Raw genomic sequence first — 72,089 nt, forward strand, 5'->3', positions numbered from 1 at the left:
ATAAATTTGGCATTTTCCCCGGGTTATTATTTTAACAGTTTTCCATTAGAAACGAAAACAAAAAATTAACAGGGTTTGTAGCACACCATCGAAAAAATATCATTTCTGTGTATTTGTGAACATATATTTGAAATTATGAAATGGAGTCTGTACTCTGGGCGCAGCTGTTTCGTGTCTGTACAACACAATTTTGGAAACGTCTCTATCGGTACGCCTCTTTATAGTTACATACGCGGCTATTGTTTCCCCTTATAGTCGTTTGCTCCTCGCAGTTGAAAGCTGTCAAAGTCGCTGCCAGGCATCAGGGATTTCCTCAAGATGGCTCGACTCTTGGGTGCCATACTAGTATAGGATATATGTAGTGAATGTTTCGGCATTTTTTCCACGTTTCGGAGCGCTTATGTCACTCTATACCTCTTAACTACGCGTCGTGCAATGATATATTTTTGTAACTACATTCAGTTCCATACGTCAGTATTGTCTGTGAAATATGTTGAGAAAAGGGTTAGTAGCAAATGTATGATGCTGCAGTTTTCACGAATCTCAGTGTTTATGATGTCATGTCACCTCATCTGTGTGTGATACCATAACATACTTTTGTAAGTACATTTATCGGCTTATGTGCATACTGTCTCAGAAATATATTGCGAATAGAATTAGTAGCACAGAAGTATTAATTTTAACGTCATGTATGATGCGCATCTCACAGTTCATGACGTCATATATCCTGAGATGTGATAAGTGTGTGGTTCTCATCCACAAAGCGATTGTTGCCTGACAGTAAGAGAGATGTACACAAAAATTTGCTGAAATCGGTCCGGTGGTCTAGGAGGAGATGTAGAACGTACACACACGCATATACACACATACATATATCCAGTTTTTATTTTATGTATGAATGTAATATTCTGCTGTCAAACGTTCCACTAAATATGCATTTCACACCACTTTTTTATTTTATGGCGTTGCAATCCCGTCTTATGGCAGGCTGTCAGCATTTTCAGTTAAAGAAATACCACAAATAACCAAGTGGGAAGTAAACATATTAAACGCCGAAAACTGCAGAGTTCGTTAGTTACAAAAGATGATCTTATCGTGGATGTAAATGGTTTCAGTAGTTTGAGAGTCGGCGTTCTTATGCTTCTAAGGTAGGTTTCACTGAAAGTTTTCTATGAAGGCTTGGTGATCAGATCTGAATTAAATATCTGATGGCATGCAATTGTTAGTTGGGAAGTGGAAATTCTGGGATGATGCTGAGGAGGGTGTGGGTTGAAGAGAGTTTTCAAGTGACCCATCGAAGGAGTGGGATAATGGAACAATGTGACATTAGGTAGTGTTTATGACTGGGTGAATAAGGGTTGGTATTTATGTGTAAAATAATATAATAATAGTGGCGTATGGCTCAAAAAACTGTGGTAAGCATTTCAGTTGTACTTAGGCATGTAGTCCCTTGACACCCCACCAATTGCAGATGCCTTTCTGCAGGCGCCTAGGCCTATTTTGCAGGTTGTATCTGTAAAGGCCAATTTTTGAATTATTAATAAAGTTGAGCAGGTGCACTAAGGGTGAGGAATCTTAGAAGGACATTTTCCCGTTTCATTCAGGTATGTGTCAATGTCGCACTACCCCACGATCAAGGGACAGAAGGGCACGAAACACGAAGGCTGAAAATGCATAAGCACCCGTTGCTGTTTCAGATCACATTCAGATATTGTCGAAAGGTTTAGGACAGTGCCTGGTGGATCCAGCCTGTTACCAAAAGCAAGAACTGCGGTAGCGTTGCCCTTTAAAGGGGTGCAATCACGTCAGAGGGGATGCAGTATTGAACAGTCCAGTGGTGTCAGAAGCGTCAAAGGAAAGGAGTGGTCGCATTGACGCAATTCATCTGTCATCTCAGCCCTTTTCGCGGCAGATTTGTGTCTGCAATATATTCCTTGACTACGAATATGAAAATCTCTTGATTTCAACGCTGGATGTCGCAGTTCTTACCTCCATTGGAGAGGCGGCGAAAGTATAAATTAAATTAGGGTTAGAGGAGGTTGTGAAGACCTTGCCATCACGTGACACCTCCACTGTGGCACTGGGCAGGATTGTGCTGAAGTCTAGTGCCAATGTAACATTATGAACCTATTTTAAGTATCACATCTTCTGAGATCTGGCCTCTTCTTTTCACAAGTTTCCACACCTTGCTGCTCGAAGCGTCGTCAAACCCGAGATTGACGTCACTGGGTGCTGTCCTTCTGTACCATCACAGAGAAACGGTGTAGGCCTCTGTGTACCAAATGGGAGACATTTACGAATTTGCGAAGAAATTATTCTTTAATTATGTTCGGCATTGCGGTTTGGCATGATGTTCTAGCTTCAACACTCTCAATACAGCCTTAATTTTGAGAACGAGAACAATGTTTTGTAAAGACTGAAACTGGCCCTCCTGACATCTGGAATGTAGATGAAACTGGAAACATTCCAGTCCCAAAGGTCTGAGAGAATAGTACCTTGAAGATGATTAAGTCAAATACGGCAGTTGCATACAGCTTGCACCCAGTTTGCATATTCCATTGTGTTAATTTCAAGCTCCATTTTATTAGAGTTGGTACCAACTGTAGTGCCCCGCTCTCAGGGACGATGAAGGTAACTAGGTTCCTGAAACGCATGCAACATAGGTTTTATGAACGAAAGATCATCCTTACTTGTTACTTAATGACAACCACAATATCATTTTTGTAAGGAAAATGGTGTCACACTGTTGTCTTCTGCAGATCACTGCAAACAAAACTATATCCCTTAGATAGAATTGTTTACGACCCATCTGAAAAGTTTCTAAATACAGTGTGTAATGTATGGTGGTGCATGGGTGACAACAAACGACCAACAACAATATAGAACCGTCCAGACACTGCGAAAACTACACTACGAAACGAAATTGCGGCCAAAAATATACTGGCTCCCTCAAACACAGAGATTTTTACTGAGAGTGGTTTTCTGCCTTCTTACGTGAGAGATAGACCTGATCCTAATGTTGTTGGCTGTGGGTAAATTGCTCCTACTGGCCTTTCAACTTCTCAAGAACACAAATATAGGCCAAATATCAGTAACAGAGCCTGATAAGTTAAACGTCACGTCACCTGACCAGTTGTGTTTCCAAACACCTCAAGTGATCAGGCTATTTGAGGAATCACAACCATGAAACAGTACATCAAAGAAACGAAGAGAACTTCAGCAAGACTGATAAATACTCCAGTTAAAGACATATTACAACAAGCCTCGATAGACAGAAAAAATAAACACTCTTTAAAGAGAAGTGTGGATATTCTGCGTAAACATCCTTTTTTATGAAAAACGTGACCATTGTGAAGAAAAATAAATAATAAAACTCCTCAACAACATAGCAGAAGGAAACTAAGCATTTCTAATAACAGTCTTCAGAATGAAGAAGACGATTAGGATGCTCTGTGTCTTAGGTGTCTTAAACAATTTTCTCATTGAAAACCAGGTAACGAATTGACTCACTGAAAAAGTTGTAAATGGTGGGCACATCTGTTATGCGTTAAACATAATATGAAGAGACTTTTTTATGAAAGTTTGAACTGTGAAGCTCCTATCCCAACGTCAAATTGAGACTGATAACAATATCGGTCGTTCTTTTCTGTCGGAGTGTTATTATAACAGCGAGAAAACAAATTTTGATAGTATTTTTTGTCTTAAAGGTTTATATTAAAATATAATGTGAGATTCCAATTTATATTTTAAATTACATTACCAATGTCATCACTAAATTAATTGATGAAGTCACATCGGACAACTTATTCCAACTATTAGACCAACTTGTCCCGCGGGCATAGTGGCCGATGTGGTAATACTACACTAAATATTTTTTATGAATAGGAGAACAGTTAGAACATTTTGACTATTTAGTTATTTCCACATAAAAAGCTCAATAGAAACATTTGAAACAAAGACCAGAAAAGTTAAAAAGGGGGTCAGCATACCCCTGTGTTCCCTATCTCTACTGAACAGTACCAGACTCTCCACACCTCTTTTTGAAAATAATGGTGATGATGTACAAAAATATTGCCATTCCGAATAGTCGAATGTGTATTTAGAGTCGAATGTCGCATTCTTACATTGAAAACTCGATCGGTTATAGACATCCCATCCCGTTCCTAAATTGTGCAAATGAGCGAATTTCTGAACTCCTCGCAGAAACATGTTATCCTACCATGAAATGTAAGACAACATTGCGTTGTGACTTCACCGTCACAAAGAGTGATGAGAACAGCCAGGTTCGAACATTCTTCCTTCCTTCTTAAATGGTGTTCGGTCAGTTTGTATATCTGGGCTACATTGGATGTGTTTTACGTAATGTACTTTGGTGATATTTAGCACTTTATTATGGATCTTAACAGAGCACTAGCGTGATAGTTGCCACTGGTAAATATTACAGACTTGCATGAAAATAGTTTCTTTCCGTAACCTTCAGTAGGTCTGAACCATTTGTGATAAAAACAGTAATTGCCAGTCAGTATCGTCATTATATATTTCTAGTGCAGAACATGATGCTATTGTCTACTTTCTCCACAAAATGGTGCTTGTTAAGGTAAAGCATTACGAGAAACTTGTAAAGGAATCAAGTGATGACAGTGAACTCTACGAAACACCAATAACATAGCATCACATTGAAATGTCATCAGTCTTTATGTATTTCCGATGTGGAGGTACCATTGTAACACTTGACAAAGGACAGCGTAAATGGGGGAATATTTTATATCAAGCTGCATTTAGCCTTACATTAAATACTGGCCTCAAATTTCAGTTAATTACATCCCTCCACGAGGTGGCTGTAATTTAGAAGGCATACTTGTTTAAGTGCTTGCCTGCCTAGCACAGTAATTTATCGAACACACCTTTCTGCCATAATAATTTAACAAAATTTAAAAAATTTAACAAAATAATTGAACATTAAATGTCAATTGTCTGTTTAGAATGCTATTTATAACCATTTAGGCATGAAAATAGCATCAGGGCACTTAATTGTATAGTTAGGCAGGAATTTGACAGATAAATTTGTGTGTGTGTGTGTGTGTGTGTGTGTGTGTGTGTGTGTGTGTGTGTGTGTGTGCGTGAGTGTTAGTGTATGTGTATGTTTGGAAAATAACAATATGACGCTTGGTGTAAACATTGGGCTCTTTGTATTGATAACTGTAGAAGTTTTTTGATGTTTAATTACCCTCGTGGTATTTTACAAAGCATCGTGGAACAGTTTAGAAGTGGAAAATATTCAATTTGTGGTTCCATTATGCTTGACCTAGAAAATCATGGCAGAAACATTTTGTGTATGTGTGTGTGTGTGTGTGTGTGTGTGTGTGTGTGTGTGTGCGTGCGTGTTGCTGACGAAATTTAGGTATGGAAATACTGCAAGGTGCACCTTTTACATAATTTTTTGAATGAATAATTTTGAACTTGGCACAATAAATTCAGAATGTTCAGATACTTTTGAGCACAGCGAAGACAGCTGCTTAGGGGCTTAGGGGTTACATTGTGACTTGGTGTTTCAGTTGAATGGTGGCTAAGATACTGCACTGAGATTGGCTGTTTAGTTTTTGCACTCTGGTGTTATTGGCTCTAGGGGGGAGGGGAGGCAATGCGTTTTGTCACATGACAACGATGACGTCATTAATCAGAAAGATATGGCTTGTGACGCCATGTGGAGTAGAGCAATTTTGAAGGTCTTTTAGGTGCAAACTGGCCCATTTACTATGCTCATATACTACTCCAGACCAACAATAAGCTTGAACGCTATCTTAAAGAAGGCAGATTTTACTGCTGCTAGAAGTTCATCTCCTTATAAAAAAGATTGTGATCATCTTCGAAAGCTCGAGTCTTACGTCAGATTCGACACACTCTGACCATCGCTAATATTTTATACAAATGGGCTGTTTTGTTTTCACTTTCCCTAAGAAATTAGTTTTTTATGGAGTGATGGGGTGAGTGTCAAGTAAATTTTCAACTATATTGAAGATTTAGGTAAGTCCACGTCGTTTACATATAAATGAAATACAGTGAAAACTGTATTTCGACATGATGTGATAGTGGGAGAATGAAAGGGAGGACAGTAAAATTGCCAACACTGTAAATAATTACTTATGCCTAAATAGTTTTATCAACTTCTCAGAAGCATTTCACTCTGAACTGTCCACCTTTATGACAAAACACAATTTCTCTTTTATAGCTGGGCTCTGTTCAACACAAAACTGTTTCTGGATGTGAATTGCACACCACTGTAAGAATAATTGTAAACCGGTCTGAATACACAAATCACTAAATGGTTTCAAATCGGCGATAGGCCACAAGCCCTAACGTCCGGAAAATTAACTTTTTTTACAATTTTTTGAGCTCATACAAAAAATAATAAATAAGGAGGCTGATGCCCTTTTCAAAACTAAGGCAACAAAAACATTTTAGAGCAAACACAATATAGCTCAGACTGTTTTCATTTTACAGACCTAAATACCAGTAGAGATAATGACCCTGTCTAAGACATATTTACACGTAAAATGCGTTTGTGTGCAATATTTTGCTTCATAAGGTTTGACGTAATGCATTGTAAACAGTTTCTTCTTCGTCATTTGTTCAAAACTCATAGATTTTCTGATAGAAGGGTAAAAAATGTTCTCCTGAAATATATTGCTGGAATTTTTTAATGTCCTCCACTTTTTTCGAGTTAATGGGACACTTCTCCAAATACGCGTTTTCTGTAGAGAATCGTGTATTTTCGAATTTTGCCAACACAAAACTATAACATCTTAACCCGTCGACAAAGTAATACGTTTTCAACACTCCCTTGTGCTTTTTGAATTCAAATATGTTGTATTTTGATTTACGAAACAGTTATTCTGTTCTTCAAAAATATTCTTCCCTAAATATTCAGTAGATAAAACTTTTATCTTAAAACATTTTTTCATACAATTTTTGAAACGAACTGAAAATCTTTCCTTGTCACGTACACTCGTTAACTTGCAGCTTGAACTAGCCTCCACCAAAATTTTAGCATATTCACTTGATGGGTTTATACACAATCAGTTCGTTTCCAGTGTGTCTTTATAACGACAAATTTACGATCACAGATAAGGAATGAGCGACGCCATACTGGGTAGCATTGGATAACTTTGTCACCTCTTGCAGAGGAAACCAGCGTCATTAGGTATGTAATAACAATATTATTCAGTTTAGCATCGGAAAATAAATACAATCTGTTTGCTGTTCCTGGTATATTATTTGTGATATTATTATTTAGAAAAGTGAAAGCTTCGAGTGGTTCTCTGTGTTCCACTCATTCATGGTATAAATTAACTCCGATGTCATTTTCCTCATATCATACATACATAATACATACACCCACAGCTTTCGTAGGTAAAAAACTTCATGTACAGGAATGTCAGGTAAAGGCAGATTCTGCATACAGTCGAAATAAATACGTGCAACATTGTCTCCATCCTAACACCATACTTTTGACATCATTCATTTTTTTCTTAACTTTTTTTGTTCTGTTTGGTGTTCCAATAGTTCTGCACCTGACACGAGCTTTTCATTGTAATTGAGGAAGTTACTTTGAAATTTTATTCGTAACTCTTCGCGTATGGGGCGTACATCTTTTCGTGGCCTACCAAAAGTATAACCGAAGCTTTCATTGAAATATTTTAAATAAAGCCCTTAAATTAGTTAGATATCCTGGTATTTTGTACGAAAAAGAAATTCCATAGTTTTAAAATCGAGGTGAGCAGTGAGGTATTTGATATTCCGATTCACATTTTTAGCCTTTTTAACAGGAAAAGACATAGTGTGTTCATCTACTTTCTTAAAGTCTCTCCAGGAACAGCCTTAGTTTTACAATCTTTATTCTTACCTCGAGTTTCTTTTGGAGACTCACCTGCTACCAGAAGTGATATAGGACGTCTTACTCTTTATTGTGACACGCAAAGTCAGAAAATGTTTCTTGTACACCTCATTTTTCTTTCCATAACACAAAACACGGTAAAGAACAATACAGTCGCGTAATTTTCGGTTGTCAGTTCGTGGTCTTTTACGGTGAACATCCATTTTAGGCAGCAGTCCTTGAATAAAAGATCTTGTTTTGTTTTCGTCTCAAAATTATGAAACGTTTTTAAAATCGATATTTTGTCTGTGTCACTGACCTTCCTAAACACTTCCCGCCCACGTTGGAAAGATATGGTCTTTGTTAAATTTAACGGAGAGATCAAATATTTCGCTAAGTTCAACAATGAAAACGTGGTTTCTTATAACATCAGTTCAAACGTATTAGAAACATTACCGCAGTGTTGACTAAGTTAACGATCTTTTAAAACTTGTAGCCTACTTCTGTTGTTAGCCCATAGTGAGAAATTAAGTAGCATAGCTTTTAAAAACTTTTGCGTATAACTTTTTTTAAACTAGTCCTTGTACATATTTATTTTTTACAACGCCCTACCTCCTAACTAGATTTTTATAGCCTAGGCTTGATGGAATATTTTAGCGATTACATTAACCGTTCTGTTAGCTACTATAAAAGGTTCTTAACAATGGGAGAGAAGTTAGATTCAAACCCAGGTTTTGGGCTATCCAACCCCCGCTCTGATCGCCAAGCTATCACATCACGTCTGGAGCCGAGGTAAATTTGGTTTTTACATTGTGTAGATCAAGAACAGGTACTCTTACGTGTTATACATAAGATACAATAATTTTAAAAAATTCAAGTTAACATATATTTTGAGCTTATCAACTTACTTGTAAATATATCCAGTAATACTCCTGGAAGAATAGATGTTGCAGAGACATGGCTTAGCCCCAACCTCATTCTGAAAACATCCACCAGGCTGTGGCTAAGTCATGTCTCCGCAATATCTTTTCTTCCAATAGTGCTAGTCTTCAGAGTTTCGCAGGATAGCTTCTGCGAAGTTTGAAAGGTAGGAGGAGTGGTTGTGGTGGAAGTAAAACTGCGGGGAGTCGTGCTTTGGTGGTTCAGTCGGTAAAGTACTTGCCCGCAAAAGGCAAAGACCCTGAGTTCGATCTCTGTCCGGCACACAACTTTAACGAACTAGGAAGTTTCATACGAGTGCACACTCCACTCTCGAGTGAAAATTTCACTTAGGTCCGGTAGTTTTTGCATTCACAGTTAATTTTGCACTTTTTAATCACAATTTCATTGTAACTACCAGCGTTTCTCATATCTCTTTTATACTTTTTAGGAATTCTTTCATCTTGAGTTACGATTCAGAATTCATGTTTTCAGGGAGGAAAAGAAAATGCCAATAACTTTAGTTAGAAGGAATTATGTGACACCAGTTTCGTCGGTTGATCACTGACAGCTCTGGTGTAGTTGTTTTGTACAGGACAGCTGTCCTGGTCTGTTACCCCTTTTCAGAAAGATCGGAATTTTCAAATCTTCGTAACTTGACAGTATGCAATGGACGGGTGCCTTTTCCAAAGAAAACTGGTTGATTCAGTATAAAGAACGTAATCCTCTCCTAATCTCATCATCTTAAAAAAATGTTACCGATGTCCTTTTCAAAACCACTGATTCGAATGCTGTCAGCCAATCACTAGGAAACATCACTAGAAAAAGAAAACCAATTTCACACGTTTCTGTAAGCGAGATCGGACTGAGCAAAGATTGGGAATTTGTACGGGCGCTGATAACCGAGCAGTTGAGCTCCCCACAAACCAAACATCATCATCATCATCAAAAATTAACGTAAACAGTATTCCGTTATACACACAAATAAATCAACTTCCAAATGGTATGGGCTCGCAGACGCAGTCACTACATATGATCCGTAAACAGTCAAAGGCGGATATCCACAAGTAAGTATAGTTAAAGTTATACTCTCGATGATAGAAGGTGCTGATGATAGAGAAAGCCTTTGTGGACCACTTGATTAGCGTGTTAGGCGTCAATGACCGGATTGTATACGGCGTTATGAAACAAAGTGAATGCCTCAAGTATCAGAATTCCACACGCCTTAAACTATCCACTGCCTGCTGCTGAGCTCCCTTGCGCAGATGTGGATACGTATGTCGACAGTGTGAAAGGAAGTCTGTGGGATACGGAAAACAGTCACAGTTATTATTACAGGCAGCGTACATTAAATACAGTATGACTTTTGTATTAAAATACTCATTGTATGGAGATATTATGTTAGATCCCTAAAAGGCCTTTTAATCAGAATAAACAATATTTTCAAATTATTTTAAGATACGTTCTGGAAATGATGGTAGCAATTAATACAATAAAAATCATCCAATATGATAACAGAAGCTGTAAATGCTCCAGGAGTAATAGTACATTTAATTATTACAATGTAATTCTGTTTTCTGAAAAGGGTCTCTCTGTAATAATCAGTAAAATAAGAGATGTTCAACTTCTGTCGCGGTGAACTAATTTCTTCGCCACACTACGCACTTCCGAAGGCTAGATTCAGTTGTGGCAAGTACTTGAGTAAGTAGAAACAATCTCCTAGTTCGGAAACGAATGAAAATATAGATAATAAACAGGATTTATAATTTTAGAAAACTGTAAAGCTGCACTCATCTGACTGTAATCCTAGCTTTACTCTATAGTATACGTAGTCAATGTTTCACATTTCAAGTTGTTATGTGTTGCTAATCCCCAAAACTTAAATGTATATCATCACTCGGTACAACTTCTCTTTCCGCATTTTCATCTAAAGATGGAGTTTTCCACTGAGTTTTGTGGTTCACAGAAAGAAGCTCTTAATCAAAAGCGCACAGAATTCGACGTGAATTTATTCTTAAATCACTATCTTTCAAAGCAATCCGAGAAGTTTTTCCAACAGTCCGGATGTAATAAATGGCGATTACAAAAAATCATTTCGTTAGTTTTTGTATCTACTCATTGCTGACTAAATGACAACGTCATTTTCGTCAATATTCGTTTTTGTTTTGTCGATAAACAGTACTATCTCCACTCGCCACATTCGGTTTGGAAGCCTCACAAATTTTTGATTGAATAGTAATAGTTTTGAGATGCTTCCACTAAAAATCGTATCAAAATTCGATTTCACATTTGGCAGCATTTTCAGTTGCAACGCTCAATTTGAGCGACTAACATAGGCGATTGGAAATGAATGTGAATTTTTCGCTGCCCAAATTAAGAACACTGATTTACTCGTACTTCATGAGTTAGTGTAGCGACTGTTCTGTTGCCCCCTCCCCCTTCACTTCACTTCATGAAACTGGAGTTCACTTTCAGAACTATCCCAAAAATATCCTGGCATTCTACCAGATACTCTAAAGTGTTGTCTATTGCGAATTCTCAAAATCAGATGACATTTGTCTTGAACCAAATTACAACTTCATTAGGTAGCCTTTCAGTAAGAGAACAAGTACAGTTTTAATTTTTAAGCTTACACCATATAATAAAGAACTTAATTCAGCAGCGGTTAAAATGTTACTATTAAAATACATCGTATGGCACGGATTTTGTTGCCTGTTAAGCCGCCACTTCTTTTCAGAAATCTACACTATTTATCAGTGCCCCTAGAACACTTATTTGTAAGAGTGCCGATAAAATAAACTCTTTGTCTTCAAATGCATAATTAATTGGTTTTTAATCCTTTTATTTAAGTATTGCACGATACCTTCTTTCGCGAGACGAGCTCAATTCGGGACCCGACACTGAAATCCAGGTGCTTGCCTTCACCCACTGGCTTAGCATTTACGTCATGTCAACAGGTCTGTAACTACGACCTTTGAGTGTCAGGACAGTAGCTTGCGTTTTGAGACGTTTCAGCTATCCTTAGCGTGTTTGTACACGACATCAGCCGCAATAATACCTGTCCTGTGTACAAAAAGTGGCCGAACAGCCACTCTTGGCACGTTGCGACAGCTCGTCTTCGAATCGGGTGCTTGTTGTGTGTTGGCACCCACCGCGAGCCCTTCATCGTTTTTCCACTGTCATAATGGGACTGCCAGCTGGGGGTCCAACGGCAGCGTGGATGGGCAGGGTGTCGAGCTAACTTCCACTCAGCTACGAGCCACTGGAGTCCAACAGTGACAACTACCACTCTCCAGACATCGGTCCTAGGTTTGACTCTGGACCATTTCCTGTTACTAGACAAGCCGTAAGCCTACAGTTACGAGAGTAGGTGCCCTGCCGCTTGATCCAGCACTGAGACAGTGTCCTGTGCTGCTAGAAATGTAGCTACTGAGCCGTCATAGCGGCCAGAAGTTCACCACCCATATCGTGTGGGCGCTGTATGTAAAACTGTTCACACCTGTCCAATTTAGATGTCAATAAATTATTTGACCCCACATTCTGCCATCATTGGCTCTGAGCACTATGGGACTTCTGAGGTGATCAGCTCCCTAGAACTACTTAAACCTAACTAACCTAAGGACATCACACATCCATGCCCGAAGCAGGATTCGAACCTGCGACCGTAGTGGTCGCGCAGTCTGCCATCATTTTCTGTGCCTTTTCTCCACATTCAGAAAACATCTGCCCGTGCCCAATCCACACCTTAGCAAACGGTGTCAGAGAGCTGATGGTCGTTGGAATGATGACAATGATTGTGACAGCGAAGCAATGGCGTTCAACAAATGCCGACTTTAACGTTTTTTCTATATGGGCCTGTATGGTCGTTTCCTGCCTTTCCTTTGTTCTTTTCAGCGGTTTGGTATCTGCTTTTGGTAGTAATAGATGAGTAAAATGATCGTAAGTGAAAAAGCATAATCTCAGAAAATAATTCAGCACTTGCTGGATCATTTAGCATAAATGAGGGCTGATAATATGGATTTATGTAGGAAGATAGACAGGCTAAGGGAGTAGGGAGTGGATGTGGCTTAAACTGCACATAGAGTTTCTACAAACTTTAAATGAAGCTGGAACGGCTATGGCAGCTTTGTCTAGCATTCACACAGTGACCAAGCCTACAGAGAGGAAAGTAAGTAGGGTGTCCGATTTATCTTGACCACTCTAAATAACTGTTTGTCTAGGTGCAAATTACAAAACGTTTCAAGCAAATGTTCTTTAGCCGTCAGGAGAACATCAATAAGCATGATTACCTTCGTTGTAGCTTTGCTTTTTACAAAGGTATGAACAGTGGTATGACTTTTTTAAATGGCACCCTGTATTTTTTTATTCGGTAATTCATTTTCTCTCCTAAAGGCCTATTCAAAAATGTATCACAGTTTACCATTCACTGAAACACAACGATATTAATTACGTAAGACAACATTGACGTTGACGCTCCCAGCGCTTAGTGTAGGTACTCGGGGTAATAGAACACATCCACACTGACAGAGGACAAATGTAAACTTAAGTAGAATGCCCACCCGTCGTTCCTTCAACCATCGCCAATTGAAGAGCTGTGTGAGTAGAATGTACATCAACGAAGAGGTAGAAATGCTGCTCATCTATGGGGAGTGTAAGTTAGCATAACAGTAACTGTAATACTATTTTCTTATGTACGGGTGCATTTAGTACATTGCTTTAGTCCTTTTAAATACTGTGGTTTAGTGTAAGCATACAGTAAAGGCTGTCCTTCCTATAAACTGCATCGATATAAGAGGGAAGTTTCAGTCCGCGACAACGCAATCGTCATAGCACTCGCACAGACGAAGCTGCCGAAGTTATTGTTCTCGCTTCCGTTGCTATGAATCCACATGTGAGCACACCACAGCCTGAACACAAGATTGGCGTTTCTGTAACCAGTGTACACCGTATTCTTACACGTCGCCGGTTCCATCTTCACCATGTACAATTACATCAAGAATTGCATGGGGATGATTCCAGAATCGTGTACAGTTCTGTCAGTGGGCACAATAGCACATCCTCGCCAACTCTAACTTCGTCTCCAATGTTCTATTTACCGATGAATGTTCCTTCTCAAACAAAGGACATTATTGGTCCAGCGGCAACCCACGATGGCTTAGACACGTGGAACATCAGCGTCAATACAGAGTTAACATCTGGTGTGGGATGCTCGGCACTACAATTATTGGCCGTTATTTCATGAATGGTTGTCTAAACACCACAGCGTATGCCAACTTCCTGAGGCGAATTCTTTCTCCACTTCTGGATAAAGTGCCACTAAGAACTAGAATCCTTATGTCGTATCAACATGAAGGATTTCCAGCACGTAATGTCTTGCGTGCACGTCGTGTTCTGAGCCGAAGTTTCATGGAACTACCTACGACCAGTTTTTATATGCAATAAGACAAAAAAAGAAGCATCCGGAAGGAATTATCCGAATGGGATGGAAATCGGGAGATGTGACGTACAGGTTCCTTAACATCAATTACTAGTGGTCCCTGGTAATCAAAGAACAGAGTCAGCATCACCTTTCCAACATATGGCTGACTCTTAAATGTCTCTACCAAATACACATTCTTCATTCTCCGATGGACACCTACCGTCGTTTGTGTCGTCGGCAGTAAAGAAAAGAATAACAGCACGTTGGTTTTGTCTGGACGAAATTGGGAATAACGTCACCCTAGTTTACCGTATGCATGTTGGTAAGACACACTAGTCCCTTTTCTACATGCCGCTGCTTATATACCCGCATCGGAGGAGTGCGACATTGCATATACGCTGCGGCAACAACCCAAACGGAAACTTCTTGATCGCCCCTATGTATAAAAGAAAGTACAGCTTGAACGGGTCCACTTACGAATGACATGTGATTCCTATACACTTAAGACTACAAAAAGAACGATTAACACACCTGTAAATGATGCAAGATGACGTTTTTATTAAAACATATCCACCAAAAGCAAATGTTATGGCCTACGAACATGGGGGACGTCGGCTTCAGGTTTGCGACGTCATGAGAGCTTCCCTTGTTGTACCTTGGTGGTCTTATCCCTTGCTACTTAAGGGAAACTTACTACAAGCGGTCCTGCCAGAGGGTTAACGGAACCAGCCAGTAGCTACATCGCTCGACAGGCCGAACGGTCACCCATCCAAGTGCCAGCCAAGCCCGACAACGCTTAACTTGGGTTATCTGACGGCAACCGGTGTTGCCACTGCGGGAAGGGCGTTGGCGAGTGTCAGCATAACTGTTCCTAATTGTCTGGTGTCATAGAGGGCGTGAACATAAAGATTAATTATCAGTTATAAACTCTCTGCTAATGCTTCGTGCTGTATACAAACGTTCCAGTTCTCGCCCTTCAGAATTAGATGCTTTTGTTTTTCTTACTATGGAGGTACTGAAGTTAGTTTGTTATAAAAAGTCAAAGAATATCTTCTATCAAATTTGTTTCTCTTCAACGGTGTTGACAGATAGGCTTCACTATCACTGAACTGACACTGAAAGTTAAATTTCTAGCCTGCAATATGTTAATTTTTCCGAGAACATTTTGTGCATTGACATTTCCGATTTCCACACATTTTCACTCAGAAGTCTAACAGATGGTGGTACCTAGAAAGTAAAATAACATTTATAAATATGTTTTAAATTTTCACTATATTTAATTATAACAATTTTGTACAAAGAAAACAGCTTATACCACACTTGAGCGACGTGTCTTTGCTAAGATCGCGCTCTAAATTTCACATTAGTTTCAGAATGAAGTCCTTCTAGCAGTTTTATTACGATGTACTGTTTCCTTCTTCCCTTTGTAAGTTTAAAATAACACATTTCTGGACATAGCTTTATTAAGAAAAATGTTTAATTTCACTTTCTATATTATTTCCGAAAACTAGGAATAGTTATTATGATACACATCGTATAACTTTATGTTACTGTCAAAAGTATTTGGAATGTAACAAAACAAAAAACTACCATAAAACAACATACTCGGAAGCCAACGGGTAGCTGCTTAAATAAACCTCGTCGTGACCCCATTTTCCAACCTCAGCTTTGAACGAATTGACGCACCAACCACATGAATCATGAATGAGTGTGCAAAGGTTAAATATACTCAGAAAGAGCGCCAGTGCTATAATGTTTTCATGAAATTGGAAATGAAAAAATAATAGTAAATATTGATTTAGAACGTAATCATGAAGACAGACCACCACAGCTAGGTAACTGGATGACAGCTCGACTGAGACCTACACGGAAAGACACAGTGTAACCTCCCAACGGATAAAAAATATAATGTATATTGCATTCACATTTAGAGTAACCTCCCCACAATAAAAATATGTATATGGCATTTACATTTAGTGTAACCTGGAAACAGAAAAAAATAAGTATATAGTTACATCATTCACATTCAGTGTAACTACCAAACAGTGCAACCTACCAAAAACAAAATGTATAATTATATAACATTCACATCTTTAGCGTAACCTACCAATAATAAATTCCGTAACATCCTAATAATACAATGTGACTAATCTCTCAATAAAATTATGGCTCACTTATAACCTTTCAGTAATTGACTGTGAATTTAAACTGGTAAATTTTGGACGTCAGCAGCGCTGCGTCATGGCACTGAAAGATCATTTTGAAAAAAAAAAAAAAAATGAAACTTCTTACCTCAATTAAGCCGCCGGATAACACATATATACACTCCTGGAAATGGAAAAAAGAACACATTGACACCGGTGTGTCAGACCCACCATACTTGCTCCGGACACTGCGAGAGGGCTGTACAAGCAATGATCACACGCACGGCACAGCGGACACACCAGGAACCGCGGTGTTGGCCGTCGAATGGCGCTATCTGCGCAGCATTTGTGCACCGCCGCCGTCAGTGTCAGCCAGTTTGCCGTGGCATACGGAGCTCCATCGCAGTCTTTAACACTGGTAGCATGCCGCGACAGCGTGGACGTGAACCGTATGTGCAGTTGACAGACTTTGAGCGAGGGCGTTTAGTGGGCATGCGGGAGACCGGGTGGACGTACCGCCGAATTGCTAAACACGTGGGGCGTGAGGTCTCCACAGTACATCGATGTTGTCGCCAGTGGTTGGCGGAAGGTGCACGTGCCCGTCGACCTGGGACCGGACCGCAGCGACGCACGGATGCACGCCAAGACCGTAGGATCCTACGCAGTGCCGTAGGGGAACGCACCGCCACTTCCCAGCAAAATAGGGACACTGTTGCTCCTGGGGTATCGGCGAGGACCATTCGCAACCGTCTCCATGAAGCTGGGCTACGGTCCCGCACACCGTTAGGTCGTCTTCCGCTCACGCCCCAACATCGTGCAGCTCGCCTCCAGTGGTGTCGCGACAAGCGTGAATGGAGGGACGAATGGAGACGTGTCGTCTTCAGCGATGAGAGTCGCTTCTGCCTTGGTGCCAATGATGGTCGTATGCCTGTTTGGCGCCGTGCAGGTGAGCGCCACAATCAGGACTGCATACGACCGAGGCACACAGGGCCAACACCCGGCATCATGGTGTGGGGAGCAATCTCCTACACTGGCCGTACACCTCTGGTGATCGTCGAGGGGACACTGAGTAGTGCACGGTACATCCAAACCGTCATCGAACCCATCGTTCTACCATTCCTAGACCGGCAAGGGAACTTGTTCCAACAGGACAATGCGAGTCTGCATGTATCCCGTGCCACCCAACGTGCTCTAGAAGGTGTAAGTCAACTACCCTGGGCCGCAAGACCTCCGGATCTGTCCCCCATTGAGCATGTCAGGGACTGGATGAAGCATCGTCTCACGCGGTCTGCACGTCCAGCACGAACGCTGGTCCAACTGAGGCGCCAGGTGGAAATGGCATGGCAAGCCGTTCCACAGGACTAAATCCAGCATCTCTACGATCGTCTCCATGGGAGAATAGCAGCCTGCATTGCTGCGAAAGGTGGATATACACTGTACTAGTGCCGACATTGTGCATGCTCTGTTGCCTGTGTCTATGTTCCTGTGGTTCTGTCAGTGTGATCATGTGATGTATCTGACCCCAGGAATGTGTCAATAAAGTTTCCCCTTCCTGGGACAATGAATTCACGGTGTTCTTATTTCAATTTCCAGGAGTGTATTTGCTCGTATACGAAATTTTTCTGGTACAGCCCAGTGCAATGCTGGGTGATAGATTTGTCATGTAAAAAGAGAACAACTGATTTTTCTTTGCAATAATCGGGATGGCCATGGATTGGAGAAATTAGTAAATTCTTTAAATTGAGATGAAAATTGTCAAAAGTTAATTTTTATAAGAAAGATTATTTTCAAGAGATTTTTTTAAACATTTACTTGACTTGATATAACAATACTACATGTGCGCGAGGCTGCTTTTACCTGATACTACAATGCTCAGGCACCGCCATCGCTCCCCACGACTGGCCCAGCCAATTTCATACACACGACTGCTAGCTACTACTTACTACTACTGCTACTGAGCTCCTACTACTAACAACACTGCTCTCTGGTCTGAGATTCTCTTATACCTTACATATCGCAGGCAGCGCATGAGCAATCCATCGAAATTACATCTGCTTGAATGTGCTAGCAATAAATTCCTTAATCATGGACCTCTTACAACAGAGGTAGCTCATATGGCTGACGAAATTACAAATTCGACTTAAGATCTTATTCAGTAATAAATTATTGTAAAACGTATGTACATTCCATTTAACTTTATTTTGTATATTGGTTTACTTTCACTTCACACTTAAACATGAGGCTAAGTAGTATACTCATTTGTACTTTGATGAACGTCTGGTGTCAATAAAGCTGCTGTACGAGGTGTCCCATCGCCTCCTCCCTACCCCCTCCCCACCCCCATAGCCCCCACGTTCTCTGACGTATTCACTCATTTCGATAAACAGACAGCTGCACCCTCGCAGGTAAATCTCAGTAAGTCGTGCAAAGGGCAGTATGTTACTATTGCCAATGGGGATTTTCGAGGACTGTGTTCAGCAAATGATTGGTTCACAAAGTCTAGTTGTCTTGCCAAATTAAATACAACCGAGACGTTGTTGATGTGTTGTTGTTATAGACAGTTTTTAACGCAAACGAGAGTGAGAAGTGATCTTTCCAATTCAACCAAAGTCATTGGAAGAGTGCAAACGAAGGGCAAAACTACACACACATTCGGAAATTAGCTTGAAATTTTAAGGTTCAGCATTTTATTCAAGCTGCCTAATGGTTCCGAAGTAATGTCTCCAAAGTCTGGAGTATGAATTGCTTTCAAATATATTATTTGGCCTTCTACATCTGTTGTGAAATCACCATGGTATTCATTCATAAATAACTTGCATGACCCGTCGACCCGAACGTCAGTCATCTTCGAGTACGTCCATACAAGTCTACATGCGCCATTTAAATTTTTCACTGTGTCATACAAGATTTTCAAGTTAGATACTACACTATTGGCCATTAAAATTGATACACCACGAAGATGACGTGCTACAGACACGAAATTTAACCGACAGGAAGAAGATGCTGCGATATGCAAATGATTAGCTTTTCAGAGTATTAACACAAGGTTGGCGCCGGTGGTGACACCTACAACGTGCTGATATGAGGAAAGTTTCCAAACGATTTCTCATACAAAGAAGCAGTTGACCGGCGTCGCCTGGTGAAACGTTGTTGTGATGCCTGGTGTAAGGAGGAGAAATGCGTACCATCACGTTTCCGACTTTGGTAACGGTCGGATTGTAGCCTAACGCCATTGCTTTTTATCGTATCGCGACATTGCTGCTCGCTTTGGTCGAGATCCAGTGACTGTTAGCAGAATATGGAATCGGTGGGGTTCAGGAGGGTAACGCGGAATACCGTGCTGGTTCCCAACGGCCTCGTATCACTAGCAGTCGAGATGACAGGCATCTAATCCGAATGGCTGTAACGGATCGAGCAGCCACGTCTCGTTCCCTGAGTGAACAGATGGGGACGTTTTCAAGACAACAACCATCTGCACGATCAGTTCTACGACGTTTGCAGCATCATGGACTATCGTCTCGGAGACCATGGCTGCGGTTACTCTTGACGCTGCATCACAGACAGGAGCTCCAGCGATGGTGTACTCAACGACGAACCTGGGTACACGAATGGCAAAACGTCATTTTTTCGGATGAATCCAGGTTCTGTTTACAGCATCATTATGGTCGCATCCGTGTTTGGAGACATCGCGGTGAGCGCACATTGGAAGCGTCTATTCGTATCACCCGGCGTGATGGTATGGGGTGCCATTGGTTACACGTCTCCGTTACCTCTTGTATGCATTGACGGCACTTTGAAAAGTAGACGTTACATTTCAGATGTGTTACGACCCATGGCTCTACCCTTCATTCGATCCCTGCGAAACCCTACATTTCAGGATAATGCACTACCGCATGTTGCAGGTCCTGTACGGGCCTTTCTGGATACAGAAAATGTTGGACTCCTGCCCTGGCCAGCACTTTCTCCAGATCTGTAACCAACTGAAAACGTATGTTCAATGGTGGCCCAGCAACTGTGTCGTCACAATACGCCAGTCACTACTCTTGATGAACTGTGGTATCGTGTTGAAGCTGCATGGGCAGCTGTACCTTTACACGTCATCCAAGCTCTGTTTGACTCAATGGCCAGGCGTATCAAGGCAGTTTTTATGACCAGAGGTGGTTGTTCTGGGTACTGATTTCTCAGGATCTATGCACCCAAATTGCATGTAAACGTAGTCACATGTCAGTTCTAGTATAATATATTTGTCCAATGAATAGCCGTTTATCACCTGCATTTCTTCTTGATGTAGCAATTGTAATGGTCAGTAGAGTAGGTTGTCAATACTGCTACAAAAAATTTACCTTGAATACATATTCTGAATCCACATCTGTCAGCTCATTCCTGATCACATTACAAAATGATTTCCTCGTCTTTTTGTGGTCGTCCGGAAATTCAGCGTTGATATTAATCGCATAGGCAAAATTTTGGATTCAAAGAGAACGTTGTACTCATTTTCCCGAAGATATACTAAGTCATTTTCTAATCTCTGAAAGTGTCTTACCTCAATACCAGTGATAGTATTTCGAACTTTTAATTGTTTGGTTCTATAGTCACTTGGGAACAACAGCGTAAGCCATATTCATACCATGATGAAACATTTGAAATGTATCACATAATCTAAAGCACTCCATCCACATAACGTGTTTCCGATGGCAAATTTAACTTACTAAAAGTTTCAAAAGCAATTGCAGTCTTATCCAAGTGAACTTGAGTTTTCGTTACGGCATCAACACGAGCACTCTAGTGGGTGTCAGACATGGAATACAAAGAATTTCCGACACACTGTCTCAGAATTTGTCATCGTTGTGGACTGAAACTGAATAGTTGTTGAATCACTCCGCATAAGGTATCTGCTTCATGACAACTCACAGCTACCATGTACCTCATATAAATTAGGGCTATGATAAGCAAACGGAGAATGTTTTGCAAGGAAAAGTCACTGAAGAACTTCTGCCTTCATAACCTTGTCCGGGGTGTTTCCCAAGTGTTGATCGAATCAAATGTACAGCAGCAACTCCTGTTTTCTGATTACAGTCTACCAGTTTCAGACACCGTTCATCTATTTCGTACTTCTCAATTTCCTCATTTAAATATGACGCAAGATGAATGTTGCCACTTCAACATGATTTTAATCAGTAATTGCATCAACAGTAACTCACTACTATTTCACATTTTCTCTCTGTTCTAAGATGACACTGTCAATAGGATGGGTACTGCTACAAATAAATTCATTCTGAATTTCATTAGACAGATAATGCACTCGTAAACGCTTTTCATCTTCATGTCCATCTCTGACCTGGTAATGTGCTTTGCATGAACTAGATCACAGTGGCTCAAGAGCTCTAATATTCAGAGGAAATTTCCATCATTTTTAACTCAAATTTTCTGAGATGTATCTCTGAAGTCCAAGCTTCTTTGACCAAGTAAAAATGTCACATCAAGTAATCGTCTTAGTATCTGCTTCAAGATATAGGCTTCATTTTCAGTCTGTTTCTCGATTCTTTTAATTAAAGTACTAGTGCGTTGTAAACGACTCTCAAAATTCATGATTTCAAATGTCATTCTTTATGAAGATTGCTAGATTGATGTAATTGGTTCCAGTTACATAATTTTTCCTCTTTAATTAATGAGAATATTCAGATTTTGAAGAGAAGTGTGGACAAACTGACTCAGCCTAACTCGAAAGAAGGTAAAAGAAATAATGCTTATTGAGTTTCGCCTCAGACAAAACAGTCATGTGACACACATTAATTTTTTGGAAGTTTACACAGAAGCACAGGTGAAGGAAAAGAGCGGCAATTTTCATTTACCGAAAAATATTTTGGATGGTTAGGTGGGCCACAATTTGCTACCCCTTTTATTTCTTTAGTTGTAGAATTTAAAGTGCTTAATTTTCCAACATAAAAATTGCTATAGGAACACTTGTAACTGTAGATCCGATGCTGATGTTGTAAAAGAGTTTTGAAATATACTTAAAACGCTAGAAATGACTTTAATAAATGAACTAAATCTGGAGAAAATGCTTTACAAAATGAACAGATTATATTGAAACATTTGAAAATTACATCATAAAGTAATAACGTAAGCAAAAAAGGGTTCAAATTGCTCTGAGCACTATGGAACTTAACGTCTGAAGTCATCAGTCCCCTAGAACTTAGAACTACTTAAACCTAACTCTCCTAAGGACATCACACACATACATGGCCGAGGCAGGATTCGAACCTGCGACTGTAGCGGTCACACGGTTAAAGAATGTAGCACCTAGAACCGCTCGGCCACTCCGCCCGGCTAATAACGTAAGCAGAAACTTAAAATGGAAACAATGTTTTTGTTGTTGTCTTCAGTATAAAGAATGATTTGATGCAGCTCTCCATGCTACTCCATTCTGTACAAGTCTTTTCTTCTCAGAGTAACTACTGCAACCTACATCCTTCTGAATCTGAACACTGAGTTGATCTCTTGATCTTGATTCCCTCAGCATCACCTGATTTAATTCGACTACATTTCACTGTCCAGGTTTTTGTTGATGTTCATCTTCTATCTTCCTTTCAAGACACTGTCCATTCCGTTCAACTGCTTTTCCAAGTCCTTTGCTGCTTTGACTGAATTACAGTGTCGTCAGCAAACCTCAAATTTTTATGTCTTTCAGTGGATTTTAATTCTTTCACCAAATTTTTCTTTTGTTTTCCTTACTGCTTGCTAAGTATACGGATTGAATACTTTAATATTTCTGGCATTGTCGCCATGATATTCGGCTAAAGGAATCTCTTTTTAGAGGAGTTGAGAAGACAGATGTAGCAAGATGACGTAATGTGGTGTGAGGTACAGATGACAGGTGAGGAAGACCGCCTAAATTGCGGACCTTTTCCGCGATTGGTTACTGCATTCAGAAGTAGCGCGCCAAAGTGATAATCTTCCGTTATTGATATTACACAAGCTAAACAGCGTGTTTACCTGCATGTTATATTTAAAGCATCTCCCAATACCATGCTATCATTCCATTGTTTCACAAGTATTAATAACCCGCAGAATAACAAATAACTGAAAACGAAACGAAAGGCAGACGAAGCACTTCGGTGATGTTCGGATCGCGCCGAACTTGAATGGTTCAGCTGTGAGAAAAAGAGTTCGTTCGCCAGTCTCCGAGGACGGAGATGTTGTCCGCCACGGTATCAGTTAAGACTTAGTTAGCAATGTCTAGTGAGTAAATCAGAGCAGGTTCGGAAGCCACAGAGGACAGACATGGTGTCTGCCGCGGTCAGTATTAATTAAGGCTTTGTTAGGAATGTATGGTTATTTGGACATATAGTTGAGAAAAGTGTGATATTAATTACGGAAATACGCAGTTCATTAATTTGTTGAAGAATGGAAATCATTTGTGACTCTAAATGGAATATAATTGGGCAGTTTCTCCTGTTCTGCCAAAAAAAAAAAAAAAAAAAAAAAAAAAAAAAAAAAAAAAAAAAAAGCGAGTGGCATCCCGGATAAACAAACAGTTTGGAAATTTAATCGTTACTAAATGACAGTTCCTCGCAAATAGTTTCTTACAGCCTCAACATTACGGATTCACGACCTACGTTCTGCTTTCTGCTCAGGGGTCAACAGCTGTAGAAGACTGCAGGTTGGTGATCTTTTGTTAGGACTTACGCATTCCACTCTGAGTGATAGAAGCAAATAGGGATCTCGCATGTATTGCAATATTTGTACAAATGAGGTAAGTGATACGTCATCTGTTGTAACACTGAGGAGGTATAAATAAGAGAAATATTTTTGAGGGGATAGGTTTATCATACGCACGCACATATAACTATATAACTTCTCTCTAACTCTCTCTCTCTTTTCAACTTGCAGTACATGGCTTCCCTTATATGGATAATCGTTGAAGTCAAAGTGCTTTAGAATTACGAGGCTCGATTTTATTAGCGAGAATTGTGAACTGTAACCGATGAACGAACTGTGTAATGACTGATACGTGTGAACTGTGTACGACCAGAGAACTGCATGAGAACTGTGATAAGTAGGATTTCAACTGTGTTTGGAGTGTTTTTTTAACTACAATATCCGATGCCACAAAATCAAAATTCACAAAACAATGCAAGTAGTAACTGTATCAGTGGAGGGGGAAGTGCGTAAGTGCCACTAGAATAGAAATTAAAGAAGCGTGCACAGACCATGGGATGACATTACAAACTATCACTTCAAGATTCTTCATGCTACGAGACGGCAGATTGTGCAAAGCAGCGTGAGGCAGCCACAGACAACACTCTGTCTCTCTGTCTCTCTCTCTATCTGTCTCTGTCTGTCTCTCTCTCTCAACCTCTGTTTTCATCTTACTGTACCAGCATCAGGGAAAGGCTACAACCCTGTCTCCCCCGCTTCTCAACCACTGCTTCCTTTTCGGAACCCCGACTCTTTGCAACTGCCATATGTATTCTGTACAGATTGTAAATAGCCTTCGCTGCCTTCATTTTACCCTTGTCACCATTAGAATGTGAAAGAGAGTGTTCCAGTCAACACTGTCGAAAGCTTTTTCTACGTATAAAAATGCTATAAACGTAGGTTAGTGCTTCCTTATCGATACGACACTCGGAGTTGCCAGCACTACACACCACAGTCTCCCGCGTAACTGGAAGAGCAAGCAGATAGAAAAAAAAATGATTTATCCTTTCCGTTATCAGTTTTTCAACTTCAGCACAATTATCTTTAAATTCAAGTGTAACTTGACCATTACTTGAATTTCTGCTCCCTGCTTTGCCAGTGGACCTGCAAAGATGGCACACTGTTTAGCCGTCTGGCCGTAGATGGAAGTTATGTAAAACGCTGTCTTCGAGAAGGTAAATTTGTTTTAGCTGTCAGATTAATAAATAGAGATTATTCCAAGCAACACAAGGGATTTTTCATTGCCGTTTTCAACTGCTGCGGCGTGGGCATCAGTTGACTGGACATGTCCTTTTCTTTTTCATTGTACACTGGAGCTGCAGCAAATCTACCCTTTTTCTCATTCTCCACGTTCTCTTTTTTCCTTTTCTCTTCAGTGCCCAAGACTTGGGTTTACATTCCATAGTTCTAATATCACTTAAAACAAACTTGCACTCTTGCACACCAAATCTACAAATGTCAAAAGTTTGTAAAATAAATCACCGTCAGTGTTGCAAGCTCAGAGGTCTCGATACGAAGTGGAGGCGGACTGCCGGCAGCTCTTGGTGTCATTGTGTGTGTAACCGCAGACCTTACAAAATAATTACTCTCCAGTACTTTCCCCATTATGTGTGCATTTCAAGGCAAGAGGTGTGCGCCAGTGGACGGAGATGTTTCGAAACAGCAAGTGGGATCCCAGAGATGGTGCAATTACGGTAACTCTTTACTTTGGCATTGGCGGATGCTATCTGCTGTTTACGAGAAGAGAACTAAGGAACAGGGATGGAAGGGAAAACCGGTTTTTTAATTTTGTTGAACCGTTTTTCGATTGTTTATTGGTCCAAGTTATAAACACATTTAGGAAAAGAACTGATAACCATCAAAAGGAGAAAGAAAACGGTGAAAACTCAACTCTCCGCATCAATTGTAACGTTACGCTTTCGTAGGCGAGCTAATCGGTCGCCTAGAATTGGTACGAATATGGTGAATTTACATGCGAAAGTGTGCGGTCCCACCGCCGATAGCACGAGGCAACCGGGCGGGCCGTCACGTTCGCTCCGGGCGAATCACGTGTTTTAGCAAAACACCGGAAACAGGAAAATCCCTAAACTGGGAATCTGGATATCTGTTACTTGCATGGCCTTTAGTAGCAGATGCTCCAAGAAATGGTGGCCTGTCAGTCTTCAGGATGGCTAAGTCACGGCTTTTTGAGATTCGACAATAGTTCGGATCAGGTACTAAAGCAAATCTGAATGAATCGGCGATCTCAGATAAATGAGGGCCATACTGAGGCACAAAAACTCCAAAACCTTTAATATTTCACAGCGAATAAACATTTACACAATGAACCCCTGAATTGACAACTTTTAATCCCGCCATGCGATTTCAACAAACGGTATCTCAAAAGATAGCATTGGATTATAGCTATAATCCCTGGAAGTCATGTATCTGTGTCGATTTTATTTATTAATTTACGACATCTTTTATATTTCTTCATTACGCAAATGTTTGTCAGAACATTGTTTTCTCCACATTGACACAACAAACGAATACAGCATGAATATCTGATATTTTGTCATACTTAAGTTTGACTAATGAATAGTATGCTATTTTGTCAGCAACTTTAATTAAATACTGATTGTCACTGCTATTAAAAACTGTGCTAATCTGAAAGTGGCCAGCTGTGTGTGTTACCGGACAGCAAAATTGAACAGAGAACCAAAACACGCTTCTGTCAAACGGGCCTAAGTAATTATTTAAACACTATATAAGGACAATCCGTTGTGCTTCATCGTGAGTAACTTGTTCAAGAAAGCTGGCTTATTTATTTTTGAACTAACTATTACTTCTATTTGTTGTAAATGACCTGAGTGTAACTGATTGTTTACGATATTCCTTTACTTGCATATTGTTGTCACATATTAGTTTAGTACTGGGAGCAGCTAACTTCAATCAAATCATGTTTGTAGATATTAAGGATGATGTATTTTTTGTGAGGATGGCATCAGCCAATGGAAAAGCAGATAGTTGTGGAACATTACGGGAGTCATGTGTAGACTTGGACTCTATTAGTGAAAAGCTCAAAGGAGGCATTCTGACACTTTATGTCAAGTTCTCCAAGGAGGCAAAGCTACCTATGGTAACGTGCACGATTCCGACGTCCAGGTGATTGATTCTGGGAGGTGAATGGTTGCTATCACATTGTGATCACGAAATGGACTTAATTTTCACAAGTGTTTAATGAATATTTAGTTTGGAGATTTTGTTACCATTTTCATAACCTTCTCATTGTACCTTTACCTCATTTGATAAGGATATTTTCTGCCTATATTTTACGGTCGCAGGTTCGAATCCTGCCTCAGGCATGGATGTGTGTGATGCCCTTAGGTTAGTTAGGTTCAAGTAGTTCTAGGGGGCTGATGACCTCAGAAGTTGAGTCCCATAGTACTCAGAGCCATTTGAACCATTTTTTGTCAGTATTTTAACTGACTTTCCTAGTACCACTTCCCGTTTATGTCAGATATCCTTTCTTCTACATCAGTTACAGATGTAGGAATAAAATCCTTATAAGTGAGTTATCCATTTAACCTTTTTTATGTTTCTGTGTAATTTATTAATTCTCAATTCTAGTCAGTGTACAAACTGTTTGACAGCAGGATTATAGCTACAGGTTATTCTTTTCAGCGGACTAGGTGAGGGGCATGAAAGTGCACGTGTGCTGCTCGACACTATGACTATATAGAGCTGTTCTTTTTAAACAAAGCCTTGCATAGTGGAAGTACCTGCAGTAGAAGTAACCGCAGGTAAAGTCGCAACTGGTTTGTTCGTATCGTTCGCTGTTTTTAAGAGTAAATACAGTCTGTAGCAGCCGTTAGGTACCAACACTCAGTGGTACTAAAAATTGCAGTTTCGAAATAAAAAGTTTTAATTCTCAAAATTTCCTTTGGTTTCATAAATTGGATTATTAAAAACAAAGTGAAGTAAGCAGTTCTCGTTTAATAGCAGTCCCTAGCAAAAATCACGTGACGCAAGAAGAGGTACAGCATTATTGAGCTAATAATGTTGCCACGTGACGTGGCGTCCGTTACACGGCGCTTGGTTCACGCGTTCTTTCATTTGTTCGTAGAACAGATAATTTAAAAGTGAACTGCCATGCGCAGCCTTATGTTGGTCGAGGTATCACAACAATATTCCTCACTTGGCAACACTAACCTCCATTGTGAGCCGATGACTGATGTATGGTGCCATCTTTGGACATGTTCGAAAACCCAATATGACACAAAATCTTTTGTCCGATAGCAATCTGATATTTTCCAACTGGTCACCTTGGAAGATCCAAAGAGACTTGTAACCTGGGGATTTTGCCCCCTCCACTTCCACCCGCTGCCCGCAACTCCCCTCTCGTCGGACTGGTGTCGTCGTTGAGCGACTGTAGGGAGTACAAGAGGACTTAGACGAAGTTTCTACGAGGATAATTCCAAAAGTAAGGTCTCCTATTTTTTTTATAAGTACATAGACCTGTTTATTTCTACAGTGGTTTACATCAGTTTACAGCTTGAACATTTAGCTATTTTTTGACATAATCACCATTTCTGTCGATGCATTTTTGTAGACGCTGTGGCAGTTTTTGTATGCCCATGTAATATCACCTCGCCGCCATGCTGTTCAGAAAGTTATGAGCATCTTCTTTCAACTCGCCGTCGGGGCTGAATTGCTTTCCGGCCAAATGTTGTTTTAACTTAGGGAATAGGTGATAGTCACTGGGCGCCAAGTCAGGACTATAGAGTGGGTGGGTGATTATGTTCCACTTTCGGGATTACCCTCGTAGTTGGTGTGAAGGTAAGCTGCTAGCTACAAATGCAGAAATACATTAACTAAAGCAAAGTAGTAGAAGAAACAATCCCACAATAATAGAATAGAGCATTAGCAGTGTGTTGCTTGAAGCAGTCACGAGTTAAAATATCACGGCGGAACGTTGCAACGCAGTATGAGGAGGAACGTACATGTAAGGATTCAAGTAGGGAAGGCAAATTCTCGACTTCGGTTTGCTGGTAGAATTTTAGAAAAATATGGAGAGTACATATCCAAAACTAGTGCTACCCATTCTTGACTACTGCTCGAATGTCTGGAATCCCCACCTGGTTCGAATAAAAGAATACATCCAAGCAATTTAAAGGCAGCATTCTAGATTGGTACTGGTAGATTCGACCAACTCGGAGATATTTTGAGATGCTTGGGGAACTAGAAAGGGATTCCTTAGGGCGTAGACGAAGTTCTTTTCGAAGAACACTTTTGAGAAAATTCGGAGAACCGACAGTTGAAGGTGACTACAGGGTGATTCTACTAGTGTCAACGTATATTTTGCGTAAAGACTACGAAGAAAAAATATACAAGTAAGGACTCTTGTGAAACCATATAGGCGTTTGTTTTGCCATAGCTTTGTTTACGAGTGGAGGACGAAAGGAGATGGTTTGTTAGGGGCAGAAGTTACTCTCCGCCACGTACCACACGGCGGCTTGCGGAGCGTGTATGTAAACGTGGATGAAGACGATTCTTTTATATGGCAGCAGGTTGTCAATATGAGAGCGTTTATTATAAATGTCTTTCTTGTTATGTATCAACTAATATTTTCAGGAGCTATAACTTGTTAGCCACTCAAAGGAAGAAGCCGGTAAGGTAGTGGGCAGCTTTCAAATCTTCCACGTGACATCAGAGCAGAGAGCCCATCACAGAGTGGCTGGTGGCCAAAACAACCCTGAATGCAAAGCTTGGATATCTGAAAGGTCGTATGAGACAACTGTAACTTTATCAGAGGAGGCTTGGGACTACTTGTCTTTGTCTGATAGACGCTCACTTGTGTTGACGCAAATAATTCAAATCACAGTGTACAAAGGGATTATGTTGTGGTGTACATTGAGTGACAGAAAAGTGAAGCACCCGGATGGCGTGGTCGGAAGTCTATGTAACTCCATACAAGTACACACCATCGACGGGTATGTACGGGACGTGCTAAAAAGTAATGCATATGAAATTTTTGTGGAAACTATTAAATGTTTTGAAATAAAAACATTATTAACGTTCTACACCATTATTCTTCAACTATACATATTTATTTCTCAACACATTTTCCCTGAAGACTGAAACATTTCTCCCGAAGAGAGCCCAGTGTGTTGACACCGCCGCTGTAGAATGTTTGACTTCGTTGACGGAGCCGCAGCCTCTCCTCTTCTCACATTTCTTCATGACTACCATAGTGAAATCCCTGCAAGTGTTCTGTAAGTTCTGGAAACAGACGAAAATTGAATGGGGTCAGCTCGGGACTGTAAGGAGGATGATCGATGACAGAGCACTCAAGGCGTCGGACAGCTGCAAATGTCGCGATGCCTGTGAGTGGCCTGGCAGTTTCATGCTGAAATAGAGGGTGCTCCGTGTGTGAACGAACTCTTCGAATTCGTGCTTTCAGTTTCCTGATGGTCTCGCAGGACCTTGCAAAGCTTATGGTGGTTGGTTTAGGCATGAATTCCAAATACACTACACCTTGTGCATTCCAGAACACTTTGAGCATGACTTTTGCGTGCTGATCGAACGATCTAAAATTATTTTGGGGTCGCTGATACTTTGTGACTAAATTCAATTGATGCTGTTTAGTTTTCGGGGTCAAAATGGGGAATTTACCGTCACATAATAACAGAACACAGCTTTCACTCCTCTATGAATTTCAATTAGAGACACGTTTTGTTCGGTTAGAAACTACATTACAGATAGTTGTTTCTCAAGCACAGGCATAGTTACATTACCCACTGACATGTCACACGCCACTTATCGGAGTCTCCAAGCGGCAGAGGGTTGCGACCTGCATATCTCAAAAAATTCGGAGGCACCACTTTTCAGAACTACATGGTATATTATTGTAGGTGCAATTCCCTGTGAGAGTTAGAAAGCCCACCAGAACGCATTTGTATTGCTCGTGTTTCGTCTTCTTATTGATCCTGTCAGGGTACATACAGAGTGTTAACAGTATTAGATGTTCAGTGAGTACTGCGAGGGACACGAGATGACGTACACTCCTATGAGACAGTGTTATCAATCCCTAACGGATTTTGAAAGAAGGTCCAATGCGGGTCTCCATTTGGTCATGTGGTCGAATCATGCAAAATCCAAATTTGTGGGGCTCTCAGATGTGACAATGGCATACTGTTGGACTGCATGCTTGATGCTTGGCAGCAGTCATGTTTTCAAGGTTCCAGTCGACAAGGAAGAACTGCCATACTGTGCACCATACGCACCGCAACCTCATCACATCTTCCTACGCTATCCAAGAACAAGTAATGGAGACCCTGAAACATTCTGTATTATGCATACCATCGCTCGGAGACTGTCAAAAGCCGGACCGTTACCCGCACAACACAAACGGCTGCGTTTGGAGTTGTGGTGTGACCAGGAAGCATAGAGTTCTGATGAATGGCGATGCATTGTTTTCAGCGATGAATTACAATTCAGCACTGCTCTGCATGGCCACTGTTGGCAACTATGGCGGGTAAGTAATATAATTGTAGAATATTCTAGTGTGTTGTTGTTGTGGTCTTCAGTCCGAAGATTCGTTTGATGCAGCTCTCCCTGCTATTATGTCTTGTGCAAGCCTCATCTCCGAATAATTACTACAGCCTCCATCCTTTTAAATCTGCTTATGGTGTTCATCTCTTGGCCTCCGTCTACCACTTTTACCCCTCACACTTAACTCCAGTACTGTCTGTTCCCGGTAGCTGAGTGGTCAGTGCGACAGAATGTTAATCCCAAAAGCCCGCGTTCGATTCCCGGCTGGGTCTGAGATTTTCTTCTCTCAGGGACTGTGTGTTGTGTTGTCCCAATCATCATCATTTCATCCTCATCGACGCGCAAGTCACCCAAGTGTTGTCAAATCGAAAGACTTGCACCCGACGAATGGTCTACCAGATAGGAGGCCATAGTTACTCGACAGTTACATTTATCTCCAGTACTAAACTGCTGATCCGTTGACGTTGACGACGCCGAATGTGTGCTGTCAAGTAATCCCTTCCTGTGCCACAAATTTCTGTTCTCCCCAATTCTGTTCAGTATGTCCTAATTAGTTACATGATCTGCCCATCCTATCTTCAGCATTCTTCTGTAGCAACTCATTTCAAACGTTTCTACTCTCTTCTTGTTTAAACTCTTTATTGTCCATGTTTTACCTCCATACATGTCTACACTCCATACATAAACTTTCAGAAAAGTCTTCTTAACGCTTAAATATATATTCGATGTAAAAAATTTCCCTCTTCGTGAAACACTTTTCTTGTCATTTTCAGCCTACACTTAATGTGCTCTCCTCTTTGGTCACTTCTACATGGATACTTTTCAAATATCACTTAAGTGCTTGGCAGAGGGTACATCGAACCACCTTCACAATAATTCTCTATTATTCCATTCTCGAACACCGCTCGGGAAAAGCGAACACCTATATCTTTCCGTACGAGCTCTGATTTCCCTTATTTTATTTGCTGATCGTTTTCTTTATGTTTCTCGGTTTCAACAAAATGTCTTCGCATTGTAGGGAGAACGTTGGTGATTGAAATTTCGTTAGAAGGTACCATCGCAAAGAGAAACGCCTTTGTTTTAATGATGTCCACCATAAATCTTATATCATGTCCTTGAGATTCTCTCCTCTGTTCCTCGATAATACAACAAGTGTTGCTGTTCTTCGAACTTCCTATATGCACTCCGTTAGTCCTATCTGGTAAGGTTCCCACACCGCGCAGCAGATCTCCAAAAGCGGACGGATAAGCGTGGTGTAGGCAGTCTATTAGATCTGCTGCATCTTCTAAGTGTTCTCCCAATAAATCGCACTCTTTGGTTCGCCTTTCCACAACATTTTCAAAGTGTTCATTCCAATTTAAATTGTTCGTTATTGTAATTCCTAGGTATGTAGTAGAATTTACAACGTTTATATTTGATTGATTTATCATGTAATCGAAGTTTAAGGGATTCCCTTTAGCACTCAAGTGGATGACCTCACACTTCTCATTATTTAGAGTCAACTGCCAATTTTCGCACCATACCGATATCTTTTCTAAACCGTTTTGCTATTTTTATTTTATTCTCTTATGACTTTAATAGTAACGACAACATCATCTTAAAACAACCTAAGGCGGCTGCCCAGATAATATCCAACATCGTTTGTGCAGATAAAGAACAGCAGAGGACCTGTAATACTACCCCGGGGAACACCTGAAACGACTTTTGTATTACTGGATGATTTTTCGTCAGTTCCTATGAATTGTGATCTCTCTGACAGTAAATCATGAATCCAGTTGCATAACAGACGATATTCCATAAGTAAACAATTTGACTACAAACCCACTTGTGACGTACAGTGTCAAAAGCCTTCTGGAAAGCTAGAAATAAGGAATAATTTTGAAATCCCTCGATCACCAGCACTTCGCGTAAATAATGGACTGGTTGTGTTTCATAACAACGATGCTTTCTAAATCCATGTTGACTGGTTGTCAATAGACCGTTCTCTTCCAGGTAATTCATAATGTCCGAAGACAATATAGGTTCCAGTCTTGCTGCATATCGACGTGAATGATATGGGCCTGTAGTTTAGTGGATTACTCGTACTGCCTTTCTTCAATATTGGTGTGATATATGTAACTTTCCAGTCTTTCGTCTAGCGAGCGGTTGTATGTGTTTGTTCACTATGGAGCTGTTGCACCAGCTTACTATGAACGGAAGCGGAGAGCTTGGTTCTATTAAGTTGCTTCACTAATCCGAGGATATCTGCTTTTAAGTTATTCATATTGGCAGCTGCTCCTGATTAGAATTCTGGAATATCTACTTCGTCTTCTGTGGTGAAGCAGTTTCGGAAGGCTGTGTTTAGTAAATCTGCTTTAGCAGCACTGTCATCGGATTTTGCATTCGTATGAATTTGTCATGCTTTTTTCGTTCTTTCTGCAACATTTTTCTGGCCCGTTTTGAGCACCAAGGGGGATTAGCTCCGTCGTTTGTTAATGTATTTGGTATAAATCTCTCAATAATTGTTGAAACTGTTTCTTTGTATTCAGTCCACTTCTGGTCTGCACTTACGTTGTTAATTTGGAAGGAGTGAAGATTGACTGTCAGGAAGGCTTCAAGTGAATTTTAATCTGATTTCTTGAATAGTTTATTTTTGGAAGATTTGGGAATTACGGTATTCAGTCTCGCTACGGAAATCCTTTGTTTGCTAATCCCTGCAAACGTTTTGATGATCTTTATTGGCTCAGGAATATTTGTCGCTAAGAGGTAAAGTGTGTTCTCAGAACCATTTGCTCTGCGAGTTGGCTCATGAACTAACAGCTCGAAAAAAATTTCAGAGAATGCGTACAGTACAATTTCGGATGATGTATGAGTGCCTCCGGATTTCAACATGTATTTTCGCTAATATATCGAAGGTACATTGAAGTCACCACTAACTGTACTTGTATGAGCTAAGTACGTGTTTGACATTAGACTCAAGTTTTCTTTGGAGCTTTCAGCAACTCTATCATCTGAGTTGAGAGGTCGGTAAAAGCATCCAATTATTATTTTATTCCGGTTTGCAGGAATGATCTCTATCCACACTAACTTACGGTAATTATCTTCTTCTCTTTCGCTATAAGGTGAACCACTTCTAACAGCAACAAACACGCAACCGCGAACTGTGTTTAGCCTACTCTTTCTAACACCGTGAGGTCCTTCGCAAAAATTTCGGCTGAATTTACCTCCAGCTTCAGCCAGCTGGCAGTGCATAAAACTATTTTAACATCAGTGCTTTCTATTAGAGATTGAACTCTGGTACTTCCCCAACACAGCTGCGACAATTTACAACTGTTATAGCGATCGTTCCTAGGTATTCGTTTCTCCTGAGTTCGACTCGTACCCTTTGAGACTGAAGGCCTTTTCGTATTTCTCCGAGTCTCTCTAACCTAAAAAGCACCCAGTCCGTGTCACACAGCCCCTGCTCCCCGTGTAGCCGCCTTCTGCGTGTAGTGGACTCCTGATCTATTTGGCGGAACCTGAAACGCTACCACCTTATGGCGCAAATCGAGGAAGCTTCTGCCTGCACGTTCGCAGAATCATCTGTGCCTCTGATTGAGATCCTCCACTTGGATCTGTACCAGAGTTCCGCAATCGGTACTGTCGACTATGCTGAAAATGGTAAGATTCACTTTTATCTCCCAAGCATGATTGGTGGCCTTTACCACATCTGATAGCTGTTTGAGGACAGAGAGAATCTCTTCGGACACACGCCATTGGTACTGAAGTGAGCCACCACCTGCAGCTGGCTGCACCTTGTGCTCTTCATGGCATACACAAGGACATGTTCACATCTCAAATGACGCCACCCAGTATGCAAACTGAGTTCACAGTGGCTTTCTTTCCCTTCTTGGCAACCATGTCTCTAAGGGTCCCCTTAGTGCGCCTAACACTGGAGGTCGCAACTACCAAAATGCCCGTTCTCTTTAAATACCCGAATTCTGCAGGCTGAGAGGTTTTCTCTGAAGCAGGAGAAGCGACTGCATCTGCCTGAAGGACATTGTCAGCCACAGATTGCACCTGTAACCTGTTTGTATGACTAATCGGAGAGGCCTTACGTTTGGTCCCGTGGGAAGTCTTCCACCGCCTTTTGCGCCCAAGGCGACCTCCCACTCGGCCACAGGTGAGGGGTCAGCACCATTGCGAGTAGTAACTGGGCTGGGTACCGGTGCAGACTGACCGCTGGACTCATGGGTCGTGCTGGACGTCCGTTGGATCCTCATGGCTGGTCCAAACAGTGATGCTCTTCCATTGCACCTTCAAGCTGTGTAACCGTAGCCATCACAGCCTGAAGTGTCACTAACTCGGCTTGCATCCGCAAACAGCAATTACAGTCCCTAGCCATACTAGACTACACTGGAAAGAAAGGAATACCGAAACGCGCTATGTAACTCTACTGTAGAAGCTGACAAAAATGCATATCTGTGTCTAATAAATTAGATTAACACGCAGAGATTTAAAACTAAACTACCAAAGTACCGATGTGAGTGTAAATAATTAGTTCTGTATCAGGAACTTCTACTATGTCACAAAAGCGGTATTACTTTCCGACAGAAACGTAAATGCGATTACTGTGTCTTTTATTTTGCTCAATATCACCTAACTCATTTAGACCGCATTGCATTATCCTTTATTTTGATTTTCATTTTACATTCTCTTCTGAAGTCGCTATTCATTCCGTTAAACTGCTCGTCCAAGTCCTTTTCTGTCTCTGACAGGATCACAATGTCATCAGCAAACCTCAATGTTTTTATATCTTCTCCCTGGACGTTAATTTCCAGTCTAAATTTTTCTTTGGTTTCCTTTATTGCTTATTCAATGTACAAACTAAATAACATCGGGAACAGACAACCACGCTATCTCATTCCTTTCTCAACCACTGCTTCATGCCCCTCGACTGTTATAAATGTCGTCTGGTTTCTGTATATGTTGTAGCCTTTCACTCCCTGTATTTTTTCCCTGAAACTTTCAGAATTTCAAAGAGAGACTCCATTCAACATTGTCTAAAGCTTTCTCTAACTCTACAAATGGAATAAGTGTAGGTTTGCATTTCATTAACCTATCTTCTAAGATAAGTTGTGGGGTTAGTATTGTTTCGTGTGTTCCTGCATTTCTCTCGAATGCAAACTAATCTTCCTTGAAGTCGTCTTCTACCAGTTTTTCCCTTCTGCTGTAAAAAATTCATGTTATTATTTTGCAACCAGGAGTTGTTAAGCTAATAGTGCGGTAATATTCACACCCGTAAGCACTTTCTTTCTTCGGAGCTGGAATTATTGTCTTCTTTACGTCTGACGGTATTTCACCTTCTCATACGTTATCGGACCTTTAACAGTAAACCACACCGATATGCAGTACCCTTTCCGAGCCGAAGTGGCGTCAGGTGAAATCACACTCGCGGCGGCCAGACTCTATACATCTTTGCGATGTGCTGTGCGGCAGTTAAATTATATACGTAGGCTAACGTATTGCTTCACAGATTGAAACGGAAACGTTTATTGGCTGATCCAGGTTAATTCTCTGGGTGCTATGTGTGTTAATCTCTTTGACTCGTGAAGCAGGATGAAACTCCTGGCTACTCCAAGTCAATAATTAAAAGCCGTCTATCAACCAGACTACTTATAACTTCCTGTCATGGCGGCTGCAGTGTAACACGTGTTAAGTTCGGCTCGCGAAATGTAGTCGAATTCGAAGGTGTTCTCGCAGGTGGTGTTGTCTAGTACAAGTGGAAATCGTGTAAACAACAGTGTTCTGTGCAGTAGTGCTATTTTTTTTCTGTGCTCCGCCAATATCTGCGAGAAAATGGTAAACAGAAGAGTCAACAGCAGCGCGTCCAGCAGCGGGGAAGCAGCAGGTGCGGCGGGCCTGCTCCTGGCGGAAGGTGCGGCCGCGGCTCCCGGTATAGCGGAGCTGGTCCGCTCTGAGGTAAACGCTGCGCTTCGCGATAAAAACAATCTCGATCTGATAGCAGGCACCATGTCAGATACTCTAACGGCAGCAGTATTGGCCAAAATGCGTGAAACTGTTGAGGCCAATACTGCCGAAATTACAGCACTAAAAAAGTCTGTGTCTGAATACGAGAAAAAGGCACGAGAGTTGGAAGTGAAACTATCTGCCGCCACAGACGAGCTAGAACAGTACCAAAGGCGAAATAGTCTACGACTGTTTGGAGTAGCAGAAAATAAAGAAGAAGACACGGACAACCTGCTTATACAGGTTGCGCGTGAAAAATTAGGCGTCGAAGTGACCAAGGCAGACATTGACAGGAGCCACCGGGTGGGACGAAAACTACCAGGTGCTACCAAACCTCGTCCAATAATAATTAAATTTGTGTCGTACCGAAAAAGGGCTGATATCTTTACCCAGAAGAAGAAGTTAGCAAGGACAGGGCTTACAATAAGGGAAGATTTGACACACGAGCGGCTAAAGATTTTAAACGGTGCCATATCCCATTTCGGTCTTCAGAATGTGTGGACTCAGGATGGCAGACTAATCATTAAGACTGCAGCTGGAAAGAAGACAGTCACAAACATGACAGAACTAAATAGTATTAAGTGAACCTACTCGAGCCAAAAGTCAAACTTAACACCATTTGCAAATTTTAACAGTCCTATACTCAGATATAAGTCTTGTAATTGTATTAACTTTTTAATTATTTGTACCTTCAACTAATTGTTTTTGTAACTGTATTAACTTTTTACTATTTTTTGTGTCTTTAGCTGTAGCCATTGCTTAGTTATAGTTACTGCTAATACGTTTTTTCATTTTCTCAGTTTATTCTCTTCCATTCTGTAACAGTTCTATTGCAATCATTAGTCTCTCCTTTAGTTCATTAGTCAACCATCTCTTCGGTTTAAATTGCTCATAACAAAAATCACTATCAGTATCACTTTAGCAAATTTAAATCTAATTGTAGCTTCCTACGATAATCACTAGCAGTATCACTCTAGTAAATTTCAATTTAATTCTAGCTTCCTACGATAAACTATTAAATATTAAGCTTACTTCTCTCTGGTGGCAGCATCGGCCTCTTAAATCACTCCCCTTTCCTTTATTTCCACCCTAAGCTGTTTCAAATACTCTAATTACATCTCTCCTCTTACGACATAGGATACTCAGTGACACACAGCCGTCACCATTTTGGTCATATTCTTCCTGCACCGAATACCACTAATCCATTTTCTATTCTCCTGCAACCTCAGGAAATCTCTTGCAGTCGCCTTTCTTTCGGCACTCGCAGAGTCACAAACAGGGCGCGCAAAATCTCGGACACCCCTGTACTATGTCACTTGGCGGAAACACCGGCCAGTGCCCCTCGCGGCAGGTAGTGCCTAACAAAGGGACAAACCAGTCTGCCACCCTACTCCAGGCTGCTCAGCGGAACGCGTCCGAGCTTTTAGCAGCTCACTGCAACATTCAGTCTTTACCTGCGCATTACGAAGAACTTAGCCTCCTCTTCAACCAACTAAACTACCACGTAATCCTCTTATCCGAAACGTGGTTGAAACCACACATATCCTCTGCATCTATTCATCTCCCAGGGTACACATTTCTTAGGGCAGACAGATCAAAAAAGCGAGGTGGCGGGGTCGGCGCATATATACGAACAGATCTCAAAGCGAAAGTCTTATGTACGTCAAATCCTGCTGAAGAAAAAGAGGCTGAATTCATGTTCATTGAAATAAATATACAAAGTCGGAAATTCTTGACTAGCCGCCAAAAATAAGCTCAATGAGTTCCTTCCAGTCGGAATTACATTCACTTCAGTGTCAATACGAACATGTCATCGTAATGGGTGACTTGAACATAGACCTGCTAAGTGACACTCCCTCCGCAATAAACCTAAGAAGATTGTTTAGTTGCAATAGCATGAACATTCTTCCATTACAACCTACACACCATACGGCGCACAGTCATACTCTTATAGACGTGATCGCAACGAAACAGACTGACAAAGTAAGAGATGTTGGTCAATCATCGGCCCCTGGCCTCTCAGCACATGATGTAATATTCCTGGCCTACTCTGTGCAGCCCCCAAGGATCAAATCGCGTTACATAACTTGTAGGAACATGAAACGTATTGACCTTGAGCTCTAACAGCCGATTGCTCAGAAATCTCATGGCGTCAAATAATCAGAGAACCTACAATCGACGGCAAAATTAATGAACTTGGTGATAAACTCACTGCCCTCTATGACAAACATGCACCTGTGCGCACAGTCCGTGTAAGAAAATCTCCTGCTCCATGGCTGACAGCTGAATTACGTCAAATGATGACTAATAGGAATACTGCCCACAGGCGTTTCAAGGCAGATCCGAAACCCGAGCGTTTCGAAGAATATAGAAAGCTACGGAACAGAGTGAAACAATGCATTCGCAATGCCAAAATCAGGCACGCTCGCTCCCTTGTATGCAGCGATCTGACACCCAAGACTCTATGGAAGAATCTCCGTAGCTTGGGGGTCGGAAAGGCAAAATCGGAAACTACTTTTCATGTGTCAGCTAACGAATTAAATGAATTCTTCTCTGTACCTCTGAATGCCAGCACGGCTGATAATTACCGTCCACAAGAATCCCCAAACAGGATAACTAACAACGTTACCTTCCATCTAAAACATGTAACAACAAATACGGCAAGAAAAGCAATAATGAGAATCTCTTCTGATGCAATAGGCAACGACAGTATCGGTATAACCATGATTAAGAATGTTGCCGATATCTTAGTAACTGTCTTAACTGACATATTTAATTTTTCCCTCGTGAACGGAATATACCCCACTGCATGGAAAAGAAGCATAATTCGACCCATCCCTAAGATCGAAAACCCACAACTGCCTAGTGATTACCGACCAATTAGCATACTGCCTGCTGTTTCCAAAGCACTTGAATATATTGTTCATGACCAAATCACTGAACACTTGCATGAATTCAGTCTATATGACAAATTTCAATCCGGTTTCCGTAAACATCATAGCACAAACACTGCTCTAATTAAAGTAACTGATGACCTGAAATATGCCATCGACAATCGAAAGGCAACAATATTGACGCTACTGGACTTCAGCAAAGCTTTTGACACTGTTAACTTTGACATATTACTCAGAAAAATGCAACAGCTTAACTTCTCTGATAGTGCAATGAGATGGTTTGAAAGCTACTTAAAAGACAGACAGCAATGTGTTGTCTGCGCAAATGAAAAATCTTCCTGGAAACATGTTTCTTCAGGAGTGCCACAAGGATCAGTCTTAGGACCACTTTTGTTTTCTTTATATGTCAACGATATTTCGTCGGTCTTGTCCTCCTGTAAACATCATTTCTATGCCGACGACCTCCAGCTCTACCTAAGCGTCAGACCTGAAGACGTAAACACTGCAATCGCTCTGATGAATGATGATCTGTCTTCAGTAGTGACATGGGCGAAAAACCTGGGGCTTAAATTAAATGCAAAAAGACGCAAGTAATCTTAATAGCCCATCAGAAATTAATAAGTTCAGATTTCCGCGAACGGCTACCTCCTATTCTGCTTGAAGGTACTCTAATACCATATCAGAAAACAGTGAAGAACTTGGGTGTAACTTTGGACGAGCATCTCAACTGGGCGGAGAATACAGTCGCAGTGTGCCGAAAGACGTCTGCTTGTCTCTATGCTCTCAAAAAGTTTCGGAACATATTCCCACAGGACTTGAAACGCCAGCTCGTGCAAGCACTCGTTCTACCGAACCTCCACTATTGTGATGTCATTCAACAAGGCATGAGTAGTGAAAACAAAAGACGGCTAGAGCTAACCATGAATGCCTGTGTGCGTTACACCTGCAACATTCGCCGATATGATCATGTTAGTGCTTCATACTCCGAGCTAGGGTGGCTGCGACCGGACAAACTGCGTGACTACCACACTCTATGTCTACTTCACCGACTCCTCGTCGCGCAAGCACCCCAGTACCTAGCTTCAGAGATTAAAAACCTGTCATGCCATCATAATCGAAACATGAGGTCACTCTTATCTGGTATCCTAACTGTGCCCACTCACAAAACAAAAACTTTTGCAAACTCCTTCTCAGTTGCCGCTGTCCGCCTCTGGAACAAACTGCCCCTTACCTTGAGGAAAATTCAATCTACTGTTGCTTTTAAGAAGAAGTTGAAGCATTTCCTACTATCATCCGCATAACATTCTCCACAAAATTAATGTGCAAGGCCAATCCTCTCATCTGTCAAATAGCAAAGCTAGCGAGTCCTATCTTGCTCCTGAGATGCCTTCCACTTCATCTATCTCTATTAGCCACACAGTCTTCTTTTCCTTTATATTTTCCTTAATCATGTTTCATCATGTCTCTCTATTCTTCTCCTCCCTTCACCATGAGTCTCCCTCATACTCCCTACTGCCAACACTCCCACCTAAAACCTTTTTCAAGGTGTACCTTTCTAATTGTTTATCTCACTTTTTGTATTAGATGTAGTTTAACATGCCTACTAAAACATATGACTGTAAAATAAGTAGAATGCCTGGTTAGATGTAAGAGAGGCCCTGATGGCCCTAATCTTGCCAGGTTAAAGAAATAAATAAATAAATAAATAAATAAATAAAATATACAAAGACCATGAGATTTGACTATCCAGCTGCCTGCTAGCAACTTCCCCCGATGTTCTCCCCACAATAGTTCAAAGCCATTAGGTACAATATCCTACTTCCTTCCACAGTGGTTCTTCTAGACGATTTTCTTAAAATTCTGTGTACTTTTCATTATCACTAAATTTTGAATTGAGTCTACGAGTATATGTACAATCGGGTATGCCTTACAATCCACTATGAGATATTGGAATCACTATCTGACTATAATGTATTCCAACTGGAATCTTCCCGTACCTCCAGGTCTTTTCCAAGTATACCTCTTCCTCTTGTTATTACTGATTCGCTATTACCATCTGAAATTCATCGCAGACCTCAGTTAGTCTTTCTCCTCTCTCTTTCCTACAGCCAGGCCATTCTGTCCTACCTCTTTCTCTATAATTTCCGCTACAACCGCTTTTGAATTCCTCATGAGTATTAGATTTTCATCTCCCTTTACAAACCAAACCGAACTTTCTCTAGCTATTCATTTTCTGCTTGCGATGTCGGCATGTATACATAAGCTATTGTTGCCAACGTTGGTTTACTACCGAATATGATGAGAATAAGCTATAGATTGAGCCTTTGCATTTTACTTTTCAGCTTTTCTAGCTTTCTCACAAGCTCAAAGGTCTGGCATTCAAAGCTCCGAGATAGAGAAAGTTATCCCGTCGTTATTCCATATTTTTCTCATGGTCACCTCCCCCTAGACACTCCGCTCCCAAAGATCTCACTCGGACACTATCTCGGCTTCTTTTGCCAGTGGAGAGACTGTCATTATAATTTTTTCAGTTACAGCCCACATTTTCTGTGGATACACACTGCGTATCGGCAGTGAATATGCCCACTCCACCACCTTCTGACAAGTCCGTTGGAAGAATGATCATGGTGTCTTATGCCAATACATATAAATACAATATTATGCAACTTGCGTTCAATCTGCTACTCCGGGTCATAAACTAATCCTTCCTCATAGGTGGCGTTCTTCTCGATCTGGGCCATCCTGCGCTGCTGCATAGCCGCTCGTACGGCCGGTGACAAACGGTTTTCGGCCGATTGAATCCGGTGGTCGTCCGAATGGTTGGCGAACTGCATCGAATAGAGTCCCAGGGTGACGTCCATCGTTGTCATGGTCTTCAGAATTGAGGAACACCCTTCGTTGAAGCTGATAATTTTTATTCAGAAATCAAGCAGTGGCTCGGCTCTAATCCGAGATCCATGATATTTTGATTACCACTCTAGAGCCCCTAGACAATGGGGCAGACAAACCGTTCAGTCGCTAAATGCCAACCCTCGTCCTAAAGTCACACATCACCTGCCAGTTTAAACACACCGAGTGTTTGAGCTGTTCCAGGCGCTGCGCCGGCCACGTGGCATGCTGCAGTGGACTTGAAGAAGCCGCACGTTCGATTTGCAGGCGAATGCAATGAAATTCATCGGAAGATTGCTTGGTCAGACGCTTACTGGACAGCTCGTGTCGGAATGTGGGAGATATATGCACATGGCTGAACCTGCTTCAAGAATTGTATTTTAGAACCGTCAAAAATTCTGTCTCTAATTTGGAATCAATCTACAGGGAGTATATGTGGTTCAAGCTACATAATTAACATTTACATTTATTGTCGCAAAGAGGGTAAGAGGACAAGTCACTCTCATAATTTGGTTTAAAAAGTCATTTATTGTTCATCAAAATTAAAAGTAATAGCACATTATTTGAGGCAGAAATGAAAGCATTTCTTCTTCTTTTTCTCTTCTTCTTCTGCATACGTTTTCCTGAGCTAGTGGATTCTGGAGGAACCATACGACTGGAGATCATGCACTAAATTGCTCTTGACTATTACTTTCATCCCACATGTATTCTCACTGCCTTTGACGATGGTATCGATTTGATCAAAATTCAGAAACGTCATCAGCATATATTTGAAAGACAAGCCAGGTTCATGCCAGTTCTGTGAATGGTGATTTCGTGTCATCCATAATACAGGCCTCCCAGATTTAGCACATTTATTAAGTTACGAGCCTCAACACGTGCAGTATTATAGTCAGTGGACAGTAATGTATTGCTCGGTACAACAACAAGAATGAATACCCATCAGTTTCCTTAAAGAAATTGTCTATGACTCAAATTCTATACGTACACAAACTGGTACACACTTGATCGAATTTGAACAATCAGTAACGACGATACGCTCTAGTTATTAAACCACTGTAGAATGGGTATGCATCCTGATCCGTTGTCATCCACATAGTAGTAATACGTGTCATATAACAGGCTGCACTCTGTATTATTCCAGTTCAGCTTTAATTTATCTTATAGGTAAAATTCAGCGCTTAAAATCTCTTCAGCATCTGTTAGTTTATAGTAAAGTAAAGCAGTCATTGATCCAAAGACAGTTTTACCACAGTACCTTAGGAAGCATGATCGTGTGAAGATGGTATGTCGTTACCTATCTCTGACTTTCACACTGACTCACCAGACCAATTATAGTGGGACCTACAGTGTAATGTGGATTCTCAACCACGGTGACATTCGGCAGATCAAAAAATATTGCCACAATCGAAAGAGGTGATAAATAACAAATAAAAACTTTTGACATCGGACAAACCTGAGACCTTTTTGATTTGTAGTCTTCCACGTCACCTCTAAGCCACCGAGCCACCATATGCAACTTTGATTATGCTTGAATCGTTCTTCATATTACCTTTCCTCTTTCTCTGCAATGCCATTATATTGAACCAAGATGTTCTACTTGAACAGGCAACTGGGCTGAGAATTCGTATAGGTCCCACGAACAGAAAAATAATGGCAACAGAGCTGAGGAATTCAGTATCTTAAGGAATCGCAGGTTCTCTTTGGATGTTACTGAAACATGCTGCATATCCTTCTCGAGTCTGTTTAATTCTCTTCAGTATTAGGTTGTCTCTAAACACATGAGTTATTATCTGCCGTTAGTATCTGCTGCGCCTATATAGTGAACCGAGGTCTGAGGTTTTCCTACTTGATTAGCGACCTCACAGAGTTTCCACGAACGGAAAGACAGTGGCAAAAGAGCAGAGGAATTCACCAGGTTCAGGAATCATAGGTGCTCTTTGTATGACACCAAAATGTGTTGCATATTTCTGATGACCTTCCTCACCTCTATTTTATTCTCTCCAGGATTAATTACTCTCTGAACATATAAGTTGTTATCTGTCACAATACTCTCTAAAATAAGTTCTTGTTTCGAGGTCATGATGACTCGTCGCACATCTTCAAAGAACCCCATACGTTAAGTGGTAAACGTACAATAAAGCAGTCATATTCACTTACTGATTCATCTGTGTACCAAACCACATTCTGCAGATACTTCACGTTGGAAGTAGACGCTGAAATGTAAACTCCTAGAAATTGAAATAAGAACACCGTGAATTCATTGTCCCAGGAAGGGGAAACTTTATTGACACATTCCTGGGGTCAGATACATCACATGATCACACTGACAGAACCACAGGCACATAGACACAGGCAACAGAGCATGCACAATGTCGGCACTAGTACAATGTATATCCACCTTTCGCAGCAATGCAGGCTGCTATTCTCCCATGGAGACGATCGTGGAGATGCTGGATGTAGTCCTGTGGAACGGCTTGCCATGCCATTTCCACCTGGCGCCTCAGTTGGACCAGCGTTCATGCTGGACGTGCAGACCGCGTGAGACGACGCTTCATCCAGTCCCAAACATGCTCAGTGCGGGACTGATCCGGAGATCTTGCCGGCCAGGGTAGTTGACTTACACCTTCTAGAGTACGTTGGGTGGAACGGGATACATGCGGACGTGCATTGTCCTGTTGGAACAGCAAGTTCCCTTGCCGGTCTAGGAATGGTAGAACGATGGGTTCGATGACGGTTTGGATGTACAGTGCACTATTCAGTGTCCCCTCGACGATCACCAGAGGTGTACGGCCAGTGTAGGAGATCGCTCCCCACACCATGATGCCAGGTGTTGGCCCTGTGTGCCTTGGTCGTATGCAGTCCTGATTGTGGCGCTCACCTGCACGGCGCCAAACACGCATACGACCATCGTTGGCACCAAGGCAGAAGCGACTCTCATCGCTGAAGACGACACGTCTCCATTCGTCCCTCCATTCACTCCTGTCGCGACACCACTGGAGGCGGGCTGCACGATGTTGGGGCTTGAGTGGAAGACGGCCTAACGGTATGCGGGACCGTAGCCCAGCTTCATGGAGACGGTTGCGAATGGTCCTCGCCGATACCCCAGGAGCAACAGTGTCCCTAATTTGCTGGGAAGTGGCGGTGCGGTCCCCTACGGCACTGCGTAGGATCCTACGGTCTTGGCGTGCATCCGTGCGTCGCTGCGGTCCGGTCCCAGGTCGACGGGCATGTGCACCTTCCGCCGACCACTGGCGACAACATCGATGTACTGTGGAGACCTCACGCGCCACGTGTTGAGCAATTCGGCGGTACGTCCACCCGGCCTCCCGCATGCCCACTATACGCCCTCACTCAAAGTCCGTCAACTGCACATACGGTTCACGTCCACGCTGTCGCGGCATGCTACCAGTGTTAAAGACTGCGATGGAGCTCCGTATGCCACTGCAAACTGGCTGACACTGACGGCGGCGGTGCACAAATGCTGCGCAGCTAGCGCCATTCGACGGCCAACACCGCGTTTCCTGGTGTGTCCGCTGTGCCGTGCGTGTGATCATTGCTTGTACAGCCCTCTCGCAGTGTCCGGAGCAAGTATGGTGGGTCTGACACACCGGTGTCAATGTGTTCTTTTTTCCATTTCCAGGAGTGTATGTTTGAGAGTTGGTGTGGCTCCAAAATTTCGCGTTATTTCTTGAGATAGAAAGATAAACACATTAGAAGTGAGTCATGAAATCAATGTACTCCTTTAAAATATCCTTTTTATGTAAAGGAAATTGTTGCTTAGAAATGTCAATGTATTCTATGTTGACTCAGAATTCTTATTTCATCACTACCATTAAACGTAGCGAAAGCAAAAGTTTTATGGGAAACATACTCGTGAGGGCTGATTTGTTCGTCATGCAGGACTAGAACTATGATAGTGAGTGATTCCTTTGCATGGCTTCAAGCCTGTCTATTACAGAAACTTGAAAATCTCGATGTTATTGCACTGTGCTCCTTTTGAGATGTGATGTTTTGATGGCTGTATGGAGTCAGCATTATGTTGCACGTCCGTTCTGCTTCAGTTGGATACTTATAGCTGTTTCCATGCCACGAAAATTAACTAAATTTCTGTCCTTATCCCCAATAATAATCTCGGGATCGTGTAATGTCTGGACAGTCATTGGAAGATATACGGGGTTGTGTGGCATCTGAACAGTCTTATACCCTGGGCCTTCTGTAGGGTAGAGCAGACAGACTGTCTTCACGGATCAATCATTGAGATGTCAAATCGTTGCAATACTAGACTCGACACAAATCATCCTCTCCTGTAACATATCTACTGTTGATTTCAATTCGTAAATTTTTCGGATTTCTTCTCTAAAACTTGACCAAGAACTGCTCCTAGTAAACTTTCCAGGTAATATCTGTTGTCTGATCCATCGGTTTTACATCCATTTTAAACTTGGTAATGTTTCCCCGTAACTGAAACTCATTTATAAATTGTTCGATATACACATTTACGTCGTCAATATCGTACAAAACCGAGTTTTTTTCCAGATCTTTACCGCTTCCTGCACGTAATTTATCATCTACATCACTGATACTTGTAATGCTCTTGTAAATTTGAAAACTGATCAATTCATTGCTCCATCCCCCTTTTCTGAGATTAATTGGTGGGAAGTATTTATCATTTAATAACAAGCATAGTTCTATCAAGGTAAATTGTATGACATCACATCCACGCCTGAATTGTCATACTGATGCACATATATTTTTTATGCAGTTATCAAGAGAAACATTAGACACAAATGCCCACAAAGATATGAATCGATATCTTGGTGGTATCGAGAATGGTAGAACTCATTGTTGTTGTTGGTAGAGTAACTGCGCAATTCATATGGCTAACGAAATTTGCTGTATGAGACGAAGCAGTACACTTTGTTCCTGTTCTTCTAAACAGGTGCAACCCAGTGAGTCTGAGATCCTCCTGCAACATCTAGATTCACAATGTCACCTTATTTACATTTCCACGTTGCTTTTGACAGTGGTGTATCCCTTACAAATACTCCACGGAATCCTGGGACGCCGAATTTTTTGACGGATTCCAGTTTATCTCTGTTTGTAAGTGGTCTATTAGGTAGTGGGGGCATGAGATTTTTTCCTTTCCTCATGAATTGTGCAAAACCTTTCCGGTATTGTTTTAAATAAAACCCTTAAACAACGACAGGTTCGAGAAACCCATAATGTCTTTTCACTTCCTGAAGTTGTTGTTCCATGATCTGCGCATTACGTACTCTCTGCACTTACGGCCACAGTACCTCTGGCCAAAGCTACAGTAGACAACCCAAGCGTTGCTGGATTAAAAAACTGGACCATTCAATCTTTTACCTTAGGTGCTGGTAGAACCATAGGCGTTTTAAACGATCTTCTTCTTCTTATTGCACTTCAGAACACTTTTAGCTTCTGAGAACGATGACTGGATGCAATTTTGTAAATATCCTACACGTTCCTGCTTCTGGTTCTGAAGTCGACAATGAACAGCGTCCATAATCTGTCTGAAATTTTCCTCTTCACATACTTTACGTTTGCCATGGATCGCATGATTACTTGCAAGATCTACATCCGTACTTCCATGTATTTGCTTGGCTCTATCAGCTAAAATCCAATCTGTAAGTTAACATTCTGCATTGTTATATACTAATCTTTAGCATCCTCACAGCTGTTGTGCGAGGATAGAAATATGAGCAATTTAATTCTCTTATGATGCACAGTATAAGAAACACACAGTCTCAGCAGAGATTCCCTGTAATTACTTTATGTAGGAACTACCAGCAATTTCTTCCCCTTCGCCATCCTTTAAGATGTAACTTCTTGGCCGGCCGATGTGGCCGAGCGGTTCTAGGCGCTTCAGTCTGGAACCGCGCGACCGGTACGGTCGCAGGTTCGAATTCTGTCTCGGGCATGGATGTGTGTGATGTCCTTAGGTTAGTTAGGTTTAAGTAGTTCTAAGTTCTAGGGGACTGATGACCTCAAATGTTAAGTCCCATAGTGCTCTGAGCCATTTGAACGATTTGAAGGCGATGTACCTTTAAATTGTCTAAATGTATGGTCACTGTGCGCTCTGTGACAAAAGACGCCAAATGTTGTGTGGTCCCTCATAAGGTGGGGAGAGTACCTATGATTTTCTCCTTTCGACTGGAGAATTTTTGATACAGTGGTAAGAGAGCATCTTTGATACCCGTCTTCATCAGCTTAGCACTTCACCCAAGAAACATCCTGTCACACTATTTTGCTAGATAGTCCTGTAACACTGCCTAAGTCAGTACCTGCTGGCAACATTTCTGATTCAAAGGAGGAGTTCTTCTATAATCCATAGACAACGAACATAGTTTAGGGGACTGTTGACCTCAGATGTTAAGTCCCATAGTACTCAGAGCCATTTTTGTTACTTCTTGGGTTTGTTCCTTACAATTTGGAAACTACAAACAAGAACATCAATTGGTCTAAATTTTATAGACTGATGTCGGTAGTATTTACATTGTACAGTTATTTGTGGAATAAAATCGAGCCACTGGTATGATCCTCGAAAATTAAACTACACCCACCAATATTTTCTTACTGTTCTATTCAAATGTTCCACAATACTATTTGCCATGAGGGAGAATATCGAGTAGTAGTGTATTCTCTACCGATGCATTACTGCCCCGAAATGAGATTGTAGGATTCGCCTCCGTGATCGCTTTGATGGTTGCCACTGTCTGCAGCGACTGTTTAACACATGTACAGCTTCCTTACCTTAACAGGTAGGTCCCAGGTGAATTTGAAATACGTACCATTATAATATGCCTGAAACGCTTACTCGTTCAAGAATATTGATTCATATCTATAAGATTGTGCCTTCAATGCATCATGTAAACCAATGTGGGAGAGATCTATCTTACCCCTCCCATATCTTTTTGCTTTTCTAAACTGTTAGTTTGCATTTGACACTTACTAAATGTTTTCAAATGTAACCAACCTCCCAGGAACACGGTAGTCGTTGCATTCTTTAGGTTAACATGTTGTTAAATGAGGATGAGGGTCAACGCTCGCCATTTCTCGCCTAATACAACTGATGTCAAAATCCGATCTGAAAACAGACGAAAAAGTGGAAGATGAATAGAAGGAAAGTGGGGAGCTGCTGCTGCATGACTCTCTACTTGCACTTTGACTCAGACATCCGCCTGCTGCAATTAACCGACAAGTTAAAATTTGTTTCCAATGGTAGGATGGTAGGGTGAACAGAGCGGAAACATCTTGTCACACTCATAAGCAGCTCCTTTTAATAGAATTGAGATACGCACTTTGATACCCCTCTTAACACATCGAGGAACATTCTAGGTACGGTTTATGGAAATAATTGTTTTTATTTCACCTGAGGTAATGTTTGGATGACTGAGTTTTCACATGCAAGTCATGTGCCCTTTCTAACAACGAAGCCCTCTTTGTGTCACCCAAACAATGCATCTTAGCGCAACACGTTCAGAAGAGATCTAGGATGGTCGCTTTACAGACCTGACAGGGGTTCATCATGGTACGCTTTCATCGTTAAGCACCAAGCTTAACTCTTCTCTGACTAATGGTGAAGAAGTGCATCTTTCAGACACGATGGCTTAAGACTAGTAATGGCGGAACAGAAATTCCTACGCAACATGTTGGCGTCAGTCAGAGCTTTACAACCTGCTGGTTAAGTAGAGAGTTATGCCCCGGAAACACACATAGACGTCAAATGTGTTTACCAATACCATGGGAAGAGTTGAGACACTTTCCAGAACTAAGCAGGATAGTTGCTGATGTCTTATATGCTAACTCCAAGATTGGACCCGTCACTGGCCACTGATACGAGTTGCTGATCCTTTTGAGACTCATAAGAAGAGATAAGAAGTCTCAAGGGGAAAATTTTCCTTCTTATTATAGAAGAAACAACTAAGTTCGAGACTCGTTTGGCTGACGTGGACTTCAGGCCGAATTATTGCAGTTGGAACTCTAGAGTGAGAGAACGAGAGAGTTGGTTGTAGAGTGCAGCACAGAGAAAATTCTGTTCCATAGGGTGCTAGAGAGAAGATTCTTAGTCAGACATTGGCGTAAAACATCAGTTTCCTGTTTCTAAGATCGACGGGGAGCTGTTGGTTTCCGTTCGAGATTGGAGGCAGCAGCAAGAATTGTGAGTGTTCTCACTGTAGTGCTAGGGTGGAACTGAGAATGGCGTTGTGTAAAGCTTAGGAACCTTACGATAAAGTTAGTCATTTCAGAGCCGAAGTCATGGTTCTTAATTTCTGAACTCAATTCTTTTGCGATTAGAGACTCAGTGTTTGTGGCAGTGAATCTGGAGTTACTATGACTTGCTCGTTAAATTGCCTGATGCATGTATTCATTCTGGTGTATGTCTAACAACTCCTGAACATCACTGGTTACCAAGTTATTTAACACTCATAATTTAATGTCGAGTCAGTCGAGATCTCTGGAAGTAACGAATGTTCAAACGTGTGTGAATTCCTAAGGGATCAAACTGCATAGTTCATAGGTCTGTAGCCTTACACGCTACTTGAACTAAGTTAAATTGACTTATGCTAAGAACAACACGCACACCAATGCCCAAGGGAGGACTCGAACCTCCTCCGGGAGTGGCTGGGCGGCCCGTGACAGGACGCCTCAAACAGCGCGACCACTCCAGCGGCTCTGGAAGTAACACCTCCTGTAAACTGTGTTTCCCAGTACCTTGCAGACCCACCACAAGTGCATTACTTGCAGGTGAGACAATTTAATACTACGCATATTTCTCGTTATTTTTGAATGAAGACATTCGACAAGTTCAGTATTTTATGAATGTAAATCCTGTTAAAATAAATGTGCAATAATCGAATTCCTCTGAATATCATTTTGGTAATTATTTAACCCTAGGTCCATTCAGTATAGATTAACCAAGGTCATCTGTTGCTTACTACTTGGTACACAACGGTAAGTAAACATGGGCTATAGAGTGGTGCAGCAGCTGTCGTTGTAATGAAGCTGGAAAGGAGCAGAAATGATTAGCGAACACGTAAATACAGTAAACAAAAGGTTTACTTAACTTATAGCCTTCTCCAAGTGTTGCGAAGAAACATTACAAAAGAACTAACGACAGTAAAGTGCAGTTATGACAAGAAGCAAACTAAAGTGCATCGTGCAGTGAAGGCTGACTCAGAGCGCACTCCTTTTTGTTATAAATTTTAACATACCTGAGTAGTCCCCTTAGGCAACTGTAGAATCACCTAGTATCACTGAGGGAACTTGACCAATTCTATGGAACATGGTGGTAATCTGCATAAAAGTTTCACATACGACAATCCACTCGTCCAGGTATATAATGACTTTGGTATCACTGTACTGAGTAATTTATGAAGCTACCACAGGATGGAGCTCATGATCTGAGATCATCCCCCACTAACACGCTGTCTGTCACTGCTGTTTAAACTATAGGTGTTGTTATTCAACATCATTCTAACATCCAGTGCCTGCTGCAATGTCTTCAATTCACCTGTAGGAAGACGAAGAAATGTGCTAGATACACATTTATGGACATGTACGGCCACCTTCTTCTTCTACTACTAAAATCACTGCCACTAGAACTTACTTGCCACATACGTAGGGGAAGAGGCGAGCTGCAATCAAAATCCGACATCTTCACCATTTAAGAGTTCTCAGTAGATTAATATAGCGCTATTTTAATTAGGGCATTCACAGCAGTCTATGCAAAGTTAAAAAACTATATTTATATCAACTTTGGTGCGCATAGAGAACTCTACATAATGTGGCACAATGAATAAGGTTATGATACTACATGTAAAATGCTGTAAGAAGAGGGTGATTATAACACTCGTTAACTAATACCCAGGCGACGAGTGCATATTGCAAGTTTCTGATACTGAATCATTTTTCAACGCTCTGAAAGCAACCATTAAGATTCTGTTAATGGGGAATGACAACTGCAGAACACTGGTCTTTTCAGGGGATCTGCTAAGTCCAGCTGTTCTAAATATTCTCGAACAAATTTTACTGGAACACGTGATGAGGGTGCAGCTGGGAGACTTTGGATGCTACAAGACGGAGCGTGTTTGCACGTGTTATATATGTAAATAGTTTAAATCTAAAAATGAATATAATGTGATTCTTGCAACTTATAAAAAGGCTTAACGATGAGAATGTAGTACATTACTGTCTGTTTCCTGAGGAACTAATGCCTGTATTATGTAATAATGCACACAGTTTTCGCAGGATACCACTAGTGTTTAAAACTGACGACCTTAGTTCCGTCAAATCTGTGCTATGAATGTTGTAAAATTTTCATGTAAAATGTGCGACAGACTCACATGAGCTGTTTGTTTACTTAGGGACGTTAGGGTAAGTAGATAAATCAAATGTGTAGTAGTGCCAGTGGTGATGAGAAACAGATGAAATCGTTAAGAGTGAACAAAGCTCCACCGTCCGATCGACTCTCTGTCAGATTCTATACTGAATTTGCTGCTGAATTAGCCCCTCTTTGAACTACAATCCATCATAGATCTATGTAACGAAAGACTGTGCCGAATTCTTGGCAACAAGCACATGTCACATCCGTCTACATGAAGAGCAGTAGAACTGATATACAAAACTAACATCCAATATCCTTGACATTAATTGGTTGTGGAATCTTAGAACATATTTTGAGCTCAAACCTAATGATGTATCACTAATATGATGGCTTCCTTCGTGTCAAACAGTATAGATTCCGAAAATACCGATCAGGTTGTTGTTGTTGTTGTCTTCAGTCCTGAGACTGGTTTGATGCAGCTCTCCATGCTACTCTATCCTGTGCAAGCTGCTTCATCTCCCAGTACCTACTGCAACCTACATCCTTCTGAATCTGCTTAGTGTACTCATCTCTCGGTCTCCCTCTACGATTTTTACCCTCCACGCTTCCCTCCAATGCTCAATTTGTGATCCCTTGATGCCTCAAAACATGTCCTACCAACCGATCCCTTCTCTAGTCAAGTTGTGCCACAAACTTCTCCCCAACCCTATTCAATACCTCCTCATTAGTTACGTGATCTATCCATCTTATCTTCAGCGTACTTCTGTAGCACCACATTTCGAAAGCTTCTATTTTCTTCTTGTCCAAACTAGTTATAGTCCATGTTTCACTTCCATACATGGCTACACTCCATACAAATACTTTCAGAAACGACTTCCTGATACATAAATCTATATTCGATGTTAACAAATTTCTCTTCTTCAGAAACGCTTTCCTTGCCATTGCCAGACTACATTTTATATCCTCTCTACTTCGACCATCATCAGTTATTTTACTCCCTAAATAGCAAAACTCCTTTACTACTTTTCCTAATCTAATCTAATTCCCTCAGCATCACCCGATTTAATTTGACTACTTTCCATTATCCTTGTTTTGCTTTTGTTGATGTTCATCTTATATCCCACTTTCAAGACACTGTCCATTCCATTCAACTGCTCTTCCAGGTCCTTTGCTGTCTCTGAGAGAATTACTATGTCATCAGCGAACCTCAAAGTTTTTACGTCTTCTCCATGAATTTTAATACCTATTCCGAATTTTTCTTTTGTTTCCTTTACTGCTTGCTCAATATACAGATTGAATAACATCGCGGAGAGGCTACAACCCTGTCTCACTCCTTTCCCAACCACTGCTTCCCTTTCATGCCCCTCGACTTTTATGACTGCCATCTGGTTTCTGTACAAATTGTAAATAGCCTTTCGCTCCCTGTATTTTTCCCCTGAAACCTTCAGAATTTGAAAGACAGTATTCCAGTCAACATTGTCAAAAGCTTTTTCCAAGTCTACAAATGCTAGAAACGTAGGTTTGCCTTTTCTTAATCTTTCTTCTAAGATACGTCGTAAGGTCAGTATTGCTTCACGTGTTCCAGTATTTCTACGGAATCCAAACTGATCTTCCCCGAGGTCGGCTTATACTAGTTTTTCCATTCGTCTGTAAAGAATTCGCGTTAGTATTTTGCAGCTGTGACTTATTAAACTGATAGTTTGGTAATTTTCACATCTGTCAACACCTGCTTTCTTTGGGATTGGAATTATATTCTTCTAGAAATCTGAAGGTATTTCGCCCGTCTCATACATCTTGCTCACCAGCTGGTAGAGTTTTGTCATGACTGGCTCTCCTAAGGCCGTCAGTAGTTCTAATGGAATGTTGTCTACTCCCGGGGCCTTGTTTCGACTCAGGTCTTTCAGTGCTCTGTCAAACTCTTCACGCAGTATCTTATCTCCCATTTCGTCTTCATCTACATCCTCTTCCATTTCCATAATATTGTCCTCAAGTACATCGCCCTTGTATAAACCCTCTATATACTCCTTCCATCTTTCTGCCTTCCCTTCTTTGCTTAGAACTGGGTTGCCATCTGAGTTCTTGATATTCATACAAGTGGTTCTCTTCTCTCCAAAGGTCTCTTTAATTTTCCTGTAGGCAGTATCTATCTAACACCTAGTGAGATAAGCTTCTACATCCTTACATTTGTCCTCTAGCCATCCCTGCTTAGCCATTTTGCACTTCCTGTCGATCTCATTTTTGAGACGTCTGTATTCCTTTTTGCCTGCTTCATTTACTGCATTTTTATATTTTCTCCTTTCATCAATTAAAGTCAAAATTTCTTCTGTTAGCCAAGGATTTCTAGCTGCCCTCGTCTTTTTACCTACTTGATCCTCTGCTGCCTTCACTACTTCATCCCATTCTTCTTCTACTGTGTTTCTTTCCCCCATTCCTGTCAATTGTTCCCTTATGCTCTCCTTGAAACTCTGTACTACCGATCATATGAAACCCAAATCGCACTTTTCTCACATGACACGCTGAAAGCTTTGGCTCAAGGGAGTCAGGTGGATGCGGTATTTCTTGATTTTCGGAAAGCATTTGACTCAATGCCACACCTAAGCTTATTGTCATAAGTTCTGTCTTACGGGGTATCAAGCGAAATTTGTGACTGGATTGAGGACATTTCGGTATGGAGGACGTAGCTTGCTATCCTGGATAGAGAATAATCGTCAGATGTAGAAGTAACCAGCTGTGTTGGAATCCTTGCTATTCATGTTGGACAGCACTGACCGTGCAGATAATGATAACAGTAAACTCAGACTTCATTCAGATGATGCAATTATCTATAATGAAGTTCTACCTGAAGGAAGCTGCATAAATGTAAGTCAGATATTGGGAAGATTTCAAAGTGGTGCAAAGATCGGCAACTTGCTTCAAATGTTAGAAGTAGTAGTCCATGAGGAGGCAACTGTCCATTATAAATCATGCCAAACTGTCAAACTGCGCCTGGTCTTATCGTTCATCTTCGCAGGGTGGTGTGTTATTCGATATTTAGTAATTTTAGTACAGGATGCCCGGATACCATTTCTGTCGCCACCTTTCAACCAGCCCGAGAGGATTTGTGTACCCCCATCTATCTGTGTCCGGTGCTATCTTCTGAGAAAGTGTGATGTGCACGAAGTGTCGTCTAACTGAGCTGCGAAGTGCGTATGAGCGCAATATTCACCCAGTCAGATGTTGGAAACCGCTTAAGAATCACAGCTAGCGTGGACCCTTCGGTAATCCACATTATGGATTCTATCTGGGGCTGGGTCGCCTACCCAAATCCCGGAAACGAAATTCTAACATGCGCTATTATCTGGACTGGTAAATCGAAGATTTTTCCAACAGTAATGAAGAGCTGCCTAGCAGCATGTACAACAAACATGCTGTATTTTTGGTACTGTTACCTCTGAATGACGAATGACCCACCCATTCCACGTATGAAGCATCGTTTCCTTTTTTTAGGTGGGGAGGGGCGTATTCGTCTTCTGACTAGTTTGAAGCAGCCCGCCACTAATTCCTCTCCTCTTCATCTCAGAGTAGCACTTGCAACCTCATTGCCCTCTACAGCGTTCTCTAGTAACATGGAAGTCATTATCTCATGTCTTAACAGATGACCTATCATCCTGTCCCTTCTCCTTATCAAGTGTTTTCCACATATTCCACATATTTTTTCCTGTCCGATTCTATACAGAACCTCACCAATACTTACTCTTTCAGTCCACCTAATTTTCAACATTCATCTGTAGCACCACATATGAAATGCTTCGATTCCCTCCTGTTTCGGTTTTCCCACAGTCCGTGTTTCACTACCATACAAGTTAAGGGCGATATTTAATGTTAATAGACTTCTCTTGGCCAAGAATGCCCTTTTTGCCATTGCTAGTATGCTTTTGATGTGCCCCGTGCTCCGTCCGTCACTCGTTATTTTACTGCCTCGGTAGCAGAATTCCTTTACTGCATCTACTTTGTGACTGTCAATCCTCATGTTAAGTTTCTCACTGCTCTCATTTCTGTTACTTCTCATTAGTTTCATCTTTCTTCGATTTACTCTCGTTCCATATTCTGTACTCATTTGACGGTCCATTCCATTCAGCAGATCATGTAATTCTTCTTCACTTTCATTCAGGACAGCAATGATAGCGAATCGTACCATTGCTGTCTTTTCGCCTTGAATTTTAATTCCACACCAGAATCTTTCTTTTATTTCCATTATTGCCTCTTCGATGTACAGATTGAACAGCAGGGGCGGAAGACTACATCCCTGTCTTACACCCTTTTTAATCCGAGCGCTACATTACCCATATCTCATTATAGCTTACCCCTAACATCTTGCACCATTTTACACTGTCTAACGCTTTTCCCACGTCGAGAAGTTCTATAATGGTTTCTTGATTTTTCTGTAGTCTTGCTTTCATTATCAACCGCAACGTCAGAACTGCCACTCTCGGACCTTTACCTTTTCTGAAGCCAAATTGATCATTATCTAACACATCTGCAATTTTCTTTTGCAGTATTCTGGATATTATTCTTGTCAGCAACTTGAATGCACGAGCTGTTAAGCTGATTGTGCCATAATTCTCGCACTTGTCAGCTTTTGCAATCTTTGGAACTGTGTGGACAATGTTTTTCCGAAAGTCAGATAGTATGTCGCCAGACTCATAGATTCTACACACCATCGTGAATAGTTATTTCGTTGCCACTTCTCCCCCACCCCTCCAAAGACTTTAGAAACACTTTAGAAATTCTGATGGAATGTTATCTGCATCCCCCGTTGTGGTCGAATTCCATAGGCGATGATGGTCCGCCGCTTTTGGGGCGGAGGAATGTTCTGGCGTAACCGCAAGCGCGGGAACGACGAGAAAGAACGCAAGACCAGAGAAGGCAGTGAGGAAACGTCAGCCAATAGCCCGCTGACGAGGACCGAGAAATGCAAGGAGCGACCTCCGCAAGAAGTGAATATAAGCGCCGCCCCTGCCAGCCATGGCCGGACATTAATGGAAAGTATTCGCGGAGTATTAGCACGGCCTAGCAGAGAGTGCTACGACAACAGTTGGAAGTGATCCACAAACTGTGTGACAGACTTACCTGGCACAGGACGCTAATTTATATTGCCTGTCGCCCATCGCTAGCGACACTTGTAAGTTAACTATTGTCAATCTTCTTTACAGAAATACTCATACATTCTAGACACCAACGTGAATAGTCGATTTGTTACCACTTGCCCAATAACGTTAGAAATTCTGATTCTATTACTGGATCACCTATCTCTTCTAAATCTACTCTTGTTTCTTCTTCTATCATATCAGACAAATCTTCACTCTCATAGAGGCTTCAATGTATTTTTTCCACACATCCCCTCTCTGCTCTGCAATTAGTAGTGGAATTCCTGTTGCACTCTTAACGTTACCACCCTTGCTTTTAATGTCACCGAAGGTTGTTTTGACTTTCCAGTATGATGAGTCTGTCCTTCTGGCAATCATTTGTTTTTTGATTTCCTCACATTTTTCCTGGAGCCATTTTGTCTTAGCGTCCCTGCACTACAGATTTATTTAATTCCTCAGCGACTTGTATTTCTGTATTCCTGAGTTTCCCAGAACGTTTTTGTACTTTCTCCTTTCATTGATCAGTTGAAGTATTTCTTCTGTTACCCGTGGTTTCTTTGGATTTACGTTCTTTGTATCTATCTTTTTCTTTCAAACTTCTGAGATGGCCCTTTTTAGTAATGTCCATTCCTCTTCAACAGTACTGCCTAATGAGCTGTTCCTTATTGCTGTATCTACAGCCTTAGAGAACTTCAAGCCTCTCTCGTCATTGCTCAGTACTTCTGTATCCCTTTCCTTAGCGCACTGATTCTTCCTAACTAATGTCTTGAACTTCAGCCTACTCTTCATCGCTACTATATTGTGATCTGAGTCTATATCTGCTCCTATGTACGCCTTACAATCCAGTATCTGATTTCAGACTCTTGGTCCGACCAAGATGTAATCTAACTAAAACCTTCCCGTATCACCTGTCCTTTTGCAAGTCCTTGTCCTCAACAGTGTGCTGTTACTAGAATAAATTAGTTACTGGACTCAGACTTCCTCCACTCTCATTCCTTATCCCAAGCTCATATTCGCCTGTTACTTGTTCTTCTACTCTTTCTCCTACAACAGCATTCAAGTCCCCCATGACTATCAGATTTCAACTCACCTTATGTGCTTTATTACCCTTTCGGTATCCTCATACACTCCTGGAAATTGAAATAAGAACACCGTGAATTCATTGTCCCAGGAAGGGGAAACTTTATTGACACATTCCTGGGGTCAGATACATCACATGATCACACTGACAGAACCACAGGCACATAGACACAGGCAACAGAGCATGCACAATGTCGGCACTAGTACAATGTATATCCACCTTTCGCAGCAATGCAGGCTGCTATTCTCCCATGGAGACGATCGTGGAGATGCTGGATGTAGTCCTGTGGAACGGCTTGCCATGCCATTTCCACCTGGCGCCTCAGTTGGACCAGCGTTCATGCTGGACGTGCAGACCGCGTGAGACGACGCTTCATCCAGTCCCAAACATGCTCAGTGGGGGACAGATCCGGAGATCTTGCCGGCCAGGGTAGTTGACTTACACCTTCTAGAGAACGTTGGGTGGCGCGGGATACATGCGGACGTGAATTGTCCTGTTGGAACAGCAAGTTCCCTTGCCGGTCTAGGAATGGTAGAACGATGGGTTCGATGTCTGTTTGGATGTACCGTGCACTATTCAGTGTCCCCTCGACGATCACCAGAGGTGTACGGCCAGTGTAGGAGATCGCTCCCCACACCATGATGTCGGGTGTTGGCCCTGTGTGCCTCGGTCGTATGCAGTCCTGATTGTGGCGCTCACCTGCACGGCGCCAAACACGCATACGACCAGCATTGGCACCAAGGCAGAAGCGACTCTCATCGCTGAAGACGACACGTCTCCATTCGTTCCTCCATTCACGCCTGTCGCGACACCACTGTAGGCGGGCTGCACGATGTTGGGGCGTGAGCGGAAGACGGCCTAACGGTGTGCGGGACCGTAGCCCAGCTTCATGGAGTCGGTTGCGAATGGTCCTCGCCGATACCCCAGGAGCAACAGTGTCCCTAATTTGCTGGGAAGTGGCGGTGCTGTCCCCTACGGCACTGCGTAGGATCCTACGGTCTTGGCGTGCATCCGCGCGTCGCTGCAGTCCGGTCCCAGGTCGACGGGCACGTGCACCTTCCGCCGACCACTGGCGACAACATCGATGTACTGTGGAGACCTCACGCCCCACGTGTTGAGAAATTCGGCGGTACGTCCACCCGGCCTCCCGCATGCCCACTATACGCCCTCGCTCAAAGTCCGTCAACTGCACATACGGTTCACGTCCACGCTGTCGCGGCATGCCACCAGTGTTAAAGACTGCGATGGAGCTCCGTATGCCACGGCAAACTGGCTGACACTGACGGCGGCGGTGCACAAATGCTGCGCAGCTAGCGCCATTCGACGGCCAACACCGCGTTTCCTGGTGTGTCCGCTGTGCCGTGCGTGTGATCATTGCTTGTACAGCCCTCTCGCAGTGTCCGGAGCAAGTATGGTGGGTCTGACACACCGGTGTTCTTTTTTCAATTCCCAGGAGTGTATACTTTTCATCTTCAATTTACGTTGTAGGCATGTATACCTAAACTATCGTTGTCGATGTTAGTTCGCTGTCGATTCTGAAAAGAACAATCCTGTCGTTGAACTGTTCACAGTAATATACTCTCTGCCCTATCTCCCTATTCATAACGTATCCTACTCCCGGTATACCATTTTCAGCTGCTGTTGATGTTACTTTATACTCATATGACCAGAAATCCTTCTCTTCTTTCCGTTTCAGAAATTAGTTGATCTGCTGCTTGAGCTTGCATAATATCCCATTACCTGGTTGCAGCTATCAGAAAGAGCAACGTAACATGAAAAGTGCAGTTCTCCAACCTTAGTTTTCATACTTTACCACTGACTATTCGTGATGCCCCAACAGTAGAATGGTCCTCTATTAAAAGGTGCTTTTTTCTAACTGAGAGTTAAGAAATCTGTATCAGTGGAATGATACTGGTAACTATTTTGTAGTTGTCAAACCCTCATAACTTTTCGAGGAAACTAGTAATTAGTAGACGGAATATGTTTTCTTTCATTTATCTATTTTATTAGATATTTTGATTCTGCGTATATTGAAACGTACAACGCAAAAGTCTGAGAGAGTCGAAGAAGTTTTAAATCTTTCTGCGATGTCCCCTTAGAAAAATTATTGAATTACTGTGCTGATAAACCTCTTACATTATTTGATTTTCAAACAGCTGAGCAGAATTGAACGTACTCAGACTTTTCGCTCTTTACCTATTCTGATCAACACTAAACTGACACACATTATTTTTAGCGCAATGCAATCTGACTTTCAATAATCCCTACAAAAGAATGGCCCTGACTAACATTAACCTATGCGTTTCACAAACCACTTGCCTCACAAAAATCTTCGTTACTTGAATTACTGCAATACAGCGAGCGCCACTACTGGCAGCTAAATAAAAGATTCAAACTACTGAAGGCACTGACTACTGATATGCATATTTAGCAAATGAAAGAGTCTGATAGAGAGCAAACAATGTATTTACCTTAATAGCATTCAAACGTCATTATATATATATATATATATATATATATATATATATATATATATATATATAGAGAGAGAGAGAGAGAGAGAGAGAGAGAGAGAGAGAGAGAGAGAGAGAGAGAGGAAGAGAGAGAGACAGTAATATATCAGCTCATGACATCCAGTATAATATATATATATATATATATAATTTGTAATACTGGATGTCATGAGCTGATATATTACTGTCCCTCACTGACACACGTCCAGATCATCCGCTCTCAAAACTCCGCCATCTCTCTCCCAACATCCACCACTGCAGGCGGCTCACCTCCAACTGCGCAACGCTATGCGCTGTGAACAGCCAACTGCCCAACACTACAATAGCATATACTCCAACAATGCAAACCAACCACAGCCTTCACACAGCACAGTCAGTTATTTTCATATAGAGCGCTACGTGGCGTTACCAACATAAAAACCTAGGCAGCCTACTTACAAGTTTATTGCTTGAAATAATAGTAGAAAAAATTTAAAATAATGGTTATTTAAAAAAAATTTGAACGATTTTAACGGTTAGGCTATACACCAGTAACAGAAAACCAATTTCAGCAATGCACCCTGCGTCGACATTTATTTGTTGGACGTATCCCAGCTTTTACCCTCTACAGTTTCCTCCAGTAACATGTAGACTATTCCCTTATGCCTTAACACTTGTCGTATAACCTTGTCCCTTCTTATCATTAATGTTTTTATTTGACCATTCTGCAGCTAACCTAATTTTCAACATTCTTCAATAGCACCATATCTCAAATGCTTCGATTCTCTTCTGTTCCGGCTTTCCCACTATCCTCGATTCTATGCCACACAGTGCTGTACTCCAGACGTGCGTTCTTAGAATTTTCTTCCTCAAATTAAGGCCTATGTTTGCCACCAGTAGACTTCTCTGAGCCAGGAACGCCCTATTTGCCTAGTGCTTCGTTCGCCATGTGTTATTTTGATTTCAATGCAACACAATTGCCTAACTTCGTCCACTTCGTCACTAGTAATTTTGTTGTTAAGATTGTCACTATTATCATTTCTGCTACTTCTGATTACTCTCGTCGTTTTCCGGTTTACTCGCAATCCATATTAAGTACTCAATATAGTGTTGATTCCAGTCAACAGATTCCGTGGTTCTTCTTCATTTTCAAAAATGGCTCAAATGGCTCTGAGCACTATGGGACTTAACTTCTGAAGTCATCAGTCCCCTAGAACTTAGAACTACTTAAACCTAACTAACTTAAGGACACCACACACATCCATGCCCGATGCAGGATTCGTACCTGCGACCGTAGAGGCCGCGCGAATTCAGACTATAGCGCCTAGAACCGCTCGGCCACTCTGGTCGGCTCCTGACTTTCACTGAGGATAGCAATGCGAATCTTAACATAGATAAACGTTCACCTTGAATGTTAATTCCACTTTTGAATATTCTTTTTATCTGCAGAACTAGACACGTAAAATAAAAATGAGAAAATTTTTTTGTTGTATAATGTCAGAGCCGACTGTTATTCGTACTGAGGTAACTTATTTGGTGGACTGCTGCAGTGTACTACTCCAACAGTTAGATACTACATAGAGCATGGCTGAATCAGTTTGCCATTTGTTTCGAAATAATTTTTGTAGTCAGTCCCCGTCGTACCGTGAGGTCAAGACAGCTCGATACACCTCACTTGTTTCCTGTGAATTAACTAATTTCACTCTGATAAAAATGTATGAACATCTTTATAGGTCCATTGATAGTGACCGGGCCAAATATCTCACGAAATAAGCATCAAACGAAAAATCTACAAAGAAAGAAACTCGTCTAGCTTGAAGGGGGAAACTAGATGGCGCTATGGTTGGCCCGCCAGATGGCACTGCCATAGGTCACACGGATATCAACTGCGTTTTTTTAAAATAGGAACACCCATTTTTATTACATATTCGTTTAGTACGTAAAGAAATATGAATGTTTTAGTTGGACAACTTTTATCGCTTTGTGATAGATGCCGCTATAATAGTCACAAACGTATAAGTGCGTGGTATCACGTATCATACCGCCAATGCGGACGGTATTTGCTTCGTGGTACATTACCCGCGTTAAAATGGACCGTTTACCAATTGCGGAAAAGGTCGATTTCGTGATGATGTATGGCAATTGTGATCAAAATGCCCAACGGGCGCGTGCTATGTAAGATGCTCGGTATCCGGGACGACATCATCCAAGTGTCCGGACCGTTCGCCGGATAGTTACGTAATGTAAAGAAACAGGAAGTGTTCAGCGACATGTGAAACGTCAACCACACCTTCAACAAATGATGAAGCCCAAGTAGGTGTTTTAGCTGCTGTCGCGGCTAATCCGCCCAACAGTAGCATACAAACTGCGCGAGAATCGGGAATCTCAAAAACGTTGGTGTTGAGAATGCTACATCAACATCGATTGCACCCGTACCATATCTCTATGCACCAAGAATTGCATGGCCACGACTTTGAGCGTCGTGTACAGTTCTGCCACTGGGCACAAGAGAAATTAATGGACGTTGATAGATTTTTTGCTCGCGTTCTATTTAGCGACGAAGTGTCATTCACCAACAGCGGTAACGTAAATCGGCATAATATGCACTATAGGGCAACGGAAAATCCATGATGGCTGTGACAAGTATAACATCAGCAACGTTGGCGGGTTAGTGTATGGTGCGCCATTATGGGAGGAAGGATCATTGGCCCCCGCCGCGCGGGATTAGCAGAGCGGTCTCAGGCGCTGCAGTCATGAACTGTGCGGCTGGTCCTGGCGGAGCTTCGAGTCCTCCCTCGGGCATGGGTGTGTGTGTAAGTTCTTAGGATGATTTAGGTTAAGTTTTGTGTAAACTTAGGGACTGATGACATTAGCAGTTAAGTCCCATAAGACTTCACACACATTTGAACAAAATAATTGGCCCCCGTTTTATCGATGGCAGTCTAAAAGGTGCAATGTATGCTGATTTCCTACGTAATGTTCTACCGATGTTTCTACAAGATGTTTCACTGTATGACAGAATGGCGATGTACTTCCAACATGATGGATCTCCGGCACATAGCTCGCGTGCGGTTGAAGCGGTATTGAATAGCATATTTCATGACACGTGGATTGGTCGTCGAAGCGCCATACCATGGTCCGCACGTTCACTGGATCTGACGCCCCCGTATTTATACCTGTGAGGAAAGTTGAAGGATATTTGCTATCGTGATCCACCGACTACGCCTGACAACATGGGTCAGCGCACTGTCAATGCATGTGCGAACATTACGGAAGGCGAACTACTCGCTGTTGAGGGGAATGTCGTTACACGCATTGCCAAATGCATTGAGGTTGACGGACATCATTTTGAGCATTTATTGCATTAATGTATTCACAGGTAATCACGCTGTAACTGCATGCGTTCTCAGAAATGATAAGTTCACAAAGGTACATGTATCATATTGGAACAACCAAAATAAAATGTTCAAACATACCAGCGTTCTGTATTTTAATGTAAAAAACCTACCTGTTACCAACTGTTCATCTAGAATTGCGAGCCATATGTTTTTTACTATTACAGCAAGCAAAAAAAGTGGTCCAACTAAAACATTCATATTATTGTACGTACTACACGAATATCTAATAAAAAGTGGGGGTTCCTATTTAAAAACAAAAAAGCAGTTGATATTCGTTTGACTTATGGCAGCGCCAACTAGCGGGCCAACCATAGCGCCATCTGGTTTCCCCCTTGAAGCTAGACAAGTTTCGTTCTTTGTAGTTTTTCCATTTGACGCTTATTTCGTGAGATATTTGGCCTAGTCATGATCAGTGGACCGCCCTATATATATAAAGATGTTGGGTCATTTTTATTGGAGTTAAATTAGTTAATTTACATGAAACAAGTGAGGTGTGCCGAGCTGTCTTGAACCATACATACATATATACAGCGTGTTCTTTTCAATTTCGTTTTTGGTGTTTTCTTTTAACTTACTTTTATGGCACCTTTTGTGCTGCTTTCCATTTTAGTATCATTGTAACCCTTCTACACTCGCGTTAAAGAATTTCATTCATTATATTAGAAACATGATTTTCATGCTACGAGTGTCGTCAGCCGTGAGGTTATCTGAATTCTGTTTTGATGCACTAAATCTTGCTTAATATTGGCCCTCCAGCGTCATTTTAAAATGTATAAATGATAATTTCATTCAAAACACATTGTGTAACTCTAACGCATTGCTTGGTTGACGCTATAAGAATGACTTCACTGTAAAAGCAGCTGGCTCAGCTAAACTCGACAGGTGTCAGAAGCGTGAGAGGAGAGAAACGTTATGGTTTGCTTTCACCACTGTGAATGACATTTTATTTTTGTTTCTAAGCAAAAATATGATGGCTACACTGGTAGTGACCATATTGAAAACCAAGTACATGTGCTTTTATTCGCTCTGGAGCCAAACAATAATAAATAAACATTACGTGAAACGGAATTCACTGCCTGCCTCAGCATGGGCACTACCTTGTTTACCGAGGCTTGTGTCATGAGTGAATCGTGATGTTTATGTTCACATATGGAAGCAACGTAGTACCAGTTTCTAGTGTGGAACAGGCATCTCGTCCTACAACTCCATACCCGTCACTGTTTCCGATGTTTCTTTAGAATAAATAATGTGACAAATACGATTGCATTATCCACATATGCAAACTGCCGCCTGTGTGCATTACATACGGAGACGTATTATTAAGTGACAATTTTCATCATTGTTCCATTGGAATGTACAACAAAAGATCCTGCTCACACGAATTATGAGGATTTGTCCCACCGGTTGGCAGATGTTTACTAATCAACGTATTTTACTTTGATCCGACTATGGCTTGTGGATAACACGAAATCAAATAAAATTAAATATGCGACCTTGAGCAGCAAGAGTTTTTCTGAAACCACAGCTTCAATACCACAGAAGGAGTATCTCCTCTATGACCATGTCAAACAATAAGATTACATAAAATTTTTCTTTTATTTTCAAAGCTACCTGTGTCTTGAAACACGCTGAAATCTCGGAAATGAGGCCTAATCTGAACTTGGGGCGTAGCTATTGTGTTGACCAAGTTGGTGGGGATTCCTGTTCCTCTAGGTGGATCCAGAGGTGTAGAAGAGGGGAGTCCAACCTCATAACAGTGGGATGCCGCTGAGCATCTTGAGTAAGTGACTCTGGATCCAGGGACAGGGTCATCCGGCCACGAATATCGTGTGAGGTGAGGGATTCAGTATTCATCAGAGTTGGTATATGATGTCACGATTTAACATTGGCAACTGCACAGCGTTTATCCCTAAGGCTGTCTTGAACTATACGCTCTCTGTCATAACCATTCGTAGAGTAACAGGCGTTCCAGGCAGCATCAGCAGTGCGGTAGTGGTTTGCACAAGCAGTAACTGATAAAACACAGCAAGTGAAAACCTGTTACCACCCTTAGTTTAAGGATTTACCAAAATGTCCGATCGGTGAGAACTGAGATAGTCGTTTCAAATGTCAGATCGCTTGGTGGCGTAAGAACTACTGGTACCTGAAGCTCTGTGTCGTGAATCGAAGTTTCTAGGCAGACTGCACGGTCTTTATTCACTGATCTATATGAAACTGCCGAATCTACCTTGACCCAGAGTGACAGGAATTCTCCGGTAGAACTAAGGTGTGCAATTGATGCCGCAAACGCGTCTTCGATGTAGTTAGAGGAGTCTTACCGATACGAGTACCTTAGAAGTAAATATGAGGTAACTGCTGGGGAAGCCAGAGACGAAGGGCAAAACATTTTAGGCATTTGAATCCGAGTCCTCTTTGGAGATACCATGCTACCCCAATGGTAGACGGCACGGGAATCACCCCACAAACAGTGTAAAACTATCCTGTCCGCAGTTGTGTGTTCTCTGAGCAATGGGAATTCTCAGACGGGGTAAGACGTGCGGTAAAGTTGACGTGCAAGTGTCCTTAACGTGATGAAAGGAGAGACATCAAGACGATTGATAAGATCTCGGGGGAACTTGTGCATAACTATGTTAACTGTTGGTGAACCTGGAAGCACTGGTTACCTCGGGACAAACACGTTATAGCTTTTTACGGCCACAATTCGAAGAGGCACTCACTATACGGCTACAAAAAGTGACTTACATTGACAACGTGGAGCAGTGGTGTTGGCGGAGGTGGCGCCACTTCACGTTGGGTCTCTGTGGACATAGACCGTCACGGAATGTTGGACCTAACGAAAGGTCAGAGGGCACGAAGCGTGTTGCGTACACCCTAAAGACTGAGAAATCCTGATCTGCCTTGTAACTGATGCAGACTCATAGCTCCTAAGGTTCTCTTTGTTTTTCAAACCTATACCATAAACTTAGGTATCATACGAAGCCCTGAACCTGCTGCACTGAACAAAACAACAGCAACACAAAGAATAAGTTGTGTGACATATACGAAAGATGGTAGGCCCCTTTCTACACCTCAAGAACGACGTCAATTCAAATTTCGCACTTGTCGTATAAAAGTGGCGCTAGTGGCGCCACTATGAGGATGTAAATCAGATTTGCTTTAAATACGCGCTGTAACGAACGCGAGCGTTAGCCACCTTTGACACTGGACGTGGTGAGTTGATCGTGGTCAAGAATGCCTTTAAGGCAACGAAGTTGCCGTTATCAGCACCTCACTGAGTCTGAACCAGGTCATGTAATGGGGCTAGGAGAAGCTGGATCTTTCTTCTGCGATACTGCAGAAAGAGTTGACAGGAATGTATCCACCGCGTATGATTGCTGGTAACTAGAATGTTCACTCGCAAGAAGACTAGTCTCCGGACGGCCACATGGTACTACCGAGAGGGAAGACTATGGTATTCTGGCGCATAGTACTGCATCTGCAGCAATAATATGAGCAACATTGCGCAACACCGTGCAAATCGGTTACTGAAAGAACAGCTCCGAACCAGAAGTCCTGCGCCGTACATTCCACTGATCCCAGACCACCGCTGTTTGAGACTTCTGTGTGTAAAGCGAGAGATCATTTGAGGGCAGTGTGAAGATCTATTGTGTTTTGTGGTGAAAGCCGGTTCTGTCTCGGTGCCAGTGACGGCCTTACGATGGCTAGAAAGAGGCAAGTTGAGGGATTGCAACCAATCTGTCTGCGTGCTAGAAACGTTGGAGCTACACCTTGAGTTACGGTCAGGGGTGCGATTTTGCTTGATAGCAGGAACACCCTTGTGTTATCCCACACACCCTGACTACAAATTTGTACGTGTTCACGTGATTCGATCTGTCATGCTCTCATTCATAAACAGCATTCAAGGGGGGGGGGGGGGGGTTCCAGCAGTATAACGCTCGCCCACATACCGCTGGAGTAACTATCTAAACATACTCTACAGAGTGTCAGTATGCTGCGTTGGCCTGTTCCATCGCCAGATCTGTCCTGAATCGAACACATATCCCGCGACAGCTCCAGCGTCATCCACAAAGAGCATTAACGGTCTCTCTATCGAGAGCAAAAGGCATGGAACTCCATCCCACAAACTGACACCCGTCACTTGTACAGCAGATTGGATGAACGTTTTTATACTTACATTCAACATTCTGGTGGTTACACCAATTATTAATATACCAGAATTTCATATTTGCAACGGCTTCTCGCGCTTTTACGTTAACCTTTGAACTTGCAACGTTAATCATTTAAATATGTTATCTACACAAATGTGTACATTACTCTTCGTTAATTATTTTTAGCTGCTGCGATTTTCTTCCGTCAGTGTATGTAGGAAAAGATTTACAGTAGTTGTTATGCGTGCATTATTTATCGATGAACATTAATCAATGTTCACGGGATCTCTGAATATTCTCCCCACCTACGTAAATACACCGCTACCACCTTCCTGTCGGCTTCATTAATTCGTGAAGGAACCATAGTTTGGGGTACCACACGCTTGCTCGTGGGCTGCTACTTGCAGTTCATTGTTGCTGCTGCGAACCTTTTGCCTTGCAGATAATCCTTCATGTTACTGAAGAAAGCGTAAGCAGATGAAGCGAAATCCAGTGTATTTGGCGGATGTGGAACAACGGTACAACACATCTATGTAAATTTTGCAGTCAAAGCATTGCTGACATAGTGTCACGTATGGTCGTGTTGGAGAAGCACTCCTTTCGAACAGTTTCATTGCGTTAATTGTGGAAGGGTGTGATGGGACCCCCTGCTTTTGAAGCAGCTCAGTATTCCCCAGCTGACCGCGATACTGATGGACGGCCAGTGCTCACATTCTTGCATGTGAGTTCCCTTCCACTAGGGGACCCAGTGTCTACATGTAAATAGTCTTTTGTGCAGGAGGTCCGCGATCGCACATCGAACTTATACGCTTGTGAAAATCTATTGTTTTGACTGATTCCTTCAGTAACAACCACACTGTCCATCTTTGTCCATGATAGTCGCTTTCCACCAAAATGTTGTACTAAAAAGTTATTTGTGTTTTCCTTTTCATGTATGCCAATTACCATTACACAAATATATTTTTACGTTAGACGGAGCTTTCTAGAGTAGCATCTGCATAAATGAATCAATACAAAATAAATAGTTTCGCTGTGAATTCACAATTCCAAAAATGTTATCAGTGTGTCTTTTGGGCTTCTCAACGGGACAAAATGACGTAAATTTTCTCTTAGCAGAGTTATTGTTTAGTTTTACTATTCAATTGTTACTCTAACTGTAAATTACAGCATAAACAAATATTACACTGTAACCCTAAGATATCAACGATGGTCATTAGTAAAATATTCCAAAATTTATGGAACTATTGATAATTATTACTGCCTGACAGGCATTTACAACGCAAATCAAAACACATACCTGAATACCCTCACCTACAGCTCAGTTATAAACAAAATAGTATTGGTTGATTTCTAATAGCCTTTTTACAGAGAGACAAACTGCTTGTCAGCAGTCGATAAGGTATGTGACGAACCAGTGCAAAAACAACACAGTGCTGTGTCATTTTATCCTCTTCAACACAACCGTAATCTTTATTCGTAATGTTAAAAACTAACAAACACTCGATCAAACCAATATTGCTACCGATTTAAAGACTTACTTTATAAGGTAGTAAATCTGATAGTAAATCTTTCACACAAATAATCAACACTGCACAAATTGAAAAGCATCCTAACAGAAACATTGGTTTCGTTGACTTCTAAAATAGTTTCCCCCACCTTACCTCATTAAAAGAAAGAAAGCAGAGATTAACAACGTGGTCAAAGAGTAGCCACCACAAGCGTACAAGTAAACCAACAACTACGATACCGTCAGGCGCCAAATAAAACAAATAAAAATATTAAAAAATAAAAATTCACTTTACCATTTTGCCCTTCTGTGTCATTTTGGGCCACTTTCCCTGCATAGTCGTTTTTATTTGAAAAAAAAAAGACGCTGTTCTTTCTCTATGGTTTTCACAGCTACCAGCTAGGGACTGCGTGATGTACTGGAAACAGTTCATCACCTTACGAGAGAGATCTTCTCGTTTATGATCCACGTCACTTCGAAAAAAAAAAATACTCGAGCTTTCGTTAGCTGTCTCCGTCATCGTCATCAGGAATTAAAATCGCTGAATGTCGGAGTTGGTACGGTTTCCTGCTTTTATAGCTACAGTGGCAACGCGCTGGAACCTTTAAGAGAGGATAAGAGCGGCGC

The sequence above is a fragment of the Schistocerca gregaria genome, chromosome 3, assembly GCF_023897955.1.
Source record: "Schistocerca gregaria isolate iqSchGreg1 chromosome 3, iqSchGreg1.2, whole genome shotgun sequence".
NCBI lineage: Eukaryota > Metazoa > Arthropoda > Insecta > Orthoptera > Acrididae > Schistocerca > Schistocerca gregaria.